General features: G+C 41.9%; 2 protein-coding genes across 2 annotated transcripts; one reads left to right on the plus strand and one right to left on the minus strand.

Moving 5' to 3' along the window:
- Positions 1-1377: 1377 nt before the first annotated feature.
- LOC306793957 (N-acetyllactosaminide alpha-1,3-galactosyltransferase-like) lies at positions 1378-4373 on the plus strand (the record flags this gene model as incomplete). Its single annotated transcript, XM_079291801.1, has 3 exons — positions 1378-1415; positions 2686-2823; positions 3689-4373. The coding sequence occupies exons 2-3, from the start codon at positions 2744-2746 to the stop codon at positions 4371-4373; spliced, it is 765 nt and encodes a 254-aa protein (XP_079147927.1). The 5' UTR covers positions 1378-1415; positions 2686-2743.
- A 10568-nt stretch (positions 4374-14941) lies between these two features.
- mapk8ip1b (mitogen-activated protein kinase 8 interacting protein 1b) lies at positions 14942-45428 on the minus strand (the record flags this gene model as incomplete). The annotated part of the gene is made up of 12 exons (XM_079285055.1): positions 14942-15014; positions 15254-15352; positions 15670-15740; positions 16834-16950; positions 17340-17443; positions 17667-17839; positions 18568-18643; positions 20320-21474; positions 23017-23098; positions 29280-29537; positions 36599-36710; positions 45352-45428. 12 exons carry the CDS (start codon positions 45426-45428, stop codon positions 14942-14944), a joined length of 2397 nt encoding a protein of 798 aa, XP_079141181.1.
- Positions 45429-72089: the final 26661 nt, after the last annotated feature.

Raw genomic sequence — 72089 nt, forward strand, 5'->3', positions numbered from 1 at the left:
AACCAGTAACATATACACAATATTTACACATCTGAGCAAGTGTCTCACCAGTTTTACCTGTATTATATCATCAAAATTATTAAAATAGACCTCGAAATAGTTCGAGATCTGCACTCTCTTTAGTATGGGTATGCAATTTTCGAGCAGAGGCCTAAAAATAGGGCGAGAGATAAAGAGGTTTTAAAGTTCCCCACCAATTTAAGTGAACTCAAAACAACTGAGTTAACACTTCAACAATTCATTTGTATAAACTAGATTAAAGGGAAGAGTCAATGAGGAAGCTAGAGTTAAGACCTTGTTTTTATTACCTTATTATTATAATTATTACCTGACAGTTCCAACCTGAGCCTTTTCAAATGAGCCCCTCCCTTTTTAATTACCTGCCTGATACAAGCTGTAGAACCCAGAGGGAGATCTCTGCCATCACACACCCTATTGGTTTAGAGTGACAGTTGGTAAGGAATGCTCTTCCTGCTTTCAATGCAGCGTAGAATTTGATTTTTATTCAAGGTATCCTTTTACTCACCAGCCAGCAGATACCTTCGCCTCCTGCAAGAGTTTGTTTGCAAGAAAAATGAAGCGGAATATTTTCTCAGTTGTAAGGTATGTGTCTCATGTTTCAATTTGCTTTTGATGGAATTATTTCCAATGAATAAACAAATATTAAATATTGGACTGACAATGACTGACAATAAAACATTAATTATTAATGAAAGGATCAGTTTCCCTTGTAAGGTCTGTGGATTATTCAGAGCGACCGGGGACATTGTTTCTGGACATACGGTGTTTTTCCTCATTCAATTTAAAAATTTGCTGTATCCATCAAAATGATTTTTTTTCTTTTTAATTGGGAAAATTGGATAAGGAGATAATAAAAACTGTAGAATAGCCCTCCCACAACACATAGAAGGTATGTACGATAAAGTATGAGTTTTAAGGTAAATATGTTTTAGTAACATCAAAGACCAGAGTTTCTCACAAAACTTAACATTACTTTCACCATGTTCTTCAGCAACTTTAGTCTTTCTCCCGCATTAAGCTGGGCAATATCTCGGTATGTTCAGCATAACTTGTTGTTGATCAGTATAACGTCAAACTTGTTCTCTTTTTATTGTTTTGCTTTTGCATTGTTTTAGTGGTCTCAGGGCAAGGCGTGGCGCAATCTCCTGTTTTGTGTTGCTCGTTGTCAGCTTGACTTTATATTTGAGGTGAGTAAAACAGTCATCATTATTGCTCTTAAAGACCTATATGAGCACATATTCCAGCCTATTTGATTCATTTTCAAGAGTCACTGAAATGGATTTCCTTCTCGTCTCATGATGATCATTTTTCAATATCAGACATTTGGGGAACATCGTCCCTGCGGACTACCTGCTGAGACAGAGCATCAATTTAGACAACACACTTAACTTTGGGTAAGAGATCTCTTTAGTTTTGTCTGCAAAGACTGAGAAATGAAGGAAATGTATCTGAAGGGAATTGCCACAGACATAGCCCAACGGCTGTCATAGAGAGATTGATGAAAATGATAACTGCACAACAATAAGATCTGTGATTAATATTTACACATGTAACATTTGAGATGACAAAACCAAAAATACTTGACAATGTCTTGAATTCTTCCTTCGTAAACGTGGGAAAATATGCTAAAAATAGGTGATAGACTCCTTTAATGTGATATCTGTATTTTAGCAGTTCAAGGTCCCAAAGAACAAAGAGCAGGCAATCCGGATGTTTGTGCACCTTGGAACATCCTGTTCAGCCAGGAGTTGTAAAGCCCCACCAACACAGGCCTGAAGTGGAATGTAAATCAGGCAGGGTAAAGGAGGCAAGCCCCCGCTGTGTTTGCATTGATGAAAAGGTTTACATACAGTGTTGCCAACTCCTCAGTAAGGAAAGTAGCTATTGGCTGTCCTAAAAGTTGCTAGAAGTCGCCAATTTGCATAATTGTAAAAAGTGAGAAAAAACACCCTAAATATGTTTAGAACTACAAATGACCTTTCTTCTGTTCATTATTTTTTTATGTTTTTTATTTTGCCATTGAAATAGGCCATCACGTTTTATGTACCCCATTGTTAATTCCCATCACACCGGAGGCATTGTCAGTCCGTATACACAGGAGTTCCTTATTTTTGAAAAACATTTAAATCCACATCCCACTATGCAAACCAGGGCGCGATCAGCGGCGGCTTTGCGCATTTGCGATTTATTTGTAGTCTGGACGTGCGTCTCCTCTCTGCTCTGACTGCAGCGCAAGGTTACTGTGAGACTGATCGCCTGTGAGTGGTTTGGGATGGCGGAGGGGCTCACGGCACGAGGACAGTGACTGCAGAACGACACGTGCTTTCACCTCAGAATCTCCAAAACACCAGAAAAGTCGCTAGATTTGTCGCTCGTAGCTTTTGACAAAAGAAAAAGTCGCCAAGAGGATCTGGAAAGTCGCCAGCTTTAGCTAGAAAGTCGCAAAGTTGGCAAAACTGGTTTAAGTGAGGACCGTATGTTTTCGTGAATTTACACACCACCATTCATTTATGCTGTTCCGCCTCCGCTCGTTTTCCCTGATAGATCCGTAAAGGCGCTCTGCTCTGAGAAGCGGGACGCCCAGCTTTGTGAGAAGCACCAGTTTTAAATCTCCTCCCCATATGGCTGTTTAACATATATCTTTGTTTTAATTTTCTATTTCAGGGCAAGACCACAGGTTCAAACAATCACATCTTGGAAAGCTCCTATCATCTGGGAAGGGATGTTTGACCCCAATCTTTTCGACCAAAAACACATCCAAAGCCAGTCATCTGTGGCCCTCACCGTGTTTGCTGTGGGAAAGTATGTTTCCCCTGTGATCGTGAAAATACCAGCACTTCCACACTAGCATTTCAGTCCGAATCTGGTAGCACTTGGTATTATGAACACTTATTACAAACCTGAGAGGAGATAAAGAAACAGTGAATCCACATGAACAAGATACAGCTAGGTCAGTTGGGTCTGAATAACAACCTGTAAAGAAAGGAAGGAAACAGTGTGAGAAAGACACTGTATTGTCTGGCATTAAGCCTTACCAAACATGGATGGTAGTAGAGTTGCGATGCGTCATTTCCCTTTTTTTCCACAACATTGTTATCGAACAACAGTGCATTTCAATATGAAAACCATCATGGAAATATAACACACATGACAGCAAAAAATAAAATAGAAATAGAAGGATGGAGGACATCTGTGGTTGAGTTCAAGCTCAAAGTAATGACCGTAGTGTTGAAATAAAAGATCAGCAAACGTGAGCACATATAACAGTTGTCTCAAAAATATGTATGTTATCTTACGAAAAAATAATAATAATTTTTTGTGCGTTTTCCTACTAAAGCTAGCAACACATGTCAATACCCGCCAGTTACATGCATACAGTCTTTTTAAAATAAACGTCCGTCTTCATGGGAAACAACGTAGTTCGGTTTAGGCAGAACAACTACTGAGTTAAGTTTAGGAAAATATCGTCGTTCGGGTTAAAGTAACTGAGGAAGTGCCATTACTGAAGTACGCAAGCTACGTGACAAATAAATTCGGACACCCGAGAATTACGGCGCATAATTTACAGCCTGAATATTGACATAGAAAACATAACCGTGTATTCTGGTAATTTTGTCACGTTTTTCTAATCATAATAATTGTTTATCTCTCCGTCTCTCTACCTAAGGTACCTAGATGCCTACCTCGGAAATTTCATTACCTCTGCAGAAAAACATTTTATGTTGGGATTACGAGTGACATATTACGTGTTCACGGATCAAGCAGATAAGGTGCCGATCATCGAGCTTGGTCCTCGGCGAAGCCTGAAGGTTATCCAGGTGGAAAAGCACTCCAGGTGGCAGGACATCTCTATGATGCGCATGAAAACTATATCAGAGGCCATAGAATCAGAGATTCGTCCCCACTGCAATTATGTCTTCTGCTTTGACGTGGATCAGGAGTTTAAGGGAAGATTTGGCTCAGAGGTTCTGGGGGATTCTGTGGCTTTACTACACGCGTGGTATTACAAACTTCCAAAGGATAGGTTCACCTATGACAGAAACCCCAAATCCAAAGCATATATGGAAACCGGAGATTACTACTACCATGCTGCTATCTTTGGAGGCTTGTGTGACAATGTGAAGGATTTGGCAGATTACTGCTTTCTGAGTATCATGGAGGACAAACTAAACAATGTGGAGGCTTTGTGGCATGATGAGAGTCATCTCAACAAGTACTTTTGGATTCACAAACCAAGCAGGCTGCTCTCACCTGAGTACTGCTGGGACCCAGTTATCAATGAGAAAAGGGACATAAACGTCACCCGCCTAATATGGTCTCCAAAACATTATGACACACTTCGTACTCTGTAGAGTGGCGAGAAGAAACAACTTTCCTGAAAATCCAACTCATGTAAATGTTAATGGTTGTTTTTGTGTACAAGAATGTGTAACAAGGATTATGCTGACAAAAGACATGTCAAATTTTTGTTATTCAATATTTTAAAGATGTATTCAGAAAATGTTAAATGTTGTTAAATGTTGTTTTGGTAAAATTGCCAGTCTCAATCTAAAACAAAATAATATACTTATTACAAACCTTTATTAAGCAAAGCTTATTAAAAATATTATAAAAAATATAAATACATTATAAAAAACTTTTCAATGAAATTAACAACAAGTTACTCCTGTGCTCTGGGGCCCGTCGTAGCTATGTTCCGCCACTGACTTACTTTAATTAGTGCCCATAGTTTACAAGACAAATTTAAATAATATTAACCAACAATCTTCAAAAGATTCTGTATCTGCCATTATCTCTATCTGATAGAGAGGTTTCTGAGAAAATGTGAGGTTGTGAGAGGAGTAGGGTTGGGTACTGAAACCCGGTGCCGGTATGGCACCGGTACCTATACGACCGGTATCTACCAGACCGAAATGCAACGCAGATTTCGGTGCTTCCTTTCGGTGCTTCCTTTTGGTGCTGGAAAAAACATAATCTCACTTGAAATCTCAAGAAAAAATGTACTACATGAGGGATTTCTTTCTTCATTCTTTGTCAATTATTGAGCCCTGAAAGTCTTATTGCATAAGTTAACATAAATAAAGAAACAAGATAGCCATACCCTCTTCTGTCGTCTTTTTTTACTGTAAACGAGACCATAATTGACGAAATGAACATCATGCTGCATTGAAGAAGACTTAAACACTTTTTTTCTCATAAACTTCTATACAACCATGTTGGGAACTAAAGGAGCGTGTTTGGGTTATCAGCATTTAAGAAACTGAATTCTTGACATCAATATAATTATTAATGTATGTAACAATTATTAATGATTATTAATAACAATGGGGCACCACCCTGCGAACAGGGACCAATAACCAAACGATAAAACTAAGTCTCATAATTAGTGGCCACTCGTAATGTCAATAGTCGGGTGCGACTACACATTCGAAGTGACAGTGAAGGGTTAAGTTCGTACACAAGGCTACTACATACAGTTTTATTACGCACATATACACAAGTAATCACAGACGACTGCTCCTTAAAGTATAACAGAGTTTAGTAAATCAAAATAGTAAATGATCAAATCAATTAATATTGCAACCTATCATACAATTTTATATGCCTAACCTAAAGTCAAATGAATAAAATGGGTGAGGGTGTATATCAGTGTGTGTGTGTGTGTGTGTGTGTGTGTGTGTGTGTGTGTGTGTGTGTGTGTGTGTGTGTGTGTGTGTGTGCATGTGTGTGGGTCTGTGGGTGAAAAGGAAGGGGGGTCTTACAGCTACTGCTGAAGACTACAAAGATGGCGGCGTCGAGTGACGCGGACAAAAAGGGAGGGGCCTTAAAGATACTACAGCTAAACTACCACCAGATGGCGGAGTCGAGTGACTCGGACAAAATGGCGGTGAGACTGCTGTATGTAATCACGTATGCCGATGCACAGGTGTGTTGTGAGGCGATCGTTTGAACGGGGTTTCCCAGGGGCAGACTATGTGCTGTGAGTTAGGGGAGAGGCAAGAAAGAGAGCAAAGTTGGGGGTCATGAATCAAACTTCTGCGTGCGGTCCGCGTTGTAGTGAGAATGGGGATCGCTGGCCGTATTGTACACAAAGTGCCGTTGTCGGTAGAACTGCCGGCAGTTATGTACGATAGCCGAGATTCCACACTTCACTCACAGAGCTGATTTAACTGGAAAAAGCATTTCCTGCTGAAAATGCGTTGGAATGCTGAAAACTGAAATTAATCGCAAAAACATTGCTGAAAATAGATATCCAATTCAAAAACAAATTGCAAAAACCTTAATAATTCAAAGAGTTTAAAGATTACAAATATGAAAAGTCATATCACACCTCTCCTGAAAGAGCTGAACATTTTGATATTTGAACAGTTTCTGTGGCTCAAAAAAATTCATCAGTGGTGATATTTGTAGTAGTATAAGTTTTAGTATAAGTATTATTCGTAGAAGTATTAGTAGCATTTGAATAAGTACTAGTAGTAGTAGTAGTGATATTTGTAGTCGTAGTAGAAGTTGTAGTTGTAGTAGAAGTATTATTAGAAGTAGAAGTATTAGTAATTAGAAGAAGTAGTAGAAGACGTAGTATCAGTAGTCATAGTAACAGCTGTAGTATTGGTCGTAGTATTTAATATCACAGTAGTAGTAGTAGTAGTAATAGTAATGGCAGTAGAAGATGTAGCAGTAGTGTTATGGGAAAATATGTCAGTCTACTGTTTTAGGGTTAAGGAATGTGAGTTTTAGAAGAGCAGGCACTAAACCTTGTGTCGTCTAAATGATTCTCGTAAATTTCGGATCCAGTTGTCTTGTTATGTTATCTTGTTATCTGTTTTCCTGTGCATTGTTTCTGTCTTCAAAGACGGCGACACACAGAGGCCTTGATTACAGTATTTCCTTGATGGGCATCAGCTGAAGGGCATGACCCTCTTTAGGAATTTATGATGTGTGATGGTAAAACAGGCTTATTCCGTCTCTGCAATACTGTGACTTAACTCTTTAACCAGGTCACAGTGACAACAAAAGGACGCATCTGACTGGGTGTATCCATGGTTTATTGTGGGGCAAACTGATAAAGGGATTTGTAAACAGGCCGTAAAAGCGCCTTCAGGGTATCGTAAAGACAGGACACTATGCTTCAAAGAAAAACATCTGCCTTGACATCTTTTATTATCTTCTGTCTTCTTTTGTTTATTCTTGTTTGCAAACCAAGGTAACAGCATGCTAGCTTAGTATAAATGTCCGTGCATTTAACTGTGTCGTTGGAGCACCTCTCGCAGATGACGGTGATGTATCTGTGAGACTGTGTTCTCTTTGCTTGCAAGCAAATAAATTGACTATTACAACCTTGATCGTTGATCCAGACTCTGTTTCATTTGACATTGATTTGATAACACTTTGACACTCTTCTCCCGACTATTCATAGAAATATTCCACAACAGTAGTAGTAGTACTAGTAGCAGTAGTAGTAGTACTAGTAGCAGTCGTACTAATAGCTGTAGTAGTATTACTACTTTTAGTAGCATGAATAGCAGTAGTAGTAGTAGCAGTTGTCGTATAAGTAATCATCCAGGCATCAACGGCCTCTATTCATTCCACAGCTTTCCAGGAGGCCTCGGGCCCCCTTCCATTGAGGGGCCCGAGAGTGACTACAAGCCGTCGGGCCTTGTGGCGCTGCGTATGAAAGCCAGAGAGCCAGGCAGCATTCTCTCCTGGCCTACATGACCACAACAGTGCCAAAACCCCATTATGCACTGACTGAGCCAAAGCATATTACATTCCTGAACCATAAACAGTCCCCGATGTACACACCCATCTCAGCATATGACTCAAATATTTCCTCCTAACATTTATGGAAACTTAGCGACTTTCCACAATTCTGAAGATCGTGGAATATGAATTTCATGAACATTGAGGGCAACTTGAGCCACTTGCACGAAAACCCAGTGTATTAATAGGAACTTTGTTGTTACCATGAACCTTACTTGTCGATGCTTCGTTGCAACGGAAAAGTGTTCGTGGGGAAGTTGTCCTTTTTCCTCGTCAGGAAGGGGGGGGGCTGCTTGCAGCGCGGCCTTGCAGCGGGCGCTGTGTCTCGCACGGCTTTTGCTGGTGCGGCTTCGGTCCGTTGGCGTGGCTCTGGAGCAAACGCAGGTCCGATCTGTACTCACTGCAGGGAGGACAGTTGACTTCGGATGAGACGGCGTGTCTGCACGTCTTACCGGGAATCATCGGTCACGAGAGGAGCGAGGCTTCGTCGGGCTCCTCTGTGCCGGTTTGTGCAAAAAAAAGGGGGGAAAAGCAAAAAGCGGAGAACGGATCGCGGATGCGGATTCGTTTCGCGGGCTGAGGGGCCTTAACTCAAGAAAATAAAACACGGCTTTGTGACCTGACAGGGTTTGAGGGTTTGAGGGCCGCGGCTCCCTCGTGGCCTTCGGTTGCCAGCGTCGTGTTGGAGGTAGGAGGCTGGTGTGTCTTCATATGTCCAAGGACGGGTCCCTGGGCAAAGAGAGCGTTGTGTGCTCCCTGTTCGACGGAGGTCGAAGGGAAAAAGCAAGGAGGTGTGATCTGCAGGCAGTTTTGATGAACAGTGGTTGAACCACAGGGGTCCTGGGGTCTCTTGGCCCTCGGCCAATGAGATTGCAGCGGTGCATTCAGGTGACCATGGTTTTTTTGGGGGGGGTAAATTCACACCCTAGTGTGAAATTCCTTCAGAGGAGGTTTGCTCTCATCAAACTACAAATCAGGATGAAACCTTTGCTTGAAAAAGGGAAGGCCTGATTCTCTTTGTCCACAGCACATGTTGAAGCCATATGGTCAGACCCCAACACCAATTTAAAAAAAATTGCAAAAGGTTTAACAATTCAAAAAGTTGAAAGATTACAAATATGAATTCATATCACCCCTGTCCTGAAAGAGCTGAAGATTTTGATATTCGAATGGTTTCTGTAGCTTAAAAGAATTCCAGCGGTAGTAATATTTGTTGTAGGAGTCGTAGAAGTATAAGTATTAGTAGCATTTGAATAAGTGCTAGTTGTAGCAGTGGTGATATTTGTAGTAGCAGTAGTAGTAGAAGTTGTAGTCAAAGTATTAGTAATTAGAAGAAGTAGAAGTATCAGTAGTCGTAGTAATAGCTGTAGTAGTGGTCGTACTATTTTATATAACAGTTGTAGTAGTATAATAAGTAGTAGTAGTAATAGTAAAGTCAGTTTTTGAAGTAGCAGTAGTGGTAGTACTAGTAGCAGTCATACTAATAGCTGTAGTAGTATTAGTACTGGTAGTAGCAGGAATAGCAGCATTAGCAGTTGTTGTATAAGTAATAATAGTAGTGGTAGTAATAGCAGTAGTGGTAGTAATACTATTTATGGTAGCAGTAGCAGTAGTAGTAATAGTAGCAACAGCAAAAGTTGAAGGAGTCTTAGTAGTAATACTAGAAATATTAGCAGTAGTAGTAGTTGTCGCAGTATTAGTAAGAGCATTCATTTTTTCAATAAAAAAGCCTAATTTTGAGTTTAATGTTTAAATACAGTTAATCCATGAGGCTTTTATTTTGAAAGGGTGGGGCTGGGTGGGGGAGGGAGGGGGAGAGGAGACATAATCATCATGTTTGACACAACATAGGTTATTAAATGACAGGCTTCATCACAAGCAGTTCAGTTAGAATTCACTCTCTGGGGCTTTTATTTTGAAATGGGGTGTGGGGTGTGGGGGAGAATGGGAGAGGAGACAGAATCATAATGTTAGATAAACACAAACCGGTTATTAAATGACAGGCTCATCACAAACATTTCAGTTAGGATTCATTCTGTGGGGCTTTTATTTTAAAATGGCATGTGTGTGTGTGGGGGGGGGGGTGGAGGAGGGGGGAAATACCTCTAAAGATCCCTAAGACCTGAATGACTGTATGAGAGACACAGAGAGAGAGAGAGGGAGAGGAGTGTATGTGCGCATGTGTCTGTGAGTCTGTGTGTTTATCAACATCACTAATTGGCTCAATCGCAAACACCTGTGTGCCTGAAGCCATTTCATGGAGATAAAACAGGGAAACACCTCTCAAACAAATCATCAAAACTCCCATAACCGTAGCTCCTATTGCTCCGATATTAATAATTGAGGGGAAGAATGAGTTGAAGAACAGATTCTGTAAAAATTGTGTCTGTAGTGTAAAAAATGTGACTTAACTGGCGATCTAGAAATGGGGTACCGTGTTCTGTGGAAGATGTTTTTGAAGCAAAATTTAACATTGGTCTCTATGGAGCAGAAAGTTGGTTTTCCTCTCAATTAACGGCTTCCGTGTCAAATGTGGAAATCTGTGGAATTCCACAGTAATTTTTCTACGACAAGGACAATATTAGCTACTTCTACATCCAGAAATTATGCATGAAGAGTGAAGATTGTGGACACAGTGGCAAAATACAAATGTTTTTTTCACAAGAATCTCAAGCTGCTCTTCACTCTAGCGGTGACATCACGCACTCTAAGCTGCGCAATACACACCCATTATAAAGTCAGAAAAGGGCTGAAAAATCATAAACGTTAAATTGCTGCAGTTCAAAAAGTTTAAAAGATATCAAAAATCTGACAAACTCTGACAAAATCATGTTGGCAATAGTTGAGGGTTTTCTCAACATTTGAAAGTTGAAATGGTGTCTGTAGCTGAAAGTATGAGGAAGTTGAAGGATTTGAAAGTTGAAGAAGTTTAAGAGGATTTGTAAATATTCTCCATAGAGATCCCATTCAAAAAAAAGTTGCTAAAAGCTTAATAATTCAAAAGTTTAAAGGTTAGAAATAGAAAAAGTCATAGCAGACATGAGCTGAAGGAGCTGAACATTTTGATAGTTGAACGGTTTCTGTAGCTTAAAAAATGAAGAAGAAGAAGCGTTGCGACAAAACGGGGGACGGAAGAAATACTGGAATAAAGAAACAGGACTATTAAAGTAATGGAGGCAAAGTCTGCAACAGGCAGATTCATGTGTTGCCTATAACGTGGTTCCTCTCCCACTGAGTGTAATCCTGGGTTTTGCAGAAACATTAATATTGAAGTTGCGTTTGTTGCCCACACATGTCTGTGTGAAGGATTTTGTCCTTTCAGTTTAATAACCATCACAAAAGCAGGATGGATTTGTTTGTTTCACAACTGAGAAATGTGCTGCTTGTAGTTTCTGCGTTCAGTTCAGTGTGATTCTGTGTAAATGGCTGAATGTGTCAGAGTGTTTTCTTTCTTGTTTTTTTTTGAAGACTTACAAATCTAACAGTTAATTCTAGAATCTGGCTTTTCTTGTGAGGCAATGCAGTGTTTTGCGAAAGGCGTCCTGTTCACAATGCGGTCAGCCGTGATCAGTAAACGCATTATGGCTCTCCTCGTGATCTCTTTTGTGTTTGATGGAGGTTTTTCTGCACCCCTACAGGGCAGGTAGGTCTGCTTTACTCCTGTTACAAACATGAAATTGAAGGGCGAGCAGGATTCATGACTCGCTCACTGTAAATCCTCCCACTTAGTACACAGCTTATTACTAAAGAAATCAATTCATTTTAGACAAGACGTTGATTTAAATGTATTTTTATCAAATTCAAAAGGATTTTATTGCTTCTGCTAAAAAAACTAAAATCAAAACAAATCTAATGTTTTGTAGATCAGAACTGCATCCATAGCAACGGTTGGTTTTCATCGCAGAGGTCTGCTGTAAAGAAATGCCGCACTCGACCAATCATAATCGACTATTCAACAAAGCCGTGTAATCATGTTATTTTCTCGAACTTAATGTATTAAAGGGACAGTTCACCTGGTTGGTAAAGATAATCCACAGAAAAATGTATTTTTCCACATGAGACTGCTCACAAGGTCTGTGGTTTATCTTGAACAAACGGGTCCCTTTTTTCTGGAGAGAGACATCGCTGTTGAGTTTTTCAAATGTATTGTTTTGGCGCTTTGAACACCTCAAGCTGAGTGCCATATTGTCCCATTATATTGGAGTGATGGCAGACATCTGTACGGCCGATATCTCCAAAACTAGGCAACTCACACCAAAACCATTTTGATGAACCAGATTGATAAACTGCATTAAAGCTAAATGTGCATTTTCTTTTTTAAACTTTCCCCTCAATTCAAACACATTCTGCTGGAACCCTCCCTGAAAGCATATTTAAAAAATGCATTGAGAAGTGAGGGAGCAATGGCTGCAGGAGGGAGTGACAATGGAAGTCACAAAGCCTCTTACCTTTTACCTGCCGTTCCGCTCTCAGATTATTGTTCGTAGATTATCATGTGAACACAGACATTAGTTCAGGTTTCTGATATCGGCGATGCCGTTACTGTCACTGTTTTCATCTGGTGTTGTGTCTTCTTCTAGCAGAGCTGATGAAGCAGAGTTAGAGCTGCTCTTTGACCCCGACCTCAAACAGCATGGCAGCGTTGTTGATGGTAAGGAAGCCATATATAAGTTCATGGAGGATACTTAATATGAATCAAAACAAACTAGGTACCACATGCTTTGTAGACAAACACTGATACAACACACAACATGGTTTAAAACATACACCTGATTGTGTTAATGTGTTGCTGCAGATTATGGTGAGAGGCCCCTCCCTCCTCCTCTGCCACCCGACTCTGAATATCCTTATCAGCCAAACCTGGAGGAGGAATACTACTGACAGACAGACAGACAACAGATCCTGATGCAAACAAATGAAGCTGATCTTCTCCTCCAGGAAACCCAGCTGTATGTCACAAATAAAAACAGGAAGACAAGTCGGATGGATTGCCAAAATTGGCGTTTTGTTTGGTTTAAAACAACCGATAATTAATCAGAATTCACGGTAAATTTGTCCTATAAGTCTGACTATTAATTAGATCTAGTTCATAGGAAAAGGAACTGAGTCACCAACTAATGTAGGCGACTGTTACTTTATCAGTAAGTAACGACTCATTTAGAAGTAAAAGTTGTCATAACAGCTACGAAAGAGCAAGAATGTGTTTGAGTATAACACGTGAAAACACAGCTTCAGTAGAGAGTGACTTCATTCGTTTCCCACTCACAAGTCAGCTGTGACGTACGTTTTACTCACCGGGGTAATTGCTGAGATGTCGGGATGCCGTGACATCACTGGAGCCGGCTCATCCGATTAGAATCAACACCGGGACCTCACAAATACAGTGATATAAATGTAATAATGACAGGACACCATGAGATCTGCATTAAAATTTTTAAATAAAGAATTCACACCTAAAAAAAACAAAGAAAAAAAAATCTAAAATCAAGATACATTTCACATACTACATGTTGAATCCATACGATATTTATAATTACAGATATTAAATTATTTATATATATATATATATGGCATGTCTATACACACTTTGTATAGCCCCCGCTACAGTTTCTCCTATCTGCCTGATTGGCTCTTGAGAAGGGAACTCGTATAAAAGTCAGCGTTGCTCTCTTGATGCTGCATGTTGGCTTTGATCAGCAACAGGAGACCACTTCATTTTTTCCAGATTTTTCCATTGTTGTTGTTGTTGTTGTTGAAAGGAACAAACCATGGGGACTGGGAGATGCCTGAACGGACACATTTTCATATCCTTCATAAATGAATCTTTCTTTTACAGACATTTAATCTTCCGTGAAATATAGATCACATAAAAGAATCTGTTAGAAATTAGTGTTTGTGATGAACGATGTGGGAAGCACTCTTTGTTTGCCACTGAAGAACAACTATGCTGTACCCGTGCTGGACCCAGGATGATATTAAAAAAGGAAATAGTTGAAACCCGTTGGTTTTTTTGTTATGATCATTGACTGGTGGTATCTTAACACGCCATGCAAGAAAAGTCAACGCAATTCAAAACCTAAAAAGACCCACTTCACAGTTCACTATGGCAAAAGACCAAGAAAAGCAGCAAATCTCCTGATTTGAGAAGCTACAACTGGGGATTGTTTGACATTTTTACTTGAAAGTTAACTTAAATCTATTTCGGTCAACAAACGAATCAATTAATCAACTATTTGTTGCAGCTCTGCTTAAGTCTGTAGTTCTGTCACATATTCATAAGCAAAGAAAAAAAAAAGTCTGTGGCTTTCCTTGGCATTTTACATGTTTTGTTTCAAAGTTGTGTATGCTATTTAACACAGCTGGCACCGAGTCACAGTGGAGCCGAGCAGTGTATTCAATGTAGACTATCGAAAAGGTAAAGTATTGAAAAGTATTGAACAGCGAATTTAGTGAAAGGGGGGGGGAATTCAGAAAAACAGATCTGCTAACTGAAACTCTGGCATTGCATTCTGGTCCACTGCCTGGAGTTGTCTGGCTTTGACAACGAGGTTTGGCTCCACGTTAAACATCTAAACGTGGGACCCACAACAAATGCACAGAACATCACCTGTAGCTGCTTTTAAAACAGTGTTTGAGGGCGGACCTTCATATCAGGTGAGCTGAAAGGATAAAGGTCACTGTTCCTACATGGGTTTCTGTCACTTAGTGTACATTGTGTACGGCGTGAGGGCATCTCTTAGTAAATATACACCTCCCCTCATGCTCAGACAAACTCATCATGTGTTTCCAAATGTCAACCTTTTTCTTTTTAAGTGCAAATGCCAGCTGGTGTCGTCCAGTTACAGCTCCTGGGCTTTCAGAGCTGCACCTGCTGAGATGATGCTACAGGCTAACTCGTGCTGCCAAGTGATACAATGTTTGTGCTTTCCAACAGACAGCCTACAGTCACCATCTCGCATATTTTCCTGAACTCAAAATGGTCCTCCTTTGGCTCATTTCCATATTGTATTGCCGCACAGAGGTCTCACCACAGGTCCAACACGGGCTCCTTTCTTTTACTGCTTGCTTATCACATGTGTTTAGATTTGACTGTCCTTCATGCAACATTATGTTATGACACAGTGCACTGTACAGAGCTGTGGTTGAAGGCAGGGCAGGGCTATTCCAGGTAGATGTCCTCTGTTGGGCACGAGAACTCCACAAACTCTTTATAGTACAACTGGAAGGCTTTCCTGAAAAAAAAACAAAGACATGTACTTCAGTCGCTTCTAGAACTCGCCCGGATTTAGACGTTTGTATTTTTAGATATGACAGATATATATATAAATAGTTTTCAAGAACAAATCAGTGATCTGTAACAGATCAGCTCTTTCTAATAACATTAAATCGTTGCCTTTCAGCAGAGTTGACGTACCCACCCACCTCCTCCATACAAAGAATGAATAACTAAGAGCTAATTCACTGAACTCACCCGACTGACTCTGCAAGAGGTTTAGTGGAGTCTTCAGACACAAAGACGTGGCAGGCAAATCTCTGGTCTGCCGGGTGTTTAGTAATGAAACCAAAATACCTGCGGAGAAGACAGGGAATACAGATGAGGGGCGTCATTAACCGTTCGTTCTTTGAATACTGTATTCTGTCATGTTTCAAAAATAAATAGCCGTTTCACATTTGATCATTCGGCAGTGAAGGGGTGCAGTCTATATGTCTGATGTCTGGTACACTTGTTAGTTTCTAGCGACGCCTGGTGGTAAGTTAATGCAGATGAACGCTAGCAGAGGGTAAAAACGGTACAGCTTGCGTCCCCTTGCTTCTTTATTTCCTAGTCTGACAGCACAGTTAATGTGACCTGCTATTGTAGTCCCTGCGTTTTCTGCCTTCACTTACTTGCTGTTTTTGGGGTGGTAGCCGCAGAAGGAGACGTTCTTCAACTGGAAGAAGTGGCTGCACTCGTTACTCTGTGAACGGGACAGAAAAGAGGCAAAATAAATGTCTGATTAGCATCAAGAAGGCCGCTCACACACGTACTTGCCCCATTATACGGTATGTCTGTATGGAATGAATGTTAAATATTTATAATCCAAGTGAAAGTCCTACATTCAAAAGGCAAAAAGAACAAAATGATTGACAGTATGTTGCAACGACAGCATTTTGATTATTATTACTTTATAATTAAGATGCAAGCAGCATATTGCAGTCGTAGATTTTGCAGGTAGTGCTATACCAAACTACTAAAAAGTACTATAGCACACCTATGATGTTCTTCTGGGAATTGTGATAATTGAAAAAGGGTATTATTATCTGAACAGTGGCTCACTAGAAAGATCTTTATTTGGGACAGTTTGGATTTCCTGGTCCAGTTAGGTAACTCTTATTTTGTAAAATGCACTTTTTACTATTTAAAACACGTTACAGTGCAATATTTTGATAAGTTATAACGTATTAACAAAGAAAAATGGTTTATTGATGTTTACAAATCCAAGTTGCAGACATGTCTCATAGTATGTACATATCGTATGTACAGTTTCATTCAGAGCTATTAACCAAACAAACAACAAACAAGTTGAACCAATGGCAGGTTAGACTGAAGGCAATTTGTGGGTTGTACTTAAAATGTCTGTAATCTCTATGAGTGATCATAAAAAAGTCTTTTTAGGACGTGTTTCAAATTATTTTTGAAGAGTTTGGGATTGACAAATTGCATGATTTTTTGAATCTACAAAGGTCTTTTCTGACAAATGTTGCTTCACCGCTACGATATATTTTGTGTTTTATAAGCCCATGTGGAGATGGAACATGTATGTGTATATAATGTATCTTAAATTATCATATGTTCGTATGAAAAGTGCTCAAAATGGAAATACTGAAGTAAGATCTCCTTTAAGAAAACGCCCCGTAACAACTATGTCTGCAGTCTCTATTAGCAGCCACATGGGGGCGACATGCCTCAATAGTTCGATGGGATTCTGGTGTGAGGACGAGCTTTTACTTGACAAAACCTCATGAAGATCTATTTCGCATTACAGACAAAGGCACGGTTTGAGCACTCACTCTATCGCGGGCGTAATAGTCCTCTTGAACTGCAAGCTTGATGCCTTTCACACTGATCTCCAGGATGCAGGAGGAAGGCGGGTTGTACTTGACTGTCATCCGTCTGTTAGTGGCAATCTGAAGAACAAACGGAAGAGGTGACTCTCTTTGCTGATGTAAAAAGCTCAAAACTCTGAAAAAGACCATTTTATCCTGTAATCCACTTCTATACTGGATGATAATACAGACGTAATACTATGTTGACAGTGTTCTGTGTTGGAAATAGTCAACTTGTCAATCTAATGTTTGAAAACTTAACAGGAAGCTTGTGAAATATGTCAATCCTGTGCAATATTACATTAATTCTTCAATTGAAATGTTGCCGAACAAGAGGCTCCTTTATTGATGAAATGTTGCCCCCTATTTCTTTGGAGCAGGTAACCAGGTACTACACATCACACCTTTTAGAGTCAAATGCTTTACACACTCAAACACAGACACTAACGTGCACAACATGGGCCTCGTACCTTCTGCATAGCTGCACACAGAACATCGTTTCCTTTGTGGGAGGGCACTTGAACTGAGCCCAGGAACTTCAGCCGGTATCTGTCCACCCATTCACTGCTCTTCACTGCGCAGGAAAGACAATTTATTGTCGCTTTAAAATCCAGGTTTTGTAGCACATTTAACGAGAAAAAGAAGAAGCAGTTTTTTCAGCAGAGGGACAGTAATATATCTGTTGTAGTTTGATGGGGTTGTTGGTCAGTACCAATGACTCAGTACATATTTTAGCATCTCTCCGAACACATTCATAGTCAGCCTAATTGAATTAATGAGCGCGGCAAAGTCAGTACCTTTGTAGCTCTCAGCGTCCTTGGTCACCTCTATAGCGTAATACGCTGGGAAGATCCCACGGGCACCAGTTCGCATGTTGTAGCCCTCGTACCAGTAATCCTCCGACTGGACCTCCACCAGCAGCGGATCATCCACCTCCAGCTCCAACTCGTCGTCGTGACGAGGGACGAACCTGTGGCGACGGATGAGGTTATGCAAGGGATCTGAGGGAGCTCACAGGCTTTTTATGAGCTGGATGACACCCTTACACAGGCTGTCTATCTGCCGGCCTGGACCGTTGGCTCAGTCCAAAGGAAAATAACGATGTTTCTCTACAGAGATACGAACATTCAGACAAGCTTTTGTGAGTGCAGAGGGATTATCTGAACTACCTTTTTGAAAACATGGACACTGAACATGTGAAGACTGAACATTCCAGGTGCGCTGACCCTCGTGGTCACCTCTGAATAACTACGTTTAGACCCTGTAGCTGAACCGTGTATTTGTTTATAGGCCTGTATAGGAATCACAGGGTCTCTTCGTAATAACAACCACCTGGGACATTTCATTTGAATGTATGCATAATGTAATATTCAAACCACCCATCTACATTTAAAATAAATGTGTTAATACAGTTGGATAAGCCAAAAGCTACATGTGAATTTTGGACCAATGCTCTTGTGGAAGTATTTATGTTGATGATTGACTTTTTTGTCCTCCATACTCCGCAACCATTGCTCTGAATCAATACATTTGATTCCCTGACAGTGTTATGTGTCAGACAAACTCATGTAAATATAAGAACGATCGCTAAAACTAAAGGCAAGTGATGACTGCATCAATCAATGTTGCAACATTTAGAACGGATGTTGGGATGATGATGTTGCCGGTAGTGCTGATGATGATGCCGTTCTTCCTCACCTGTAGACAGCTCTGTGGCTCTGATCCCGCTCCTCTCCATTAATGAGGCAGGAGTACAAGCCGAAGGACTCTGCACCTTGAAAAGCAGAGAAGAGAAGAGAGAATTGCACAAAGCAGTGTGGAGTGCCAGCCTCTGCAATCCGCTGGCGAAAAGATGATGGACCTTCACTTCAAATTGCAACAAAAGTCCATCACATACACACAGAAAACACAATGAGGGCTCACTGTGTTCACTTTAAAGCTCCCGTGCATCCTATCGGACCTATGAATCACACTTTAATGAAGCGTGAAACAGATGAGCTTTGTGTATTTCTACCTACAGTCCCCTGAGACCCCCCCCCCCCCCCCCCCCCACACTGCACTGCTCAGATGAACTGCATCAGTGTGTCTAATGAGTCCGTGAAACACGTGGACGGCATCCAAGAGTACAGCGAGGGCTATTAGAGGAAATTACCACACAAATGTGTACATTTTGTAAAGCCCTCTGAGGCTAATTTGTAATTTGGGGCTATACAAAAATAAATTGAATTGAATTGAATTGAACATACATTATGAACAAATCTCTGTAATCAGCCGAATGAAGGTGAATCCTTCAGCCGATTCAGCTGAATGAAAATGTCATCAACAAAGCCACTCACTGCCTGTTACTTCTTCTCTTCCTCAGTCCTTTCCAAATAGCATTTCAAGGACTGCCATTGCAACAAGACTCAGCTGACTTATTTATTTTTCCGACTGTGTGATCAGTATTGACGAGAGAGGCAAATACATGAAACCGCAAGCTGCTTTTGGCTCAGTGTCCCTCCACCCAGCAGGCCACCTAAACGTCCAGCTGGGTTTCTGCCCTGAACGCGCGGCTGTCGGAATGCTGATAACGACATCAACAAAGCAGCAGAAAAAACTGCGGCTTTCATTCGCAATATTTACAAGCTGTGCTGGGTATTGTGGCCTAAATTAGTACAACTGGCATGTTAATGACAGTTTCAATCCACTGGTATGATCAAAGCTCAAATGCTGTTCCCCAACTAGTTTCAGTTGTGATTCTACATGACGAAGTTAAAGCTAAGTCGGTAAGACAGATCGTCACAATATCCAGAGTTGCACGTCATGCCTGAATATCTGTGGCTTTCAGCCTGACCCACCACGCTGCCAATCCGTCCAGACAGCGTCCGCTGCTGTGTTACTCTGCGTTTAAAAGGGAATTACGCGGAGCAACGGCCCGCTGTCTCTGTGTGCTTCCTGGTTGTTTCACGCATAATTCCACTGTATTAAGACATATCCACATTGTCAAAATGTAAAATCACGTCTGAGACAAAGAGGAGGCAAAATGGATGAAGAAGAAAGTACTGATGTCTAAAGAAGCTGTGATGTCACAGGTATTGGGAGGCGACCTCATACGCACAACAAAGCGTCTTAGTTTGCATGTCTTTGCGTGCTGTATGTCTTTCTAGTTAGAACATACACATAACATGTCAATTAAATTTTGATTGACAGCTATCTCATTTAATTTTTTATAATTATGACCAAAATCAATAAAATACCAAATGGAAGAAAATCATCATTTGTTCCTTCACTGACGACCTCCCTCTCAGTGAGAAAATAACCGTGACTTTGACCCCTTTGACACATGTTCTTTTATGACATGCTTGGCTGAACAATATAGCTGACTGTTATAGCTATCATGGTTTTAATACAACTATATATTTTTTACCGTCATAGACAATTAACATATCAAATAAAAAAAAAGTGACTTACTGGAGGAGCGAGAGCGTCCATTCATGAAGACGTTGAGGAACTTCTTGGAGAAGTGCAGGTCGACCTCTGGAGTGGAGTCCTCAGACAGACAAGCCGTCGCCTCTCTCCTCACTCCTCCTATCTGAATGCCGTCCTCATCATCATCATCATCCTCCTCCTCCTCCTCCTCCTCTTCCTCTTCTTCCTCCTCCTCGTACTCCTCCCCGATGGCCGACTCGTAGGGAGAGGAGACGCAGTTGTCGTAGACGGTGGCGGAGTCGCTGTCGTCGCTGTAGCCTTGGTAACACTGCCGGAGGCTGACCAGTTCTAGCTGAGCGTGCTCGTCCACCACCAGAGTGTATTTGACCGAGTCATACGAAAGGCCGCTGGCCTCCGAGTTCATGGAAGTTCTTAGTGGGACTCTGCGGCCACCGCCATCCCCCGCTCCTCCCCCCTTCTTCATCGTTCCGTCCATTATTACCCTGTCCACATCCTCATCCTCGCCGCAGTAGCTTTCGTCCGTGGCGTCCACGTACTCCACCGATGATCCGGGTCTCAGCATGACCCCGGCCCCCGTTCCCGCCCCCTTCAGGCTGAGGTCCGGCGTGAGGGAGGAGCGAGCCATGCTGGGTGGCGTGATGAGGGACTCTATGCAAGAATAATACGAAGGTGGGGGGACGTAGACCTCGTCCTCCTCGTAGATGGAGGGGTTTGTCCGGTCTGGGAGGGGCTGGTAAGGAGGCGGGCCCTCCGTGTCAGAGCTGATGGACATGCGGCCCTGCTCAGTCTGCTGCGAGAGGAAGGGCCGGTCCTGCTCGTCGGGGGGGTCTAGAGGGTCTGCGGAGCGCTGCACGGGAGTTAGGTAGATCTCCTCCGTTGGCTCCAGATGGACGTCCGTGTGGTAGCGGATCCTCTCCTGGTGGTGCCCGTCTCCATCCGCCTTCCCCGCTGGGTACAGAGGAGCCGGCGTGTGGTTCTGCGGCGGCGCCGGCAGCTTCTCCTGAAGCTCGGAGCGAGTCGCGGACGTCGCGGACGAGCCGTGCGAGTGTCCGGAGGTGTGGCTGTGTCTGCAGGGGGCGTCGGTGGAGGTCCCGCGGTCTTTGGTCTGCGCTCCCCCGCCCTGCACCTTGTCCTCGTCGCTCAGACAGCTGTGCTCGCGCGGAGGGGTGAGCTCGCCTGGAGGGAGAGCAGAGGCAAGCGACGACGCACAGAGTAAGTGCACGAGCACGCACAAGGGCCAGACACACGCACAGAGTAAGTGCACGTGATGCCGGAAAGCAGACACGATGGGCAAACAAACGCACAGGCAGACATGGAAACAAATGCAGAAAACAGGAGGAGAGAAAAGTACAAATGGTTAGGTAATCCAGATTACTCGGCAAATTTGCAGTGCAGCCAGGAGAAGACGATGGACGTGTTATGTCATAATCCATGGCCAGCAAATCCGGGTTTGATATTTTCGCTGTGGATGATGCAGCACTGAAGCCAAAGGAGAGGGACGGGAAGGTGAGTTCTGTGTTCATACAAACCTCAGCATTCACGGAGCAGCGAGGCCCATTCAGGACAATACTCTCCTTGAGAGGGACTACATTTGTATTCTTTGTGAAATTGTTACTTAGCAATGCACCATCACAGTATTTGATGCCAATTAACTTTACAGCAATTAACCCTCTTATCATATTCAATATGAAAAATAAGAATAAATTCCTTGTGGGACTCCATTGAATCGCTTTGTAATTCAAATTCAGTGGAATTCTCTCAGGTGACTCCTTCAAACAAACGTGAGGTCAATTAGCTGGTTGACATGAATCGAACCAGTTGTGTTCATGAACGAATCTGCAGGTTTTATCAATCGACTTTGCATCCCCTGAATCGGGCTAATACCCAAATAAGCAGCTCCTTAAAGTTCCTTAAGTTTTCTTCTTCCTGATGAAGATGACATTATACAAATAATATATTTAAATATTATGTATATTATATTTAGATATATTACGATAATACATAGCAGCCTGATGGACTAAATAGTTGATGTCGAAGATGTAATATAGTCTGAAATATCAAATGGCAAGTTGCATCTAAACTAAATCCAAAGGTAACTCTATATAATCTATTTAAGTAATCAAAAATAATCTGCATTTGTATCCTGTTTATTTTCTTGTTGAGACAAACATTAAAACTAATTTCGGTTTAGCATTTGGCTCAATTTCTTTTCTTTGGTGAACACAAGGTTATTGGGTAACCGTATCAGCAGAACGGTTTAATTCTGTATTCTGCCACCATGGCTTGAATGATGCATAAAAGCCAAGTGGATTGAGTATCTGGTCGTGTTTGTAAACGATTGAGATGACAAGTTTCACTTCTTCCATCAGTGGTGAGTTGTTGGCAGTGAGTTTGGTTAGTCTGGCCTCACGTGGTGCTCTGAAAAGAGCTGTAACAATAACCAATGACAGCTCCCAGCTAGCTCGGCCCCGAGCTGGCTAACGCACATACAGAATATAGTGCAGCCTCGGCTAGCTACAGTTAGCTTAGCATAGCTAATCCAAGCTTTGACACAGTCCCCCTGAGGATCAGAGAGGCACACACACAACTGAAAGACTCAATGCAAGTGGCAACTGCTGTGTTCGTAGCACAGGGATGAATAATATCAGAGACAGCATTCCGGTCATCATCAACACAGCAAGAACATTCATTCACAGCTTGTGGGAAAGAAAAGCTCACCTGTTTTAAGAGGCGAGGACGAGCCTGAAACCTTCTCCTGCCAACTGTATTTCTTCCCAAAGGAGTTGTTGTTGAGTGTGTCCTGTGGAAACGCAGAAAAAGAGGAAGAGAGGAAGAAGGAAATGGTGAGAGAGAATAAATCAGATGGGGAGTACAGAGAGAGGTTTGGTCACTGAGTTCTGGATCCAGACACTCAATGTACACAACTTTTTGTCTCCCTTGCTCTCTCTCGCTCTCTCTTATGTCACTCACACACACACACACACACACACACACACACACACACACACGCACACACACACACAAAGCTTTTATTCTGTTGAATGAGCAGGGATTCTTTTGTCTGTGCTCCGTGGTGTGCCAAACCTTCAAGCTACTGGATAAACACCTACACACACACACACACACAGTGGGCGTCTCTTTAGGCCATTTTGGTGGATTTGTTGATTGAAAAGACCTTTTCAATCAACCTTGGCCATTTTCTGATCACAAAACTAGTTCTTTTCTTTTTTTGCGTGTTAGAAAACGGTTTCCTCTCCCTTATTCTTATTTCTATAAAACAGTGATGCAGAGAAGTACTGCGGGGTGTGACGTCACTATTTAGTGCGGTGATACATGCGACCGAGCACTCATGAAGGGGGCAGTGAGATACTTGTTACCAGCCTAGTGTTACTCTTTGGTTGCTCATGCTTTTTATTCAATCAGTGAGGAAAGATTTTATTTTAATTTGATCATATTTAACAGGGGTGTCACATTTCTCCAAATCCATTATTCCATTTAACTTCCAATTTGAAAGTCACTCACGATTCAAACTATGCCATTGCTCGACGACAGTCTTGATTCTAAAAGATCAACATGTCAATGTGTTATGCTCTGACAACTGCCACTTAGACTTTCAAATCTTTCTGTAAAAAGACAGACCACATGGTATCAAGAGTGATTTCTGGGGAACGTACCACACTCGCCATATGGTCAAATTTAAATAAATTATTTAATATGTAATAACAAACTTTTTTTCAGCAATCAATTGGGAAAAAACTGTTAAATAAGCTAAAAATAAGCTCCACTAAATGGCAGGTAGGTACTTAACAATAACAGCTGTAGTTTACAAGGTGCACCTGAATGCACCATGAAGTCCCTGTCAGTCAGTGCTCACATGCTTTACCGTACAAAACAATGGAGGCACTTCTTCGAAGTGTTGCACGAGTTATGATTGTCACCTTCATGTCACCATACCGTAGAAGAAAAAGACTGTCAGCATTCCACAGTCTAACCAGTCTCCAAAGTACACATACAATGAGTTACCAGATCATTCTCATCACAGATTCTCACAGTGTGACAAAGTTCAAACACACAACAGTCGCAAAAGAGCCAGAGTTCACAGAAAAGTCACCCTTCTGGACCAGAGGAAGACAGTTGAGTCAAGGGGTCGTGGGTATTGTTTGAATACCAGCAATACCAGAAGTAATACTTTTTCCAAAAACAGCCAAAAACAGCTAAAAAAGAGTGAATATTGGACTTATATGAATGAGGTGGACACGAACATGACTCCAATGCTAATGTTGCTCTGTCACGGCTGGTTACGATGTCAATATAAAACTTGGCGACACGTCAATGTTTTGGTTCACAAAGCCGTCAAAGATCACAGCATCTTACAAATGCATAGAGATGGCAAAGGGAGATTTTAACAGACGGAAGTCGAACTGGAAACTCCTTTGATGACGATGATTTGACGCCCAAAATAAGATCCCATCCTCCTGCTCCGTCCACCCACCCGCTGCGCATGACTCACTTCCCCATCGACGTATGTACGGGCAGAGCTGTCGCTGTGGTAACGAGTGAATCAGCAGCTGGTGAGACAGAAGCATTCGTCTCGGAGGTAACGGCCTTTTTAACCAAAGTGATGAAAATATCATTTTCAGTGACTCAGTGACTCAGACGTAGTGTGAACGTGTGCGTGTTAAGGAAGTGACTCTGATAACACATGACTTTGTCAACCAGACATCGGAGTTCTGCCGTGTGCAGATCTCAGCATTCAACTTAGTATAAGAATAAGATGAATTACTAAAAACAAGCTTTGAGGAGTGTTTGCGTTGATTGACAGGAGTCTCAGCCTATCACACTCAGCTGGGATGGTTGCTTCTTGCTCCTCCCACCTCAGCTCCACTTTTTGCTGACATTTTTTAGGCACAACTCAACGAATGTAGAATATAGGTATACCTTCCAAATCACACACCTACACACACACACACACACACACACACACACAAATGGTACGTCAACATAGTGAGTGTCCTAAAGCCAGGTGAGAGATTAAAGTCGAGACAATCTGTGAAATAAAACCTGCCCCCGTTTCTGCTCAGAGCTCATTATACTGCACATAAGCTTTTACATTCATTTGGTGGGTAAAATAATTGATGTACTCCTTAGAAAAATGGTTGTATTTGTATTCCCTTCAAATATATCTGCCTTAAAACGTATTTTACTGCTTAATACGATTCCTCCCTCTGTAATTCGCTGGTACTCAGCAGATAATTGGGTCTAAAAATATTGCTTTTTCTCAACCACAGGACTCTGTCACTCGCTGCCAAACGATGCAGAGCTAATTGTATATTTTTGCATTTTTACCGATCCACTGACCTGGAAACAGTCAGCCGGTGTGCTGTCTCTCTCCCTCTCTGTCTCTTCTTACGGTACAAACTGCCTGGAGATCATCACTGCTCATCTATCTCAACTCATTTCAATGGTGTCTGCGCTGCCTGACTGATGTTGTGTTCACACGAAAGCGATCTTTTCGCTAAATGCAGGTGTATAAATGGTCTAAGGTAAAAACAGTAATGTCACAGCTGTATTTACGCCGACATGACGATGGAGCAGCCACAATGTTGGGATAGCTGAACGTTCAGGACTCATTCAGAAAACAAGCATTTTAAAAAGTTGTTTGTCGGTCATCTTGGGGACAGGCCTGACTAAGATGAATGCCTTTTTACAAATCTGCATCATTGTTTAGTTATTTCGGCATCCTTTTATCTGTTTATTGCAACTAATCCACAGTAAAAACCTGTTTATTTTGGGTTAATAACGCCGTAATAAACCAGCCGACAAAACTCACCGGGCTCCTTCGGATGATGCTATGAACCCAGACACGATGGCGTTTGGTTTTCAGTGTCTGGGACTTCCACTACATGCACAAAACAGCGTAGTGGTAATTTCGGACACGGCTGATGAATTGTTGTTGGTGTCTACATGCATGTGAGCCGCTCTTCCTCTCTCCGGCACGTCAAACGCGAGTGACAGGTACAAACATAAATGATCCCGCGGTCAAACTCGCTTTGTGTTTGGTGTGAACCTTCTCTGTCAGCTGGAGCCGTTATCGCGTCTCACCTGGAGACCTGCTGGAGAAACAAATCTGCCATAAAACAAAAGAAGGTCTGAGGAAAAATAACTTTCTTTGCTTCTGTGAAAATCCATGCAGGAAGAGTCACCAGATTCAACCAGAACCAATTTCTACACCAACAGAGCATAATGCACTGCAGGTGTACTGTGGTGCTCTGTCATCCGATGTGTGTTAAGTACAGGCCTGTTCAACCTTTAAGCGATAACACTTTGTGTATGTCATCCGCAGCTGAGACAATTCATGCCCCCATCATACCTGATGGACACACGTGCACCCAGGGGGAGTGGCTCGGTGTTCGTGGTCCAAGTTCTTATAGTATTATTCGAGCATGATAAATCTTTTCAAGGACACATTGAAGGCGCTCGGTTATCGATTCAAGGTTTGCGGGAACATTATTCCATTGTACTGCAGTAGAGCAGAGACATGTGTTTCATCCATCAAACAAGCACAAGGAAACACAGCGTTTCTCATGGAGAGTGTCGTCTTTTTATAATCAAAGCTTGAATGTAGTTGACCATATTCTTTATTGTCACGCAGTTACGATTAACATAAAGGTGTCACAGCAGTTTGCAGCGCAAACAGCCTTTCTGACAACCAGGTGGTTCAGTTCGCTTTAAGCATTTGAGTCTGAGTGATCAATTAAAGCTCATGATTTATAGATGAAACTCATAACACAGAGCAAACAGCTATAGATCCTCACATTAAACAGACAAATTCATTATAACACGAAAACATCATCTGTGAATATGGAGAAGCTACGCCAGTCATTAAAGATTCTCGGTTCCATATCAGTGCATGTTCATGCACGTGAGCGTGCCCTACTGGCTAACTCCCATTTACAGCTGATGGATGTTACGTCAACGACACGTTGTCTGTTGCTTCATGTCTTCAGAGTTCATGCAAAGGCCACTTTCGGGAAACCTTCACCCACTTATCATTGAAATATTTTTGCTTTTCTAACTGCTGAATGAAGAGAGTGAACAATGTCCCAGGAGGCAGGAAGACTTCCCAAGAAGAAAAATGTTTCAGAGCAATTATTCCCTTCATGCTTTCCAGTTCTGACAGCTCAAACACACACACACACACACACACACACACGATCACAGGCACAGCAGCAAGAACAGTCGGCTTGTTTCCACCTCATGGAAACTGAGCAAAGAACAAAGCGCAGACAAATACAGAGCTGCTTGGTTGATCACGCTGACAGCCTTCACTGTGGGGGAGTGCGTGTCTGTTAGACTCAGTGGCAAAGTCACCATAGATGAATGTATACATTGCAAAACAAGAGTCCCACCGTGCAGACATTTACAGCTCTACAGAGCCTGGCAGGTACGTTTGACGTGAAAGCGGTCGCTCACGGCCATAAACTCAAAGAGAATTATCACCAACTCTGGTTGAGCCTCTTTTAGAGCATTTGGTTTCACAGCACATTGACTGTATGGTTTACTCTCACTTCTCTCATAACCAGGAGGCTACATTCTGATGAACCCACAGCACACCACCTTCCCAGCACAACATGCCATACTCTGAAAACAATCGCCGCCACAACACACAACCAAGGGCTGAAACAAAATGCCTGTGTTGGACTACACATGTAAGGATTCCTTTAGCACCCTATGTCTACCAGGGGTGCAGCTGTGCAGTTCTGTGGTTTCTTGAGCATGAGGTGTATTTTGTGTGAAATTGCTCTAAACAGAAGAACAGTGTCAGGTTAAAATCAGGTGACACGTCCGCCCTCATGCGCGGACACGGATGGACCAACACACACGTCAGCACTGACCATGATCTTCATCATTTTAAATCACACATTCATAATAGTAACGATGGCGACATAACTCCCCTAACCTCAACACAGTTGTTATTTTAACCCACACCGTGATCCTCTCCTAAATCTCACGAGTCGTCCTTGTGCCGAACCCGAACCCGACCTTAACCACATCGACGTCACATCATGGAATTGATTTAATTCACCGACGAATGATTTAATTTGTCCGATCATATCAGAAAACGCTCGTGTGTAGTTACTCTGCTGTATGAACAGGAGGTGGACGGACACACATGCTCATCTTGACATGAGATCAACATGCATTAATCAACACTTGAGCACACACACATGCTCATGTTTGTACATCTAAACTTATTAATACCGTACATTATGTAGCTTCAAACTTTCTTTCCTCCCAATGTCTTCAACACACGAAAAACTGGTTATTTCTTGCTTTTGTAGTTCGCAGGAAGGAGGCACTGTTGAATGTCGTTTTATGTATTATGGGTTTGTGGTCTTTATGATGCCAGTATTTTATGTCTCAAGGTATGTGCAGGATATGTTTAATACCGTGTCTTTGGTGTACCTCTGTACTGTCTTGTTGGCTCTGTACTGTTGATTGCAGCCGTGTTAAGCACTATTGCCCACTATCTCATCTGATCTAAGCCTAGTGCTAACCTTAAGCCTAAAAGTAACCCCCCAAAGACAAAATGTCTTCCCCCTCTGGGGCATGAAGCGGATATTGGTCCTCACAAAGATTGACGTACACGAACACACACACAGAGTCACGAGCTCCAGCAGCATTCAAACACAAACAGAGACGGGCACCAAGGGGAAAAAAAAATCCCCGTCTTGACAATTGATGCTGTTGTTCAGTCCAGTGGACACATCCTGTCAGAGAAACAATTGTAGTGAATCCAAGAGTGATGCCAGGCACGTTGTTGATACATATTTACATTTGTGTGTGAAGAGGAACCCAGACAGGCAAGACACTCAGACACACATCTTCTTCACTGTAAGTCCACCCCTCCTTCTTATTGATCAATATCCAATCATCTGCTGCAAACTCTGTGTGTGTAGATACGGTTTATCAGGCTCTACCTGTGTGCGCGGCACAATCGAGATGAGGTTAAGGGTCGTGGGTCTCTTTGGCCGGTAGGTATCCATAGTAACAGGTGCCGCAGGGTCCTTGGTGACTGGCGGGGGTGCGATGGCTGACGCCTTCGAGGACTCTTTGTCACAGCGGTAACCGTCAGCACCGTCGATGAGTTCCAAATGCAGCATCTCTGCCTGGATCTGGCCGACGGCACCGAGCTCTGCCCTCCCCGACATGCTATTGGTTCCTCGCCTCACACGGCCCTGCAGGGATTGGAGCAGACGCGCCGTCAGTCGAGGCAGAGAATGAGAGAGAGAGGCAGACGTAGACAGAGAGAGAGAGACTGTGTGTGTGGGGATGGGATGAGGAGACTGAGCTGGCCAATTAGAGGCTTCTGCCTTTAACACCCTCGCTGCCAAACACTGAGCTGCTTAAAGCAGAGAGCAGAGATAAACAATTCAGCTCCTCCACATGGCAGCTTTTACCTACAGTGATGAAGTGAGAATGTAGCAGCAGTTAACCAAATGATTGTCAGGTTGATAAAGGAATTCTTAAGAGTTATGTCTTTGAGTTGACCCACAACCAGCTGTGTTGATCTTGCTCGTTGCCATGTTTCTGGTAACCTATAACCTTGGTACCCTCATGGCTCTAAGGACGGCAATGTTGGTCCACAACCTTTGATCTAGACTCAACAACAACAGTTGATGTATTGCATTGAAATGTTGCACAGACATTCATGGTCCACAGAGGATGAATCCTTCAGACTTTTCGTCCCACGCCACCATGAGACACACACACACACACACAGAGTAATTCCTCCTGTTGCTAGATGTGATGTAGATGCATTGAAATGGACATCAAGTCACTGTTAAGCCTATTACAGTCCTCAGCTCCCTCTTTACTCCACATGGTAAACACACAAACATGCAGGTACACACATATAGGCTCACAACACCAAAGCGGTCAATCTAATAAGAACTACAACACGAGGAGAATGTGAAATTAAATAAAATCGGGCAGAATTAACGGACTGGTTTGCGGCACATTGACTTAAAACGGTTCTAAACCTGCAGTATTTTCATCAGTCTGATTTCAGGGTCACCTGGCAGCTTATTGCTGTTGGAAGAGTCTCTTCTTCCTCATATGACTGCATGAAAACATCCATAACTTTACTATTACCCAGTATCCATAACCCAGTACAGACGGGTAGCATGCACGTCATGAATTACGCGACATTCAGAAGCATTATCTCGTTATCAACGTGTTATGATACTCAGTATTCAGAATCACATAGAATAATAGATTGAAAATAAAATATTCACAATAATATATATGTCCTTGAGTCATTTCTATAGATAAGACTGTGGTCACATATCATGAATCTAAATATGGAAATTGTGAGTCAGTTGTTGATACACTCATTTTTTACTCAATAATTGTAAAAGGCGAAATGATAACTTCATCTAATATCATCATGATAGAATCAGATGCATATCAGGGTGTCGTGATCAGGGGTCAAAGCACTGCGGGAATGAAAACTGAAAAAGAAGAACAACAACGCTTCTTAAAGAGCTGTACCACAGCTGATCCAGGATCAGGACGACAGCAATGTGAGAGTTGTGTTGATTTTTGTCCTATTTTGAGTTTTCATATTGGGGTTGGGAAAATATGGTTGCGATGATCCGCCTGTATTTTCAGCACAGTCAAACCACACCAATGTCTGTCTGTCTGTCTCTGTGCCTGTAATCACACCACAGCCACTCTCCTGCCATCATTTGTTTTTCCTTTTGTCTCTCATCTCTCTCGGCCTGTTCACCTTTTCACCTGCTGACGATCAATGCCTGCTGATGCAGCGGGCCTCCACTCGTCCTCTCATGTTTTATGACCTCAAATAATGCCTGGCCCCTTTAAGAGAAGCCCAGGCCCCTGTTGCTAAGAGACAAGGGGCGACGAGGAGGCTGAGAAGATACTGCTGCCTCCAAGTTACTGATGCTCGGCTCTCGTCCAATCAGAACAGCCCGAGTAGGGCAGTAACACACCAACAAGTCAAATACAATGACACAAGACAGCTGAAAATGATAAATCAAACAAAACGTGCTGCTGAGCTCCATCCAGGCATTTAAACAAATTTAAAAACCAATAGAATCAATAAACTTAGGAACTGAGGAAAGGACGTCTCATATTTCCTTGTTTCCTCTTTCCTCGCATGGTTTCCTTGTGTCTCTCCATCTATCCCTGGTGGGAGGGACTAAGACGCAAGGAAAGGACACAAGTGAGGGAAACGGGGATGCAATTAAGAGATTTGGGATGCACCCCCCAGTCTCTGGCTGCAAATTACGTCCGAAGAGCAAGATGGCCGCTTCTGCTTCCGGGTTATTTTCTCCTCATTCTTGTGGAGACGCGTCGTCCAGCACAGTCTATGATCACTCCCAGTAAACGGCGTGCTAGTGTCCATGGAAATGCATGAATATCAACAAGCAGCTGACTCTCAGCAAGCAACAACATATGACAGGGGATGATGCTCTTAAGAAGGACCAGAGATACAAAAGGCCTTCTCTTGTTTCCGTTTGTGTCGATGAGGCAGCTTCTTCTCTGCTTACCATGTGTGGATGACATGACGTGAGCAGTATCCATGGGGGCAGTGTGTGTGTGTGTGAACACTGTATTGCATGTATTTTCAGCTCTGACACATGGGGTAGGTGAGAGAAACACTGTTGCCATGGAAATAGGTCTCCTTCTCCTCTTGTGAGTGTTTTGCTGGCCTCCCTCTCTGCCTCATCGCTCTCACTCTGCTCTCTCTTGTTGTACTGCTACCTCTCTCTCTCTCTCTCTCTCTCTCTCTCTCTCTCTCTCTAACTCGCCCACTCTCTCTGTATAGCTCCCTCCCTCTTCCTATCTGGGTTAATGAGATCTGTTTTGCTGATGCACATTGATGGAGTGTAACTCTGTTAATAAAGTGTTTTTAAGAGGTAGATAACATCAATCATCTCTATTAGAACAAAGGTTATTCATATTCCCAACTACATGGCTAATATACTGTGCAGAAATATCTTTATAGGGGTATTCATAATAGATTCATAAACACAAACAAACCGCTCCTCCTCATATTTGAATATGATGTTAAATGTCTGAATTGACATGAAGTTCCTACACCCTTTTTTACATGCCTTCATATTCTGGGCAATACATTAACGGTGAGTTAGGGAGCATTTCTTTCGGCTCTCAACATGGCGACGGCTAAGCTAACAGTGCAAACTACAGGGCTAACGGTGTTCACCTGAGGGGGAACCGGTGGGTGAGCGCGTCGCCTACGAGAAGACGGGGTTATCAGCTGTAACCGCCGTATGAGCGCAGTGCAGAGCGGGCGGCCGTTAGCCAGCCAGCTGAGCATGCGCACATGCACCGACGTTCGTCTTTGTCTATGTTACAAAAGAGGGCACAATAACAAGTGTAGTATATCTGAGTGTGGAGATACATGTGTGAGTGTTTCTACAGTCACTTAATGCTATTGCCCACGAACTGACCCTTATCCGACATATGACTTTTTCAACCATTTGCACATGCCACATGACCCCCCAGCACTCACACACACACTCACACACACACTCACACACACACACAGAGTGGTTGAGATAATGCATGTTGTCATTTCATGTCTCTTAGGAACACCAAATCTCTTCATGCTTCTTTGTGGACGTGAGCGGCTCCACATATTGTTTCTCTCTCTGTGTGGAGCTTCTGTTCAACCAAAGGAGCTAAACTCTGGAACGAAGAGTCCATTTCACCACATCTGAGGAGCAGCAAGGAGTATTCAAATCAGACCGATCAAAAAGCAAGAGAAGCGAGGTTTGCGACAGTAACACAGTGCTTTTCTCCCTCTTTAATGTCTGTAACAGAAAATAAATAATTAGCAAATAAAGCTATGTTTAATCTCAGGCAATCTTTCCTGCTACCTGGATTTCAATAGATACAATTTTGACACTACTAGGAAATCCGTCCTGCACACAAGCTGTTGCATCATTGGGGTTTGTGTTCGGCCAGCCAGTGTCTGCTCGCACAGCAGACACTCTTTTCGGGCTACGAACAAAATGAAGAACTTGGTTACTCCTTTCGAGATGCGGGGTAAGTTCCTTGTGTTCAAAAATGTTGTAAAGTTAAATTCCTGCTGCGAAAAAGTGGTTTGAGTCAACAATGTTGAGTTCCTTAGACTCTTGACTTGATAGTTACTGGGAAGGGACTTTCTTTTTCTGTGTCCGAGAGATTAAAAACAATTCCTTCTGCACTCATGTGGAAAGAGGTGTGTCGGAGGACATTTTGAAGAAGAAAAAAAAATGACACTGAGGAACATCCTTGTTGGATCTATATGTTGTCTGTTCATAGATGTGTTTTGGTTTGTGATCTCTCATTATTTTCTGGGAAATATTTTAGCGGTCAAAAGAAGCCACGAGTCGGTGTCACGGAATGAAGTGCGGCAGTGATACACAGGAGACGAACAATACATCTGAATGCCCTTTTGTATTGTTGTAAGTGTACTATAACACCACAACAATCTTAAAATGCTGATGAGATTGGAACCCAGTTTGAACTCTAGCAGCTTTTATAAAATGTCTGCATTAGCTTGGACACGCCCTCCCTCCCTATAAACCCCTTGACACACACACACACACACACACACACACACACACACACACATCCCTGCTGAGGCAGACACCACGCACGCCTGTCTGGGGTGAGTGGAGCTCCTTCCATGTGACCGTCCATTATTGATGAGACAAGATGTATCCTGAAACCCCCCAGGGGTGATGAGCTCACTGAGGTCACCAGTCCGGGCTCAACGCCCCCCCCCCCCCCCGACGTCCTGCTGCACCGCCTCATCATACATTTATAAGCAGGCCGGGTCGCCATCAAACACTTTGCACTTTTAAATAGGCAGGAAAAATAAAGCTGTCTCTAAGTGTCTTTGATGAAGGATAAAATATGGCAGAAGCAGAAAGAACTAAATATGTTTTCATGTGTCCACCTGATGAATCTACGTCCAATATTCACTTCCCGACTCCCGAGAAAGATGTCTGCGTCTTTAGATCTTATCTTTAAATCAGGTAAGTTAAGTAACAAAAGCACAGTGAAATAAATCAACGTTGACTTTTGGTTTGACACAGGACAAGAACACTAGCATCCTTGTCTCATCCATCGCCATCGATCTCCGCCCCAAACCGGCTTTGTCGCCGTTTATACTACACCGCCTGACTTCCTCCTTTGCTCCCGTCGAAACTGCTCCAGCCACGAGAGATCGGTGTCGTCTTCTTCTATTCGTATCGGCGATCAACCATGTGAATAGATGACAACGGCCTTCTGAACCTACTGGTGAGTGTAGCCGGCTACTTCTGACCCCTACCAGGCTGACGCCGATCCAATAGGCTGATAGCGTTGAAAGCGGGAAGATCGAACAATGTTCTTACAGTTTCACAATCGCCTCCAGTAAAATACCAACTGCTGCCTTCAAACTTGAGCGTGTTTAGCTCGTTGCAGTGCACCTTTAGGCATAGTGAGGGCATAAGGCTGAGATACTGTCTGATGTTTGAGGGGTGACAACACTAGCATGGGGAGACAATCCACCATGAACAAATGACATTCTGAGACTGACAGAAGGAGGGGGAAGCATATTGTTGAGACCAACCAGCAAAGCCTGCTCTTTCCCTACAAGACATGCTGACGTCAATGACACGTGCTGTTTGTTGTTGTTGCCGCTGTCAAGCAGCCATTTTGGATTCTGAACTCTGTGAGGCCCATGCAAGGTGATGCGTCATCAGTCCGAACACACACACACACACACACACACACACCTCCAGCCGAGAGCCCTCACATTCAACAATCTGGGCTATAATTCGCTCCCTGGATAGGAGGACCAGAAAAAGCAGAGGGAAAGATGAATAAATGGCTTTTCAACCGAAAAATGTCCCCAGCACTCTGTGACGGCTATTTCCTCATCTGTCAGGTCACCGCCTCCCTAAAACAATCAAATACAAGTAACAGAAGAGAAAATCTCGTATAATTGACACTGAAAAAACCCTGGACCCTCCTGTTGCCTTGGTTACTGTAGCAGAGCCGAATGGAGGAGGAGGGGTTGATAAGGGCTTGACTGGAGCCGGAGAGATCTAACAGAATAATACATTTACCTCTGCTTATTTTCTCCCTCTGTACCTCTCCACATCGCTCTCTCTACTAGTAGCGCTCCAGTTTTCTTTAACGACCCATTTCATTTCAATACCACTTGAGAACACCAGGGTGCTGGTGGGACCCCAAAACTTTCTTCACCAGAAAATAAAATAAAATGAAAAAAATCTCCAATCTCCCATTCAATTTTCAGAGAACTTGAACAAAGAGTAAACAGCTCAGTGTGAATTAGATAGATCGATAGATCGATAGATCGATAGATAGATAGATAGATAGATAGATAGATAGATAGATAGATAGATAGATAGATAGATAGATATGTACTTTATTCATCCCCAGGGGGAAATGTGTATGTTACAGCAGCAAGACACACCAAAAAGCAAAGTAACAGAGTGACCAAAATATTAAGTGTTAAAAAATGCACAATACATACAATAGAATAACAGAGTATGACAAATGAAATATCAGAAGATAGAATATATAAGATAAAACAAAAATGCACAGTATATACAATGAAATAGAGTAGTGTTAAATTATCTGACTAGATATTGCTGTTGATCGATATTGCTGTTGATCGATATTGCTATTAATAGATATTGCTGTTGATCGATATTGCTATTGATAGATATTATCTGCCTAGAATTATTCAGATAACCAGGATGCAATCGTATGTGATCAGACTCAAGGTTTTTACAGAGCAGCTCTGTTGGACGAGGCCTCTCTGCCTCTGGGCTCCTTTGCTCTGCTGGCAGGAAGCTGAATGGAGCAGCTGTTCAGGACAAAATGCCTCATAGAATTCCATGAAATGAGCACGAGCATAAAAATTGTGTAAGCCTCATTATTTAGTTATTTGTATTTTTCAAAAAATCGGGGAAATTACTGTTGTGTACTTTCACTCGTAACAAATAGATGAAATGGGATTTTTTTTTTAAATCAGCAGTCTGTGAAAATTGTATTTCACAGCCCAATGGCACATTGTAAACCGTATAAAGGAGTTGCCAAAGTGAATATTTGAAATAGACCTCCACAGATACACACCAGCTCATGAGTTACACAAAAGTGCTTGGATAGAGGAAGACTTCCTTCTGAGGATATATGTATCTTATTTAACCAATCGTGTGAGAACCACCTCTTTACGGAGGCCATTTACCTTTATATCCGGGCCATTGCAGTTGAGGCTCATCCCGCACTCGTCTGTGATCTCTGTAATCTCCGACAGGTCGTCATCTTCAAACTCATCCAGGCTGATGTCATGGGTCAACCTGGTTGAAGGGGAGGATTAGGGTGAGAAGGGGTAGAAGAGAAAGGGAGGGAGATGAGGAAAGAAAATCAATGTTAATCCCTCGGCATTTATCCGAAGCCACAGCAGTACGTCTCAAAATCTCCTTTCGACCGGATTATCTGTCTGACGGGGTGGCAACGCTAACGTCTCCTCTTATTCTGGAAATACAATCACCAAACTTCTGGCCATTTAAAATTCTCCCTTCAGGTACAGGAAGGCAAATGACAAAACATAAAAGCCACTGGCAACACTTTCACACCACGAGCAGGAAACCGTTGTATATCCCTGGTCGGTGACAACATCGGATATCTGACTGGTGGGGAAAGTGATGGGACGCCCACTGGTTATTATTGCCTGGATATAGCTACACACCTACAGTGACGAGAAGACTGAATCATAGTGGGAGTGGGAAATGCTTAATCACAGATGGCAGCTCAATGTATGAGTTCACTGGAACAAAAATGATGACAGGCTTAAGGGAAGAACTAACCCCTCACTTAATGACAGAAACTAAACATTTCTGAGTTGTTTTTCAGGAGATACTGAGTTTAAAATTATAGTGCAAATGTTTGTTGTTAAAAATAACAGTAGAACTAAATTGCAAAAGTTATTTTATCCAAAAATCAACAAGACTAAAAAATTGTAAGAAGCCTAGGTGGCCTTCGGAGGCCACAATGTTCATCATCAAATGTTAGCCATCCTCTGAGGAGCATGACTATATTCAGCAGTGTTCACAGCAATGCGTCTAGATTGAGGTGGAGTGTTGTTCGCCCCATAGTGCTGCCCCAGGGAGGGGCATAACAAGGTGGCTCTAAAAGTAAGCCCATAGCATCCAAAACCAGGGAGGTTCATCCTCTGGGGACCATGAATGTGCTTCAGGAGATTTAAGGGCATGCTTTTGTTGTTTTTTTGTGGATAAGTTGGCATGACAATGGTGCTGGGCGATGGTGACCAAAACCCCCAAAACATTAGGATTCATCCCCTGGGGACCAGGAATATCCACTGTAATTGTCATGCCAATCAGGCCTGTTGATGATATATCTGACAAACTGATCGACCCCACTAGTAGAACAACTTTGAAGTCAATAACACAACGAATCATATAACTACAAGGTACCCAGTCACCACCAGCATATTGATACAGTGTGGCTGTTCTGGCTGTCATCCCATGGAGGCACAGTACTTCTTAATTGACTGATCTTACATCCAAATGTCGATACTACAGGTCCAAGAAGACACTGTTTATGTTTCGCAGGGAAGACTATGATTCACTGCTCTTGCAGCAACCCTGAAAATCAGTCCAGTGTCAGGCAGGGAAATGTTCCGTCCTGCTGTCTGTGGCAGGATTCAATTAGCTTCCAGTCAACAGTGCTTCACTTTTCCCCATCTGTAATTATGTCCGCCTGTTATCTCGTCACCCTGCAGCCTCCTGGGCGTGACGGGCCGAGTCAAAGAGCAGGGAAATGTTATTAGAGGGAGGAAAGAGATGATGGCAGTTATCACAAGGAGCATAAAAGCAAGCTGTCGGAGAAACCTGGTGAACGAGCTGTGATCGCCCTGTTGTTGCGTGATGCTAATGCCATTTCTGGATACATCGACACTGCAGCTGTCTCCTCTTACAAAATTACGCACAGCTGCGGCCGTCTTTAGCCGCCGCGTGGTGGAATTTGGGTATGGGAGTTAAATAGCCTGGGTTGAAGCATCTGTTTACCGCTATAATGAGGCCCTGGAGGAGGCAGGAGAGCATGAGAAAGAGAAAGAAAGTGGATCTATTGGTAAGGGATAGAGGATATCAGATGGGAACACCTGATGGAAAGAGAGGAAGAGAGGGAGAAAGAGACTTTAAAAAATCACCAGAGGAATAATGCACCTTCACTGAACTATCCTCCAACTGACAAAGTAAAGCTGCAGCATCAGTAACTTTTTATTTGTGTGCTTGAGTGTGGGATTGTGTGTGTGTGTGTCCATCTTGCATACTGCTGCACCAAACTGCATAATAACTTGGGTGCTTATTTATGGCTGCATTCCCAAGGACCTCTCGTAGGGTTGCAGTGACTCACACTTTCTCAATCCAGAATGCCCGTAGGTTTGAATGGTTGTCTGTCTCCGTGCCCTGCGATAGTCTGTTGACCTGTCCAGGATGTACAGTACCAATGTGCGCCTGTGCGTCCTCGCTATCAGCATCACTTACAGGGAGGAGGAGACTAGAGGGGAGAAAGAAGAGTAAAGGGATGAAGGATACGAAAGACTGCATGCCAATCGGAGCCCCATCGGCCATAAGTATGTCATTTATATTGACCCTGAATTGCAGGCATTGATCTATAATTAGGACTTTGCAAGGACAAAAGAGGGAGGGGAGTCTCAAGAGTGGTGAACGAGAAGCGAGAGGATGAGTGTGGATCAAACCCCGAGCAAAGTGCAAATGGAAGTGACAGTGAAAGGATGGAGAGAGTCGTGGGGACAAACGTGAATGGAGGGAGGGGAAAATGAAGTACTGGGAGATAAACCACCTGGACAGGACAGGGTGACCCCTTTGCTGCAGTGAATTGTGGGTAAGCAGGGCGGCACACACCAAAGAAAACCAACAGGATAGCACAGACACAGTTTCACAGACCTGTCAATTAAATCAACTGATTGATGCGTTGCAAAATCATATGAGTGTTCGTGAGAATGTCTTTGGTCGAGGACAGCCCTCATCGTTAGTGTTATTAGTAACACCTGTGCTTTTCCTACTACTAGATTTGTTTTCCCAAACTGTGAAGACATTCTAAATCTCCTATGAGACTTTGCCACTGCAAGGGTGTCCTCCTAAATACTCCCATGCCGACTTTCAAAATCACTTTTTGGGCATTTTGCATTTATTTCTGACAGTAGAGAGTGGAGATATGGAACTGTGAGAAAGGAAAGGGGGGGGGGTGACATCGAACAAAGGGCCTTTGCAATAACATGATACACCTGACCCCGAGGCTAAGTTTCAAATCCGTCACACTTTTGCATATACGTATGCAAACAATCAGCACAAACACACACAGACCTAATTATTGAAATAGAAAAAAAAACATCCCACGTCCTGTATGGACACAAAATGGATCTACAAACAGCCTAGAAAATCCAATCCCCTAATATCCTTGTTGGTCTCCCCTGGGATTGTGTTCCTGCACAATGTCCACCCAGCATCATTTCACTCACAGCACCCTCAGTGATCAATGCAGGCCAACTCAGCAGTCTGGCCGGGATGTCCAGGTCAGAGGATCCTGTGACACATTCACTATGTCATCACCACTGGAAGTGACACGCTGCAAAATCATTTGTGGTAACAACAGTCTGCCACCGATATCATCACCGTGACACTGTTACCTCACACGGCCCAAAGAGCACCCAGGCACCTCAAGGGAACTAGTTACCAAGTCAGCATCCTCACATCGTTTTGGCCTCTGTCAGAAGAGTTGAGCGCAGGTTTTAAATTGTTATGCCTTGTTGAAAAGAGGTCAAGAACGATGAAATCTGTTGTACCAGCGCTCTCTCTCACATATTTCGCTTAGCGCTGTTGGCACTGTTAGCAGCGAGCCGCTGGCTTAGCCGTTGCCATGTGGAGGCAACAGACAGCGTTGCCAAATGGGAAATGTTAAACTATTGTAAGAGAGGCTTAAAATAATCGTATTTTCAGGAAAATGATTGTATACCAGTCATAACCACGAGAACAAATCGACCCACATCTGCTTTTTTTTAAGCAAGCATCTGACCATTTCTGCATTAGCCTGACGTCTGCAAGGCTGTTCACATTCTGCAGGAAACAGTTAAGGCCATCAGCTAAGCTATTAAATAGTTACCTAGAATAAACCCAACTACTAATTGTGAGTGTCACAAAATGGTCAAATTATCGTACACTGGCACTTTCGACGTTATTGATCGTATAGACGGCAGAATTATCGCACAAGTATGAATCTGGCAACGCTTATGCTACATGCTACAGTGCTCAGCTGTTCCAATGAGGAAGGCCATAGCTCCAATGTGGAAACTGAAAATGTCTTATTTATATTTCTGTATGTTTTAAAAACACACTTACAGTCAATATGACAATATGAAGTTGTACCACAGCTTTTAGCTTTAGAGTGTTTTTTTTGGAAAGGTTCGCACACAAACTGACTTTTGATGAAGCATGCATGTGTGTAAAAGTCCTCTTGTAACATGTAACAATCATAGCTAAATGCTGAAACTTCAGATGTAGTTCTTTATTAAGAGACACTCAATAGCAGCTCCAGGAAATCACAGTCACCGGAGAAGACTCAGAACATCTCTGAAGATACATTTTCTTTTCCACAAGAGGTCGGAGTCATTTACTTCTGATGTATCTTAAGCCTTGAGTTCACCTCTCCGGGGAGGTTTTTGACATTTCATGTGCCATTCAGTGATTTTTAATCGATCAGCATGTATGATCTTTCTCCCACAACCCAGTGCAGGATTCAAAATGCCCCTTCAGAAACATCCCAGACACTTTGTCCACAGTGTATGTTGTGAGATGACATGAGAGGGCACCAACACTGCAGTTTCAGTTTGTTTCACGAAGGATTTTGGATGAAGCCCTGCGTTATTCTGACAGTGGGGGGCTGACAGGGCAGCCTACCGGCCTGTTTGTGCCTCCTCGGCCTGCCTCTCTGCTTGTGTTGATGAAGGACAGCATGACCTCGCGCTCAGGCCGCGATGGGGCATCTCATTAGTCTTCATCTGAATCCAGCTATGACCCAACAGCACTGCATTGACCTGATGCTCGCTGGCGGACCTCGACTGCAGTTTTTGTTCACAAGTAGCGCGCAAGGTCAAATAAAGACAAGGGCCGTCACCTTTTGTTTTATTTTCACTGAAAATTACCGAGATTTTCTGTTAAAAAGGAAAATAATCGGCTAATAGCAACTTTCACCAGGGCCCAAAAAAAGACGCAGTTCATGCAGTTGTCGAAAAGGTCATGCTGTGGTGAAGACGAATCAGAAAAAAGCTTAGAAAGTAAAGAGAAAAATGCAACTAAGCTACTAATTATAGACCAAAATCCCCATTGGCTTCAGTGGAAGCAGGACAGTCATGATACCGACACAACTATGGATGTTTTACACTTGCAAATCTCTTCATGTTCTGCTTATTTAGCACCAACATCTGTGTTCTGTTGTTATAATTGAATCACCTCACACAACGTACACATTAAGCCTCACGTTTAGTCGTCACAGCAGACGCATGTCCATTCCCCCCCCCCCCTCCATCTCTCCCCAATAACTCACACATTTATACCCCCGCTGTGAGATTACGAGGCTGCAGACAGTCGCTCACTCATCAGTTTCTTCCTCCTGCAAGGACAGGACCCGAACAAGGATCAGGACCATCCCATCAAACCCCCCCCCCCCCCCCCCCCCCCCCTCTGGTCCTATTTCTGGTGAACATCAACCGGCAACCTCTGCTGCACGCTCTACCTCCCGCCATATGCATCCACTCTCCTTCAAGGGCATGCCTGTCCTGAGCTTTAAGAGGCGAGGAAGCAAGGAAACAAGGAAACAAGGGCTCGTTAGCTGCTCCACGCCCACAAGGTCACACACAGCCATGTTGCTGCGTGTGCCAGCAGAAATAAAAACCGCACGGGGGAAGAGAATGAGAGGTGCCCTACCATTTCTCCCACTGGTCCTCCATCCAACCCTCTTCTCCTTCCCCTCCCGAGTCCATACTGGAAGTGAGGAGGGCATCCACAGCTGAGAGGAGAGGAGGAGGAGAATTGGGGTTAGAAAGTGAAGGAAGGAGGGAGGGCGGGAGAGAGGGAGGAGCGAGCAGGAAGAGAGCCGGAGGAGAGGGAGGAGGGGTGCAGCTCCCCCGGGTCGATGGGAGAGGCGTCCGACTCAGAGCCCCGCTGCTGCTGCTGCCGCTCATCCGGAGGAAAGAGGGAGATGGAAGAGGGGAATTATTTAAAGAGGAGGAGCGGAATCTGCTGCCGAAGAGTAGCGTTATATAACCTACTCCTCTCTCTCTCTCTCGCTCTCCCTCTCTGTTTACTCTGTCTGGTGTGCATCAGATTTACTACGCCACTGCAGGAAAGTGCTGGTGTTAGCAGGACATCCAACGCCATGGCAAACAGGGGAAGCATCAGCTCAACAGGACACTCCTCTCTCTCTCTCTCTGCAAAACACAGTCCTGCTCAATTATTCACGAGGGCCCATTGATCATAAGACTCCTAAATCCCTTCTCTCTCTCTCTTTCTCTCTATTCATCCTCTAAAAAGGAAAACTCCAGTTTATCACACTGTGGGTCTTATTTTTTTTGGTGTGTCTGGTGGGTCGAAGTCTGTCTGTAAAGTGGAATGGATGTTTACAACGAACATTGAGTACAATGTTATTGTTGCAGGTGGAAATGATGGCCAGATCTACAACAATAAGGTCAAAATATGAACCTGTTATTTGACATATCTTTGCTCATTTCGGCAGGTGGTTAAACGTCCTCTTTTAAAATCAATGTGTCTGGAACATGAACTGTCCAGCATCTTATGTGCAAAAGCATACGCACTGTATCTGGGCAATAGCATTTTATACAGGAGCATCGTGCTGATTGTAGCAACCAAAGGCTTTTTTTAAATCACTGATGTGTTCATTGTATTGTTCTGTGTCTGCTGGACATGTAAACAGGCAACTGTTTGCTGCAATGTAAGCTTCAACAGCTTCATGACACCTAATGTATCAGCTGTGAGCTTGTAATGATGCGTGTCTGCCCCCTAGTGGCCAGAAATCCATGAACGCATGATACAAAATAACAGCAAAAGCTTTTCGTTTCGCCACATGTTTACATTGCAACACCCACTACAACGTAAGGCAGGTGCTATAGGCAAAAGTAAAAGTTGTGCTTTGGAAAACCAAGCCCCAGGATTCAAACATTCCCTCAGAAAGGTCAAACACACTAAGTCCTTGTTTTTCTGCACTCTGAGCTGCCAACACGCAGCCATATGGCCGTACAGCGCGGCCTCGGCAACTGGCCAGAACCGATGGAGCTCACACACCAGAAGAGCGTCAACACTTCCCCCTACACCTGTGAAAAAAACAAGACAAAAACATGCTGAAAGAACATGGAAAGCTATTCAAATACAAAACGTGAAAAGTGTTCTGTATCTGAGAATAAGGAGTAAGATATGTTCATGTTGGTCTTGAGAGACTGACGGAAAAGGGAGAGAGAGAGAGAGAGAGAGAGAGAGAAGTATCCCAAGATGGTGTGTGAGTGATGTTTAATCCCTGTTCAGCTCATCAGCAGAGGAAAAATGAACCCCGTGGCCACGAGGGTCGAGGCAACAAGCTGCATTCCTCTCATAATACCAGACAGAAAGTTCAAGAACAATTAGCTAATTTCTTAATTGTGACACTCAAATCAATAGATTAACTAAAAATAGAAAGTATATTATCAAGAGCCTGCATGTGCCAAAGGAGGAGGGATCTGAATGGCTTGTTGAATGATGTTTTTTCATCGAGGCAGCCCAAAAATAAAACTGACTGGGTTATTACTACTCTTACTAAAATATGAAAAAATGTTTTGTTAAAATACTTGAAAAACAGGGAAAATAGGAACAAAGCCCTGTCGTTATTAGAGAAAGAGAGAGATAGAGAGTGTGTGTACTGTATAGGAGGGGAGGTGCCATCAGGTGGAATGTGCAGTGTCAGCAGAATTGAGTGACAGCAGTAAATAATGAGCTGCAACCAGATCAATAACTGTCCACTCTGTCAGCTCCTGCTGTGGGTGAAATTCAAACCAGCTCGATTTAAATGATCTCCCTCTCGGAGGATAAAATAAAACTACAAGCTAATTCTGTAGCTTATCCCCCCCCCCCCCCCCTCAAAAAAAACGATGGATCTTTGGACTGTGATCTGTACATGTTAGAACATATGCGTTATACGTGTGATTTATATTCTTTATGCATTTTCCAAGTATGAATATGGCCTATACTAGTATATCTCCAGAGGAGAATACTTGTAAAAGGCCTGATGTGTGCCAAAATTATGTTTATTTCTTTTGAAAATTAGAATGTCATCATCAGATAATTTCCAGTGATATCACAAATCATATCGCGAATGCAATATCAGTCAAAATAAAAGCAATTACATCTTTTTTTTCTCCCACTGCAGGAAAATGGAATAATAACCCATAAATGGCATTTAAAATGAGATAAATATTGAACTGAGAGGAATACGCTTTGTCTCAAGAGGGTTCTCTAGTTTCATTCGCAAAACGCATAAAACGCAAATATGTGATGCTGGAACTCGTACACACCGCTGCAGTTGTTACAGGGACTTGAGTTTGGAGCACATCACCAAGAAGCCTGCGACACCACGTGTGTGAAGAGGCTCTGGTTGTATGCAGGGAGCAAACCGCTGCTCGTGCTGCTCCTCCAGGAGCAGACACGCCCAAAACACTAAACAAGCGGCTCAACCACACACTGCGACTCTCAATCCGCCAAACGCAGCCAGCATCATCAGCACTTTCCGGTTGTTGTTTTTTGCAGAGCGGCGCTCATCGCTCGTTCACTCAAGAGCCTCTCGAGCCCCGCCGGCATGCGCGACTCGGCCCCCGCCCCCCCAGGCTCCCTCTCTCCGTTCCGGGGCGCTTACCTGAAGCTGGCCGGGGAGTTCACCTGGATGATGCGGCCGGACGGCGGGCTGGCTTGTCTCTTCTCTCTGTCCGCCATGCCGCCCCGTTTAATGTTCCGCCATCGGCTCCTGCGCTGTGCGGCCGTCCAGCAGAGACACCTGAGGTCCGGCGATGCGGCGATAGGGTGCTGCCTTCGCTGACTGTGGGGATAATAGCGACTCGGCTGAACTGTGCAAGAATGTCTACATAGCCTACTGTGTTGTTGTTTGAGTCCCCAAGGATGTACAAACCAGTTTGCTGTTTTGATTGGCTTCCAATAATACAAAATGAACAGCCTAAATATTGAATATGTAAGTAATAACAATGGCTAAACATTGCCAATAGTATTCAGCAGCAGATCAAGTGCAAAAATGCTAAAATTGACTGGCACTAGATTGTTTGCAGTGTTTGAATGTAAAGACCAGCACAGGTGGGCTGTAATAGGCACAGTCACAATTCAGTCGAAATTCCAACCAAACCACATCAAGGTAACATTTTGGAGAACCTTCCCCCACAATGGGAACTGTTTTCTTACCGTCTGATTCGTAATTTATCATTTCATCTGACTAAAAGCACATCACATTATGTGCATGGAGTTTACGAGGAGACAGTGAAGGCAGCAGGAGCTCCCATATAGAGGAGAGGGGCTGAACAGAGGTTCATTAGACTAATATCTGACCCAATACATTTATCAGTGTGTGACTGCAATGCATGTAACAAGTGTAAATTATCCTGCAGATCTACATACTGACAGTAGTAGTTTATTACAGAAAGAAAACCTGACAGTGTTGAGAATAAAAACTGTTCGACTTGTGAAACAAATCAACAAAATTTCACCTTGGAGACAGTATTTTGCCATGTTGTTTCACAAGAGCTGAGACCATTAAAGAGTCATGTCAGAGAGAAAACGGCAGAGGGAGACACTGTACACAGGGACAGTAAGATCAGAAAAACATTTGTAAGAAATCAAGTGTTCTGCATTATGAATATGAAATAAATAATGATTGTATGCTACCAATAACCAACAAGTTTCATAACGTTTTTATGAAAAATATGAATGTATATTTTACAATTCATGAACAAACACTTCAGAGCAATATGAGGCCACAAAGTAATTGATATTCTACATAATTTAAGTATTTAAATAAAATAAGGGATTGACATCAAGCCGCAGGAAGTTCTGCAGCCATGGACTTCTCTGAGCCCCCTCCACGAACTCGTCCAGCGTAATCTGACCTGCACCACGAACAGAATATCTTTGAAGGAATTATTTACGACTACATATTGAGGAAACCTATTTTTGGAGGGTATTTTTGGTTTTGAGTTTGCAGTCAACGTACCGTCACTGTTCACATCAAAAGATTGAAAGATGCGCTCACACACCTGCTCAGTCGTGAGGTTCTGTGTTCATCGGACACGATGCCTTTCTTTATCGTAGATTATCTGAAAGAAAGAAATCCAGCAATTACACAGTTTCTCATCTTGAACCGATAAAGCTGTTGACAAATTGTGGGGTTTTGATCCACGCTCGTGCCATGTTCTAGGGACGGCAATGTCGGTCTGATGGTCTGTTGGTTGGTTGGTCCACCACTTTGGCCCAGACTCTAAAATATCTATTCTATGGATTACCATAACATTTTGATCAGACATTCATAGACCCAAAATGATCAATAATAACTTTGGTAATCACTAAACCTTTTATCTAGCACAATCATCTGGTTAATCATTAAAAATACTTGCTTACTTCCGATACCTTGCAAAACTACTGGATTTCCATAAGCCTCAGCTGAACTTCGTGCTCTTTAGTTCGCTCGTTTTCAAATAAGTTTTCAAATAAGTCCTTAAAAGTAACACCATTTCTATGCACTGGAGTAGAACTTATATTCAATACTATAAATATCGGATATGAAGTTCAACACAAGACATGACATTGCTGCTGGATTTGCTTCTTAAATAGTTCATACAAAGAATAACATCGAGATGGTCTTCTGAGAAACAAATGAGAACTGAGGCTGAACATCAAGGCAAACTTGATGATGACTTATATCCACAATAAAAGCCCCATCATAAGTACAGAAATCCCGACAGGTACATTTATATGTAGCTGTTGATGGCTCTAGTAGCTAGTGATACAATTAACTTGTACTTATATACTTTTGTACAAAAAAAACCATTCATATCCTCTATTTTTTCAAATGCTCATGATGCTTTTGTGGATCAGGTCCTGGTATGGTAATGGTATGCTTTATTAAGGGCTTAGGGGATTCAGCCATCATCAGTTTCATCATTTAAACCTCAACTTTTCCTACTGTGATGTCAACTTTTCTTGTCAAAGGCCTATATAATCACTCGTTATACCCCTGCCCCATAGCAATTACAATTACATTGTAAACTCAGGTAAACCTGTTGAGCTAGAATAACTAAGTGAGAAAATCCCAAGGGTTTATGGGTCGAGTGACGGGGGGGGGCATGCCACTGAGAGCAGGTGTGCAGTGGTACAAGAGGCGATCTCTGTACCTCATGTGGTCTGGATGTTTAACACGTATCATAACAAAGAGGTGAGCATGCATTTCGGGTCTATTTCAGTTGAAAGAAGAAAGATATATTAGCACACATTTGTCCAGCTGGGAAGCAGGACATGACAATGACTTGTGATGTTTTACTGAACTTTAATTCATAGGATTAAGAAACAAAAACGGTCAGGTAAAAGAACATTGCTTCACAGCATGGACTTTGATTCAATACGCACAATGCGAACGTAATCGTGTTCTAGTAATGTTATTCTTTGCTGAAAAACAATGCAAAAATGAAAAACAGTGAAAAAACACAATAGAAAAGCAGACATTATTATCATACACTATTTACACATTGACACTTTATAACAAGAAGACTGTGACTTGAGCACTATGTATATATATATATAGCTTGAATCGTATTTTAAGAAAATGTAATTAATCTTAACCTTATAAGCTTAATTATTATAGTTGTGCAACTAACAGCCAACTGATGGCCAATTGTGAGAAATGTCTTAATTTCTTCAGTCTGTGAATTAGAAAATTGTAAAATGTGTGTTTAATACATTAATAATGTATTGTATACTAGAATGAATGTATTGTATACAATAATGAATACATAAATGTGAACCCCCCCCGAAACTAAACATTTCATTTAGAGGGACCTCTTTCACGTTACACAGAGTAATCCATTGTTAAAAAACAAGACAAAACGTGAATTACAGCAGTTGTATCAGTAAGCGATGCCTTTTCTAAAACAAATGCCAACGATCCTCTGACTTTTCCTCACAGACGTAATCTTGTCTATTCGACATCCAACTGAGCTTTGACAAGCCTGCAACAAAGCGTTATTCATAACAGATGAACTGAATGATGAAGTGCACCAGTTTGTGCTGTTAACTTAGAAAAAAACGAAAAACAATTGGGCAACATCAACTGAGTAAGAGTGCTCTTTACCTATATTCAAGCACAGGGCCTTGAAACTGTTCTACCTTCCTGACCATAATAGAGTTGTTCCTTGAAAGAGTTGTCTTCTTTTGTCAGACGAGTGAGGCATGTTTCGTTTAAAAGCTCTTTTATACACCAGAGACACGGCTTCCTGTTCATGACTTTATCAAATAGCTGATTTTCATTTTTATTGCGGTCTTTAATCAGTTATCGTGTTGTTTTCTCTTTGTAAAAAGAGACGCTAAGAGGCTAAGGCACTCTAGGTCATGCACATTTGGAATAGGTATATCAGTCACTTTAATTATATTACATACGCTCTGCGGATAGGCTAGGGAGACAAGATCCCACAGGATACCTCAGTGTGTCCAAATTGACCCCGAGTGTCCAACAACGTTTTATATCGTTGATATTTACTAATTGGTTGATGCAACATTTTAGGAAATGATGAAGCATCCCAAACTATGAGATGTTAGAGTACAGTAGTAGAGTGTTGCAGAGTGTAACTGCTGCTGATTTCTTGGCCACAAGACGGTTGTGTCTTGACAATGCTGATGAGCATGTAAGAAAAAATAAATCAGTTTTCTGTTTAATGATTCCAGATGCATATGAATTCCTTTCATGCTGATGTTTTATTTGTTAGTGGGAACTGTGCAATCCACATTGAAACCCCTCAGAGGCAATTAGAGGTGACTCAGATGATCACGCAACAGGGGTTCCAACAGAAAGATGTCCAACACATCGTCCATTGGGTGGAGGGAGAGAGTTTTTTTTAAACTTAACGGTAAACAGCAAAAGGTGGCAAGAAGCAGGACGACCAGATGTCTTCAATAGACACATGGCCATTTATCAGGTCTGTCGTGGCCAAGAGAAGGTTTTAGTCAGACCATCACAAAGAGGATTTTATGAAAGCCATGATGGCTTGTTCCAATCTAAAAGAAAAGAAAATAAGAACAGTAACAAACAAGATTCAAAACGTATACGGTATTATAACACATGCATATTATTTCCACAATACTCTAGGTGTTACTTTGAGTACCCTGGATGTTTACAACACATGTCTGGTCACACCAGTAAAAGGTTAAGTATTTGTATGGGTTCATGATTCGTTGACTCTTCGTCTATTATGTTTCACAGATTCAAGCAAGCCCAACAGGATTCGGCTCTTGAAGGAGGGATTCTCCACTAAGGGGTCCGACCTTTAATTCCTCTGTCCTCATGTGAACTCTTCTCATCACCCATCCGCTGTCAACTTTCACCTTTACAACACATGTGAAGTCTAATATGTATTTCCTGCATGAGTCCAACCAAAAAAAGCTGCAAATATTCAATATTACAAGCAAATTAAGGAATTAAATGTTACAACATGCATTACACCCAATTGAGAGCCTATTTATGAAGATGATTTGTTTCGGGGCATAAAGATCAACTGATGAATATAATTTATTTTCTCAGAACGACTGTATATCTACCATGTCTGATCATGTCCACTAGATGGCGATGTTGGTTCACTGCCAGAGCTGTTGGCCTGTGGGTTGCAGTACGATAACTATCCAAATAAAAACATCCCAAGAAATCTAATGTTGACATTTGTAAGACAGAATGTAGGGGATGAGATGATCAGTGCAATCAATAGTCACAAGTTGTTTCTGTAAAAATACTCAACAGCATCGATATCTCCGATTAAATATGTTTTTCATAGCTTTCACTTGACAATCATATCAAATTGAGTCAATTGATTGTATTCTCAAATTAATTTATCAACATGCTCATTGCTAAATATTGGAACATGTTGTTATACCCTCTGTTGCTTAGCATTATTGCACACAATATATACATCATATTCAGTTTAGCATTTCCAAAATGCCAAATGAATTGAAACATCCTGCAGAGGAATTGTTGTCTCCCCGCATCGTGTTCGTAATTGATTATGAAAACAAAAAGTACTGAAGACGCCTTTTTCATGATATTTCATGTTGTCTGCACTTGAATGTCCACTGGGTGATCACAGAAGATGACATCAACGGCAGCGCCAGACCTCCATCAATCATACCTTTTTCCATCCATTACTCATTTCTTATACAAGCTCTCTGTACTTGCTAGCAATACTCTCTGTCTGTGTCATGGTATTTGACATTCTGTATGTGACAACAGTCTAGTTTTACTAACTAGTGACTGGTATGCTCGTCATTTCTTGCTGGTGACATTACAAGCTAGTTTTCACCACCAAACACATGTGGCCGCTAAATACCATGCCTCCTGCTCATGTGTTCTACCCACTCACTGATAACACACAGATCTGGAAAGTTAATTTGTTTTAGTTGCATTCCCAATCTTTGGTGGTTAATTCCACCATACGTCTGTTGCCAAATTGCGTGCGCTCACATCTCACGTCATCATTGTTGACAAACTGTGCATGGGTCTATAATCCCAAATCAAGCCTTCTCTTCTTTTACTGAGCTTCAGCTTATTGTTACAACTGATGGATGCATGCAAAGGAAGAGAGAACCCAAATGCAGACTGGCAGATTCAGAGAGGATACTTTAATATTGCAAAAAAAAAAACCCCTGAAAGACAGAGTGCAAAAGGCAGGCAGGGCCATCAGGCAGATTACATACTTACAAAACTCCATGCAGCAACAAAGACAACCCGACAAAGGGAAATGGGAAATTTGTAACCGTTGCATGCGCACAAAGCAGGGCCTGAAAGAGGAGTACGCCACTTCCCACGCAAAAGTTGTGATCTATAAAAACAAACTTGAAGGGAGAATGTGCGCACTTGTGCGAAAACTCTGACCCATGCGTACCAACACTTTTGGAGACACGGGGAAACTGGTGATTCAGATGGAGAGGTCGTGAATTGAAGCCAGACGGAACTAAATGTATTATATTTAATTCCTACTGATTCCTAAACACATTTAATTTCACTTAACATAACACTTTACTTTGCACTTCTCTTCATCAGTCAAACCAGCAGTGTTTTTTGTGCTTGAACTAGTGAGTAATAACTATAAGCACATTTCAAATGTCAAAGAAATAAACCAACTCAAACCGTAACTCAAATTTCACTTCATATTTTATCAGTGCTGTCTGCAGAAGAGAGGGCCGGCCTACCGACACTGGTGGTCGAAATTATCATCAGCTGTCATCAACGTCAACTAGTGTTAAGAAACTGCAGAATACAACATCAGTAGTTTTCAACAATGGTCTAATACTGTGCATTCATCACCAAGTACGATCTGAGTTTTCATTGTTTGTGAGTAAAATCGCTGCAGTGAACACAACTTTATTTATTAATTCATGGTTTATTCCATAAAGACATATAAAGCACACAGACAAACTGTACACAGCTGTCTGATGCGAGTATCAGAGCTCACTGGAGCAGAGGAGTAACCATGGTGACAGTCACACACCTTCATCTTCACCACCTCAACGCAACGATCGTGTCAATTAGTCTGGAAGTAAAACCAGTGAGAGCTTTCACACAATCACTCCATATCCTCATTATCAGTCCGAATCACAATGTCACAAGAATACATCAGTAAATAAATAAATGATGTTCACCTATCAAACTTCCTTCTTTAAAATGATATTCAGGGTGGTGGATACCACAGATTGTCCATCTGTCTGCTGTTAACAACACTCCAGTGACACTCGTGATGAGTTGTGTTGCACGATAGATACTCTGGAACTGTTAGGACTGCGTACATGGAAGAAGTAGGGGGAACGAGTGTTCTTCCTCTCCGTAAAGACCCACCGATCAGCAGCTCATTTCTATGCATCAACGTTCATAAGGTGCTTTCCATTGTTTATGGTTGAACGTGGGCGTGTAGAGGGCGGGACATGAGGCTGAACCAACTGTGCATATAAAAGGAAATTGCGTGCTGGCAGGCAAAAATAAATCGGAATATTCTTTGGTGTACATTAATTTCCTCCTTTGAACGTACAACATTTAGTGTGGATCCTACGTTTTATAAACGAGACCCCAGAGCGGGTGCAATCAGTGGGTGACTCGGGGGCGACAGGTGAGCAGGAGGTCTGGTGACTGCAGGGCTAACGAGGGCCAGGTGGAACTAATCAGGGCCGGGCAGACAATCAAAACTGGCGGGAAAACACAAAGGCAAGAGGCGAAGTGATCTGACACCAAGAGGAGCAGTGAGTAACAAAATACAACGGGAAACACAAAACATGAAGCAAATTAAGGAAAAATATAAAGGAGCACAGCAGATTACGTGACATAACAGGTGTTTTTGTTATGAGGTTTGGGTAAAAAAAAGATGGCTAAAGTAATCTCTTTGGATCTCTGGGGTATCTGATAAGACCACCAATTATCTGAAACACGTGCTATACATGTCTTTAAGCCACCTGTTATTCACCCCTGAACTGGAACAACTGATTCTTATGTTTTCTTTATTCATCAATTTTTTTTTCTTCATTTCAAGGAGCAGAGAAGGAAAGTTGGAAAATGGTCAGCGTCCCCGCTGTTTTAGGAAGTTTATTTGTAGATTTGTAGAAAGCCGCGGCTTTTCAAGAAAGCTCCTTCACAGTTTGAGAGGCTTTCACTGAATGGACGCATCCTCTTCAGATGTAACCACAGAGATCCTGAACATTTCTGAAAGCCTTGTACTACTCACATCTATTAAAACCCATCAAGGTACTGTAGCATGTGAACTCTCCTCCATGCGAACATATTCAGCAACCTAACTCCCACTGTCATTCATTCACGATTTATGTTTCTTTGTGTGTGTTGTTAGTGTTTTTCAGTGTAATAGAGAAGAGAGAGGGCCTTAACGTGAAAATAAAGGATATGAGTGATGTGTGTATGTATGTATATATATATATATACACACACATATACAAGCTTCTTTAAATACTTTAAGTATTGTCGACCCCATTAACATTTTGTGCCAACTAAGCAAAAAAACATCCATTTATTTTGTACTGTGTAATTGCATCTTTGCTTGTGTTGTCTCCAGAGTGTAACTTTCTCCTCCACCGTTTACTTTTCTAAATTTAACCAGCCACTCACTTTTTACCAACAACCATTTTGTAATTGTTCTCATGTAACTTAACTTTTGTGCTGCGTTTACTTGGTCCTGCTTTGAAAAACAAAACAATTAAAAATGTATTATTAATTAATTTATTCACCTCAGGTGAAGCTTTTATAATTCTCTCAATCAGTGGAGGTATGCATCTTTAAAGTTGGCTTGTAAATGTGATACGATAATAAACAAACCTGTACCAATGCGACCTCCTCTGTCCCGGGACCCTCCCATCGGAACAGGAAACCCCCCAAAAAAAACCTTTAACGGGAGAATAAAAGGGAAGAAACCTGAGGGAGCGCGACAGAGGGATCCCTCTCCCAGGATGGACAGAAGTGCAAAAGATGTCATGTGTACAGAATGAACAACATAGTTACGACACAATGAGAGTAGTAACCATAATAATTATGGAAAAATTACGACTACTAATAATAGCAGCAGAAGTGGATATAGTGGAATAACAAATGATAACAAAAGCAGTAATGGTATCGGCAATAACAAGCAATGTGACTACTAATAATGACAGTAGCAGTGGGTGTCAGGCAGGACCACGGCAAGAGGCAGGACCAGGGTCCAGATATAACCACGATCCACGGAAACCTGCGAAGCAAACTCCAGACAGTGCTTGTGATTCCACCTGACGTGCTGCTCTGCCCTGCTAGGGCGACTGACAAGAGTTAATATTAGACGCACTACTTGGAGTTCCAATGAATAGCCGTTGTGTAAATCGTCTTTTTTTCAGCCATAACAACTTTGTGAAGCCATAATATTTGAGTTTGTTGTTGAGCTCTCGTGCTCCGTGCCTGCATCATTGTACAGTGTTGTCAGAAAATATCCATTGTAACACTGTGAGAGAAGCAACATCCGTATTACATCATCGATTTTTAATCCCTTTACTCGAATTGTCTTTAAAAATGAACATCCGGTAATTACAAAGAACAGGTGTTTAAACCTCCCTGGTTCTTAAAAGGATGAGACCCAGGAGATTATTGTTTTGTTTTGATTTCTGTAGAGTTATGATTTTTCAATAATTGCCCAGTTTTATCCATTTTGTTTTATGGGAAAAGAAAACATCAAGGTCGATGCAGCTTTTCTTGTGACTCTTTTTCCCGCCTGACGTCTCATGATGAACAGTCTGCAGAGGTCAATGGTCACCACTGCTTCTGATGAAAGCGAAGAATAGCAGAGACGATAGGAGGGCAAATAGATTTTTTTACAACTTTGTCTCTGCACAACGCTTTGTCAACATAAGCTCCTAATTCTTACTTCTTCTTTTCTTCGTGGGACACACGGACACAAAAGGTAGTCGTTAAAATCCATCCTGCAGCCAACAGGACAAATGCTGAGCAAGGACTTAATCTCTCACACTCCCCATTTGGCTTAAATTAATAGAAAATCACGAGAAAGTTTAGATATGATTTACATAACAAACAGGGAGGGGACCTCCGAAATGTCCCTTGCTAGCTAAGAAGTCCCCTGTTGGTACATGTGTAACAATGTAGAAGTCCAATGTTGGATAGGAAGGTAAGTGCACACACACACACACACACACACACAGACACCAATTTTAAGCTTTACAACGGATGTCCCTTGGTCCTTTGACCCCATTTCTCATGTGCAATGACCAGCAGTCAGAATGGGTGACATTGAACAATATACAGCTTTATGGAGACTTATGGTCTCTCAAGATACCAATTTACCACCTAAATATGAGATTTCTTACCAGTTAGGTTAAACAAAAAATTCAACCAAAACTATAGGCTCACCAAACATAGACGTAAAACAAGAACACCACAACAGTGCTTGCATTTGGGCTCTGAATATTTTGGGTAGCTGTTTGGTCCTCTCCAGTCTGGTTAAATGTAGGAGGTTAAACTGTGATTTGTAAGTCTGTTTTATGTTATTGCTATTCTGTGATCCAATTTCAATAGTGCTGACCCTGCAATACTCTTCTATTTCTATTGTGATGCTTTAAGAATAGCTTTGCAAAAGCTAAACACCTGATAATATTCCAGCTTGTTAAAGACATGATTGTTTACTGAGGCAGGAAGTTGTTCCTATTTGAATCTACATTTTGATGCTCGGCTTCCAGTTTGTTTTACCAATGACTGGTGATTTCTTCTATTCTAACTCAACTGTTGCTCAGAAGGACCTTTGGCTCTTCCTGCCCTTTCACTTGTCAGTCGGGTTAAACCATTGTCCAGCGTTTGGGTCTCCATCAACAAAACATGACTTTTTTTTCTCAAACCCTTCTCACAAAATAACATCCATTTGTAAAGAAAACTTTCTACAACTTAAAAGCATAAAAGACAATTCCAAAATACAGAGTTTACTGTTACATATGTTACTAACAGTTTACTGCACACACGCTTTGAAGCCACTTTCATTTCACGGACAGTTTTTCTATTTTCCACAAAAGCCTGCAAGCACCTTCGATGCCTTCTAAACAGTGAATGTAGTTATTTTGGGCTGATTTAGTGTGCTCATGAGAACCCGAGAGTGTGTTAGTGTGTATTTATAAAGGTTTTTTTTTGTGAAAGGGGTGTTGTGGGGATAGGAGGCAGGGTTTGGGTTGAGAGCTGTAGGAACTTCTGAATCATTCATACAGTTTTATCCCAGCAGCACTGCTGAGGCAAAGCAGGAAAAACACCCATTGGTACGTGCAGGAGGCTACAGAGAGACAAACCAGAGTGAAAAGCACCAGAGCACAAATATCAGCCCGATGCTGAACAATATCCAAATGTGCTATTACTTTCAAAAACAACATTTAAATCTTTCATTTGAGCGAAATGGATTTCTTCTCCTGAAACACCCCCTCAGGATTTAGAATCAAGTCTTCATCTGTTAGTCACTCATAGTCGTATACAGTGTTTGTCTAATAACATAAATCCCAGATTAACACCAACCGTTAACGAGTTGCTTCTTACCCCGAGGCCTATATGTCTGCCAAATGTCACTGAAATAAAGTCTAATGTTTTGCAGTTATTACATGGACAGATGGAGACTAATTTAAGATCTGAAAGTGAGACTCTTGTCGAACTCAAGATCCCTTTCTGGGAGTTTAAAAGTTTACTTTAAAACACCACATAAAAAAACGTGTATATATTAATTAGCATTGCATTGACAGTTTCATAACAAGTAAAGAATGTGTCATAGCTTTCACATTCCAGTTTTGATCTTGCTTATTCTACCAGGTCTACTGCTGAGTCTAGTACACCTGCTTTGGTGTTTTTTGACCTCAACATTGTAACTTAACTTGGGCTTCGGCCAATGATCCCATTTGACACCAGTTCAGTTTTTGAAAACTCTTGAAAGTTTGAAATAAACAGACCAAAGGCAATCGCCAATCTTTGAGGATGCAAGAAGAAGCTTGTCCTGGTTCCAACTACGTATCTAATAACTAGCTTTACACTGATCTACACCATACACTGAGTTTATTCTGTAAGCGTAAACTTGCAATTAGGTGGAGGTCCCTAATATAGCGTGAACTCACTATATACGTAAATCTGAAGGGACATTGTGTGTTTGATAGACATTAGGACTAAATGCCAGGAATTAAGATCCCCCTCAAAAAAAAATATAAAAATATATATATATATATATATATCAGGCAGGATCCCGGGATTTTGTGTGTTTGCAGGGTCCACTAAAGACGATACTTAAAACCAAGATGTCCAAAACTCACATTTGGCACGAGACACCTGCTTTTGGGCGCTGTCTGATATACTATGACGGTTACAATTCGCCTCGACAACATTAGCCTTTTTTTACACATTCATCATCAAGGTCTGTTAATTAACATTACGGAATGCAAAAAAGCATTATTTTCCAAAATTGCAAAATCTTTCATTCATGCAGAGTTTGGCCTCGTTCATTCTTTTCTACAGTTTTGCATGTTTTACGTACTGCGTGTGTGTAGGATTTTCTCTTTTGATACAGTGTTTCGCTGTAGACGCAGCAGCTTTAGCTTCATTAATGATTTAAATCTCCTGATACAGCAACAGAACCCATCTTGGTACGGAACAGTAATTCATGTTCAGTGCTTTCAGTAAAGTGAGATCCTCTAATGGGCGTCTCACACTGTGCTTATCCCCAGGCAAGGGAAGCTTTCACACTGGCACAATCCTGGCAAATTCCAAAGCTGGCTAACCCCGACTTCAGCCCAGGTCTTGCTGTTCCAGCTCCGGAGCGGGGTCAGCACCGAGGTCATGGGGTCATCCACTGAAAATCGGCTAAACTACGGGGCTAAAAGCTTCCAGTGTGAAAGTGTAACAGTTTGAAATTCTAGAATGTGAAAACAATAGTGTTATAACACAAATATAATTCAGGGCTCGTAGTGCAGTGTGATTCGTATAACTGAGTTTAGGTCAACCCTGGGTTAATAATGTGTGTGAAAAGGGCCTAATATGTCGTGTGGGAAGCCCAGGTAGCGGCGATAACATTTGTGATATCATGGCTTTCCTTTGGACGAGGCCTGAGATCAGCAAATTGTCAGGACATTAGAAGATTGACATTGAGTTTTTCCACCGCAAAGATGTATTGTAAAGTCAAGACAAACCATATGAACTAACTACAGAAGGAAAACAACACCGGAAGAATATAATAAATAAAATAATTGTGAGGACTCCCTAGAATCACGGGAAACATTTGATTTTCTTCAGGGCAGTAAACATTTTAAAATCACAACTATATATATACTTAGTACTATATAACCCCGATAGCTCTTCCCACAGCAGTCTGACGAACTCTTCAACTCCCTTAAGCCGTGTAGACTGATATCAGCACTATGTGGCTGAATGCAGCCCACACATTCGTTTTAATGAGGCCTGTGTTGATGCAGTGGGGTACCGCAACACAATTAAAACATTATCTGGCCACCCACTCGGGAACGTACAAACTTTAAAACAAATCATTCAAGACACTAAAGACATCATTTTTATAAAAGTTACTAGCAGATGTATATCATGTGTTCCCAGTTTAACACAGCCAAGACAGGGGACAAAGATGGTAAACAAATCAGATATTGTTTGCCTAATGAGATAATGCTACTGTTTATCACAGGCATTTATAGGGAAATCCACACGCACACTCTTTACATCAATTATTGCCACCGTTTTGTGTTGCCTGTTGGCTTCTACAGTCCAAGCGCTCACAAACTGCACGCAGGGGAGGGATCGTTTGCCCTTTACCCCATCATTAACCTTTGTCTCCCTTCCCCAGACACAATGACATGCACCAGTGCATATCGAGCACATGGCTAAGCAGACAGGGAGGGCAGTACTGCGTGTGTGTGTGTGTATATGTATACATGTACAGCTGTCTTTGTGTGGACCGATTTGAGTTTCGACCGTCCTCACTTTGGGATGGACCTTCAAAGGCCTCTTTGAGGGTTCAGACTGGGTTCAAGGTTCAGGTAAGCATGAGGTTTAGGTTAGGGTTAGGGTAAAGGGAACGCATTATGTCAAGCAGTGTCCTCGCAAAGATAGAAGTGCAAAGTTGTGTCTGTGTGTGTGTGTTCTTGTGCCCCTGGTGGCTATCTGTAAATCATATCCTTTGTCTTGAGAAACAGTCTCTGGGTCAATGATCGAGGTCACAGACACAGTCCTGCTTCAGTGTCCTGGAAATGTTGACCATTCAACTCCACAGCGAAATTCACTTAAAGACAAAGCCGGGGGGGGGATTGAACCACCTATCCTCTGATTGAAGGACGGCCCTGCTCTCCACTTAGCCGCAGTCGCCTACAGTCATTTAAATAAAGAAACATAGGGATGTGCAGGCGAGTGACCAGTAGGAAACTGTCCTGGGGATGACAGAGTCAGTGCGGGTCCCGGACTTTGTTCATGAGCCCGACTGACGATGGGAAGAAGCTGTTCCGTGTGGCGTGAGGTCTTGGTCCTGATATTTAAATATTTTGGCTTTCATAAGGTATTATCCCATTACTCAAACAGTTGTGCCCACCATCTCAAATAAAAAAGCGTCTGATGTCGTGTGACTCAATAATCAGCTGAATTTGACTTTTCATGAACTGCATTTCATATGTTAAGCAGAGCAAATACCCCCACAATATGACTTGCTGTCATTTAGGTTTGAAGAAAGACTACTTGTGTGACTTTATATCCACACTGAGGGCTTTTTTGACAAACTTTCATGGTCTTCCAGTTCCTGTCAACTGCCTTGGTTTTGGGAAAAGTCTGGGTGTAATGGAGGTGAACCCTGACCATTATCCAGAATCCAGAATCCTTCTCTTATCTGCTGCTGTCCAGAAAAACATTCTGTTTCTGTAATTACTGCTATGTGGAATTTGTCCAGAAGGAGCTAAGGAGTAACGGATAAAAAGGTAACAAGGAGTACATAAGCTCGAGGGCTTGTTTTGATCACAAACAGAGATGAAAATGGCTCTTTTATTGAACCAGTTTTTCCCTTTAAAATACTTCAACTGAAATAATTAGCTGCAGATCACATTTGTGTTACTGTGTGATTGTACTGTATGATAATCTCAGTCTCTTTTGCTCTGTTTAACACAGTGTGACGGAGAAAAGTGAAACACAAAATCCTACTGCAACTGACTTCAAATTAGTTGGTTGAAAACAACATCTTGGAAGATGTTCCATTTGGTGTCATAAAATAAATATGCTGAAAGTTAATGATCATACTTCACACATTAAAGATCCCTGACCTTTGTACTACTACAAAGCACACAGAGGAGAGCGTATGAAAAATGTATAGAGTCAACTGAAGTGTTAGCCCCCTCCATTTATCACTGAAAATGGGGTCAACGACTGCATCCTTTATTGTACATGCCACAGTAGTACTTCTATCATTCATTGTACGAGAGACAAACAGTCTAAAGTCATGGTTTAAATAGAAAATATGCACAGAGTCCAAGTGCCAAGTGTCTTTATAATCAAAACAGCATATGAAAACAAAATATTGAAGAAATTTAAATTCTAAACCACTGAAATAAACCAAAAGACAAACTCAAGACATCCAGCCATAATGTACGAGTAGATTGAATAACTCATCAGTTCATTTAACTAAGTAGCCGAAGAACTGAGAAAATGAGGAGAAACCTTACCCCTGTATGACCTGTATTAATACATTCATCTGAACATTTTAGATAAAACTCAAGCTCTAAAATAAGACAAAAAACTAAGTCAAGACATAAATCAATCATCTGTAAAAATCAAAAGCTTTATAAGGCTGCACGCTTACATAAACACTGACAATGCTAACATGACGATGTTTATCAGACTTAAAGTTTACTTTTTCACCATTTCAGTGTAAAATATATTTAAATATATTTGCTAATCAGCACTAAACACTATGATTGGGGCTGAATGTCATTAGTTTTTCATGTATTTCTTAAGAAAACACAAAAGAGTCCGTGTAAAGATAATGATACAAACTGTTAATTAGTCAGGAATCCAAAGTCACAAGGGTTTTTCCTTCCATGTGTGATGTGCAGCTGCATACAACCCCCTCGCATTTTCACTCGCCCAACACATCACCTGATGTCTGCGGGGCCCTCGCCAATGTGACCCATGCAGACAGACTCAGTGACTAAGCATTACACATGGAAACACGCAGACTCGGCGTGAGCACTGGCTCGGATGCACACGTGCACTCGCAGCATCACACTTGGGGCAGTGCACAGGCAGACTCTGTAAACATTCCCCTCGACACTCCCATTCCCGCAGTATTCAGGATATTTAATCATTGTGATCAATAATGACACATTGTGTTTGCATAAACCTGGGTACGCTCCTACTCCAACTGTATCTCCGCCCATTTACTGCAGGCTTTGTCATCAGCAAATGCTTGGATTTTATTGTACTTTTTCAACTCCATTTGTTCCTTTCATGCAGGAATACATGCCGCTCTTCAAAGTCTTACAGCCCTTTTTGAAGATGTCATATTACTTCCATGCATAATCACTTCTATCCTGAGGACACTATAACGACAGTCAGACTGGATCGGCAGTTGTGCTTTTCCTACATTAAGCTCGTAGATGATCAGAGACGTTGAAGCTGTCTGGTTTAGGACATGGGTGGGTCGTGATGTTTGATTTAAAAGGCCAAATTCCCTTTAATTCCTGTTTCGAGATGGTGTATTGAGCGTGACTGCGGAGGGGTGTAATGTCAGATGCGTGGCTGTGTATTAATTATCATCAGTCTCTGACAGTTGGCTAATGTTTGCACAAAAAGGTTTTACAACTACGATGCAATTTTAATATGCAACAGGAGCTTAGCCCTTTAATGAGCAATGACGTTAAAAAGCCCCATTAGTCCTCCTAATTGGTGCCCAGCTGCTGCTGTCTGTGGGGGGACTTCTTTAAACAGTCCCACTACTTTTGTTCACCGTATGAAAGTAATATCAAGGATATAGGCTTAATAAGGGAGGCCCTGAGTTGCTGCAGCAGAGGTTTGAAAAATAACGAGCATGCCAGATGTTCTCTGGAGAGACAGTGGGGTGAGAAGGATGTCAAAGTTGTCACATTGCAACAAATTGTCAGTCAGACCTGCTTGTTTTCATAGCCAATCAGGTTCATTGTCCAAGTCTGAGATGTAAGAGGAATAAAAACAAGCACGTCCCGAACCTAACGAGGACCGAATACAGAGCCAATAACAGAAATCAAGGAGCCGCATTCATTGTTGCCCTCGAGGCATGTCATTGAATGAACACCTTCACAATGTTTGAAGCTGGAGGCCCGTCATGACACAGAAGATTAATGAATACCACACTGTAGTGCAGCTGAATGTCCACATTACTTCCCTGAGGGTTTCGGGGTAATCTGACTCACTGCAGGATGCCACAGAGCACACAGATCCGGAAATATACACGTAACAGGAGCTTATAAATGTACACACCCTGGTGCAGCTCACCCTGTGTGGGTGCTACGTCTGTTCTCAGGCAGTTTTGATAAGCTCGGAGAGGAGAGCATCGTATATGAAAGTAATAAAGTTTGCAATGAGATCAAAGTCGGAAAACTGTCATTCAAATCACAAACTTAAAAAGAAAGTATTGTATTATGTTTTAGATGAAACGACCCGTTGGAAAGAAACATTCCATTCGAAGCCAAAGACATTTGCATCGATTGTTTCTTCCAGCTGAGCATTCTGGCTACAGGGTGGGAGAGGAGCTGAATGGGATGAGGATGCAACATCATTTCATTCTCCAACAGTAAAACATACATTTAACATTCTTTTGTTTAAGTTCAATGAAGTTGGACATGGCCAAATTAGAATGAGCCTCACAAAAAAACAAAATAATTCATTGTAAAGGCATTACCAGCTTATCTAACACACAACTTATTAAAGAGCTACTCAACAGCACTGAACAAAGTTCACACATTAGAGAAATGCATTTGAACCCTGACACAAATCAACACCGTGCACTACTACATTACAAGAAGTGGCAGTAGATTCAATTGGGATGACATTGAAATGACACCCTGCTGGACCTCAGCTCCCTCTCCTTTGTCCCCAGTGTTGCTAAAGCTCACACTTTTGTCTTGATCTACTTTCAGACCCTGGTCTTGCGCTGACCCAACACGTCAAATGTAGTCTCCTTTTTTAACTTTATTAAATAACGGGGGGGGGGGCATCACACAACAGCAAGATGGATCTGTGTACCTCCAAATTAGGAGAGCGGCTATTGCATTGTCTCCTCCTCCCCGAGTTCTTCCGAGCTATTTAGATAGTTAGATTCAAATTGAGATATCTGTCTTTGAAATGCCACCAATACAGTGGAGGTGAATAGAATTCAATTTGTGGAACAGTAGTTAAACAAAATGACATTTAGAAAAATGCTACGGTCTGGTCAGCTCACTTCTTTAGAATGCCAGTGGCGGACTCAGGCTGTATGAAGGGCAGGGGTGGAAATATCACCAGCTGCATGCGGAGGGGTACCAGCAGAAAGTTTTCTGGCATGTAGGGCAAACTATATGGGGTCATGTTTTCTCAATATTTAGGCCACCTTAAAGAGCAGTGTATTACATTTTATTCACCGAAAGGGCACATTGGAGGGCACTTCATAATGTTTCCTCGACTGGAAGGCCACCCTAGAGGGCACTTTATCATGTTTGCTCCTCTAGAGGGGGGGGGGGGGGGGGGGGGCACAGTAGAGGGCGTGTCGTCATGTTTTATCTGCAATAGAGACATCAAAGAGGGCACTTTTGCTGCAGTTTGTTTGAAAATGGGGGCACCAATGGCGTCAGCCGCCGCCCTGCCCCCCTTCTGAGTAGTATTACCATCAATGTGCCAGCTCTTTATTTCTAAATTTCTACACATTAAATTCAAAGGCTCGGAGCAGCGTGTGTACAATTTTAAACTTCTGTTTTTAAGATTGCATTTCAGTGCTGACTGTTTGACTGAAGGCCTGCATTTCTATTACTTTAAAAACCATGACAATTACAGTTTTTACATTTTATTACGTACAATATAACATCATTAGAGCTAGAAAAACATGCTGCAGGGGATCAGTCACCAATAAAGTGTGACCGTCTCCTCCTCAAACACACAAATCAACATCAATATCTGTTGCTTTAGCCAATGAGACAGTGGGTGCCAACAAAACCCTATGAAAACCGATTTTCCACAAATGATTACTCACGTAGCCTCTTGATCCAATCTAATAATTGCATCTGAAAATGAGCCTGAGCCAACACCTGCAGCTGCTACACCCACACCCGTTTTAAATTAGCAAAATTAATTTCTTTGCACGTTGTACAATTTCTATGCCCACTCTAATGCTCCTGAAGAAAAAGACTGCTGAAGTAGTTGAGATATGTTTTTGGTTAATATGCATGGGTCCAAGACACCATTTATATTAGCAGGGATCCTGTCAGAAACAAATCAAGGCTTCTTTTAAAGTGATATTCATGCTCGAATGGATGCAGAACACAAGTCACATGCATCGCACAGCTCTCGGAGGCCATTGACACATATGTGCAGTGAATGAGGCAGCTATAGATCATCCTTGGCGAGCAGCCGTTCCCTCGCCTTGGGGCCCACAGCAAACTAATGACATTCTGATTCATCACCAAGAGTCCCGCTAATGCAGCATAGAGATAATGTTTTCATACAATCCACATAAAGGATATTGATTTGTTTGCAATACTGGGTGATTTGTTTTATGAATTCCATAACATGGATACAATATACACCCTTCAGGGCATCGTCATATTTGGAGCAATGCTTGTGTTGGGATCTGGTTGGTTATTAGCAAGTATGAAAACTAAATTATTGAGCCAGTATTTTGATTTGTGCTAATTAGACAATGTTAGCATGCTAAAAGTCTAAAAAAGATGGCTAAGATTATATTAACTGAACATTAGCATGCCATCATTGTCATTGTGAGAGTGCGGCATTGTAACGTTAGCATTTAGCTCAAAGCTCCTCTGTGCCTTAGTCCAGCCTCACATAGGCTAGCGTGGCTGTAGACCTTTAGTCTTGAATTACAACATAATATGGGAAGTGGACGTCTTGCTAAGTAAAGACAGAATAGAATAGCACAGCATAGAGTGATGGAATCACCACAACTCCTGTGATCCAAGCCCCTTTAAGGCTTGAATGTTGCATAATCAGCCTATTACTGTATCTTGTTTTTGCTTCAAGTGCTGCAAAGCCAGCAGGCTTGGATATAATCAGAGTTCATTCCAATGTTTCTTGCTCACCCTTACTGATCCATACCTAGATTTGTGTTTTCAGATCGGTTGCTTCTGGTATGTATTATGCCTTTCCTCTCCGGGCTTGTATTTTAATGGATTTGCTAAGATCTAGCTTCTCTAATCCATAAAAAGCCGTTTTATATTTGTGCCTTCTACTTCCTACATTACATTTACATTCCATTTCTAAAGATCACATATCATACATACAGTATCAGCACATCTGGTTATGAAAGGTCGTATATAGCTGCTACATATCCAGCTGTTGGACGTGAGCAAGCTTTCAACAGAGCTCCATCTTGAAAACATTTCTTTCTGTTTTGATTTCCATGCCTTTTGTTATCTTGAATGTGTTTATTTGCACAGTGAGTCAACTGAAACACACACACACAAATACAGACACAGAGAGAAGTATGTAGACCTGTGGAATGTTTAGCCTTGAAGCGGCTCTTGAAGCAGTAGGCGCTAATGAGACAGTACGATTGAATTGGTATGATATGGATTAATGGGAAAATAGGCTGTACATTTCATAATCACCAGAGTTGGGCTTATAGTTTTCATAAAATATGCAAGGGGTAATACCACAAGCTCTCTGCTTTGAAGTACGTTGTTGCTGTGCTGTTGGACAGTTAAGTTTGTATTAATTGAATTTCTGTTACTTTCAGTGATGATTAGCTTTAATTGTGAAAGACTTTCAAAGAAAACCATGCAAAATGTCGCCATAAAAATAAACAATTGAAATGACAGCTTTTGAGTGTCGATTACAAAATGCAGCGATCCATAAAAATGAAGAGATTAAAAAATCTGAAGTGTATAAATAGCTTTTATTGATTGCGTTTGGTTTAATAAGTTAGCCTGAGGTTGCAGCTTACATCCAAATATACCATGACTAAATCAATACGACAAAGAGATAAAATCGAGAAATTGCAACTGCAAAATTACAAAAACGAAATTTGTTTAAAATAGCTTCATGGTTATGGTCCGGTATACCTTCTTCAGTTAAACTGTGCAGAGACACAAAGCTCTCTAAGCATCAATCCAACTGTTTGAAATGAAGCTTGAGAAACCTGCTTTTTTATTGAGCACATTAAACAAGCGAGAAGGGTATATTTGTCTTACCCTACTCTGAATGGTACATTTGCTGCATTGACTGTCTATGAAGACTGAAGTCTGAGTTGATGATGATTCATTTATTGGAGAGAACTGTTGGGAAAGATGAACTGCACTGTCTTAGACTATAAATTCAGCATATGCACATACTTAAGGTAGTATAATCTGCCTTTAAACAGCGGGATTTGTTTTCTCACTTATGCCGACCTTTACTTCACTATTTATTCTGGCTCGCTCCCTTTTCCAATTTCATCTCTTTTCCTCACTCCGTTGTCTGCCACCCACCCCCTCCCTCCACGCCGGCGCTCTCTTCCCCGCTGTCAGCGTGTGACAGATCGATGCTGTATCCTTTCGGCTTCCCTTTGCAACTGTATTCTCCTGGTAATTGAGCTCAGCTGGTCTCCCAGGGGGCCACTGATTTTCACAGGCACTTCGAGGAGCTCACTCCCTCCTCTGCCATCAACATCATCAATTGCTCCCTCCATCTACAGCCTCTTTTTCTGACATTTCTTTTCCTTCCATGTTGCTGCCACCTGTAAAACCCCTAAAACCAATACCCCAACAACTGCAATTGGTTTTGATTTCCACCTGCAATGTCATCTCTCTCACCGTCTGGTGCCTGCTGAGCGTGGCCATGCCACACTCAAAAAACATATTTTCCCCTTTGCCAATCCAAACATTGGGATTTCAAACATGAGGGAAAGTGGAGAAATGGACCGTCAGCATCTGCAAATGTGCTACGGTATTAAAGCTTTGTTGGAAATCCCTATAAGCCTTACACGACAAATATATAGGACGATTAGTGTCTCTGGCTGCCGGGTCCATATTTCAAACCATGACATCAAGATTGCATGGAAGAAATACCATTTCATTTAATGTCAAGTTTGATGTGAGTCCTCACCAAGCACTTATTGTTTCAACACATTAAGTACTCCTCTGGCTTGAGTTTTGGACATGTGTCAGAGGGCGTGTCAATGTGCTATGAATGTACCAGAACATTCATAGTGTCATTTCAAAATAAAGTTACGTCTTCAAAGGAAGTGAACAAAACTACTCAGTTACTACTAAGGTTAGGAAAATGTCGTGGTTGATGTCAACTTGACTGACCAACAACACACATCACTAGCAGTCTCCTGGCTGTAAGTTCTGTGATTGTTTGACCCATCCGCCATCTCTCCCAACCACCCTAAAAAGACTATCGCACTCTTTATACTACGTCAGACACTCAAGCGGCAATAATGATGTGGATGGGATCCGTGCATTGGTTTCAGACGCCAAGGGCCAATGACTAAGCTGCGGTATTTGGGAGTGAGAATGGATAACTTGTGTAGTGTCGAGCTTGTTCAGCCACCCCACTCTGCTTGTACCGAATACCTTTTGATATTGGAATTGGCTATTATTGGATACCAGTCTCAGTAAGTCTTTCAAGGAGCTGTATAGATTTACGACAAGCAGAGAAGTTAAAGGATGCGTTCGAATTCCAAACAAGGCACGTACAGTCTTGTTGGCGCGACAGAAGCATGGAGACGGATTGAGTTGGTGTTTGCAACCACGGAGACAAGATGTGGCTGTTACAACATTTATACAAAGCCACAGTACCTGCTGGAAGAGAGTGCATTCGCAAGATAGCTTCATCAACTTGAAACTTCATGTAAACTGTACTCTGTGCTCCTCTCTCAGAGTAAATCCTAGGAAGTACATATCTGTGAAGGTGTTAATGAGATCAGCAGAAGAATGATTTTGTGCTAAGTGTGAGGAATAGGCCCCTTCTCCTATTAATTAAATGTTTGCGTCGGCAGCAGATATATTGCAGCAATTCCTTGTGTGCCTCTGGGTTTCCAGAATTAAAAAAGATAAATCACAGTGCTACAATATGTTTTTCTAAGCTCACATACTGTAGGGCACACAAGGGGTATCTTGCATATTGCACCAAGGATGGAGCACAACATTATGGGAGGGAACTATGGAAATGTATGCTGGATTGGATTCATTTGCACCAGAGGCTCCCAATTATCTTTTGATTGCACACATTTGCTATTTTATAACTGAAGTAACAGAGTAATAAAAGTGTGTGTAGGCAGGCTGGACTGTGATTGGAGTAGCTCAGTGGATGCATTAGTGAGAGTGGGGGAATTATCCTCAATACATTGTATTTTTTGGGGGTTGATGTTTTTAATGGGACCCTCTTCAAAAACCCTCTTCCACAATTAATCAAAAGAGAAACTGCATACTTACATTGGTTTATTAAGCTTGAAACTAGATGTACAGTGATGAACCACATCAATGATAGCGTTAATGTTGACATTTCTTAACAAAACCTTAAATATTGGCATTTAAGGATTGAAAATGTCTCAAAAAGCACGACCAACTCTGAGGTAGAGTCGACCTTTTGGGACTCATTAAATCATACAAAATGTTAAACCTAACAAAGTAGTTTTGTTGCCTGAACCTATCGATGTAGTTCTGGAGCATTTTTTGTTTTGTTTTGTTTAAATCCATTAACGTCTTTCAAGTTGTTTAAAACTGCAACTGCGGGAGTTTTTGCGATCGCAATAAAGTTTCAGAACACCTGTTTGTACATGTTGTAACCAAGATATTTGATATTTAAATCGTGTGCCATAACAATTTTCATTGTACTTTTTGGCGAGTGCTATTGCGTGAGGGAATTTACCAAAACATGGCTATCTTCAGTCAAATATATTGTATATCGGCCATACAACCCACAAACAGGAGCAGTTATGTCAAAGTTGAATTTGTTGTTAGAAAAAAACAGTTTCACAAATGGTAGGTCATGCAGAACCAAACAATATATAGGGGCAGGTGGAGGATCAGGAATGGGAAAGTCTGAAATGAAAGTAGATGTCAGGCGACAGATAAAGAAGATGATTTCCACAAATGATTAATCAGGTTATTGGGACAATGAAGTAGAAGCGATGAAATGTGGACTGGATGTCAACATTTTCAAGGCAGGATGTGATGTTAAACTACTTTTTTGGGGTCATATTTCCAAAAGGTATTTACTTCTGATATGATCTAATGCATGACATCTTAAAATATACAGCATGTGACAGACTATCTCTTATAATGAGCCCAGTCAATTACAATGCCATGTGTCCTACTTTTTAAAACGGAGGAAGCAGTTCCCTGAGATAGCGGTGATACTGTAGGAAGCTGAGGGGAGGTGTTTATGCAGCTGCTTTTATCACTATTGATGGTTTCGTCAGAACAAATGAATGGCTCCTGGTTGTTGTTTGCTCCTCATTTACAATGCAGACCATCCATTTTTCATGAGATTCTCTTTCCAACTCTCTAAACAAGTTGGTAGCTGCCTCACACCTGCTTTCTTTATGCGCGCTAACTTCATCTTGGATGCATTGAACCCTGGGCAGTTTAATTTCATGCAAATCTAATGTGAAAACCAAAGGTGCACGCTGATGTCGGATGTAAAGGTATTGTAAGCTGCATTTTAAAAATTACAGTAATGTACACTACAGTAGTGCGTAAATAAAATTCCAAAATGTCTTAGTTACCCGAATCTTCTTTACGACAATGCAAAATTGAAGTAATGCTACGTTCATAATCTTGAGTACCTCTTGTAAGCGGAAGTGTACTGGGAATGAAATTCAGTCCTGGACTTATCCACTGGGATTGCAAATGTTTAACATTTTCTAAGCTAATAACAAATTGTTGTCACAATTATCTTCAATAGAAAATGAATCAGCACCAATCTTATCTTCCCTCTATTCTTATTTCCTGACAGAACATTTAAAGAGGTCCTAAAATAAATGACGCTCCGTTAGGTATGAAGGTATTTTGCATATTAGAAAAATAATAAATAAATAATGCTTATCATTTTTCCACAGAAGATAAAATAAAAATCAAACAGCTTCTGCTCTATACTTACTTGAATGGGAACGAAACAATCAAATTGTGCGGGTCTTCTAGACTTTAGTGCCTTTTACACAGGATGCGGCTTCCACTGTGCTCGCCACTGGGTTCAAGAACACTGCGGCACATTCTGTGCAGCTAAAAGCTGTCGTGGCGTGGCACAAGCCGTTGGATATAATGGGTTTCAGAGTGCAGCGGTGCCTTTGTTGTATTATGAAAGCACAATTATTGACTTATTTGGTTATAATTGGCCAATGAGCCCAACTTTCATGCACACCTGAATGACAGGCACAGAGAGAGGGCCCATAGAGCCGAATGGCAGGTGAAAACATTATGGATCTTTTTTAACACCACCGCTAAAGTCAGCCAAAGTATTGCTACCTATGCTTCTGTGCCTTCACTCATGACTGTTGTTAATTACAGTAAATTGCAGCCATATGTAATAAGGCATGTAATCCATGTCTGCCCACCTGCCTTGAACAGAAAAGCATTCAGAATGCTTCAATCAAACAACGCTGCACGAATTGTCATCTGAACCATCTGAAGGCGAAACCGTTTATTTCTCTGAATGGCCAAATGGGATTTGTTTAAAAGCCGGCTGCCATAAAGAAGGGCAAGATGCTATGAATCGTACTAATGGAGATAACCTTCGCCAATCACTGCATGAAATGTTCTCGCTTTTTTCAGATTGACTGCTGTGTAGTTTTTGTAAAGATACAAAAATTGCGATGCGGCGACACCCAATTGCGACGCTAGAACAGTGTAAGCAGAGCGGGTTTCAGACCCGATTCATCAAACCAACGCACGGGCAGATGACATAATTCATGTCATCGGGACTCGTGGCGCTAAATTAGCACGTAGAGCTGGTGAGGAATCGTTCAAACATAAATGCTAGAATTCTTTGAACTATTAATTGCGTGCAATAAAAAAAGATATATCTACACTCAATCTACACATTTCTGAGAACAGGACTATTCTTTAAATTTACTGTCATTCCCCCAGTGATTATTCTGACCAGACATTCTGTCCAATACATAGATCCAAACATGGTGAGCATCACATTATACAATGCATTTGGAAAGAATAGCGTTGTGGGGTTCATGCGGGTTCTTTCAGGGTGTTTTTCAAACCACTGGAGGAGTAATTTCAAGTTACGTAATTCTAACATTTGTAGTCTCCTACACATTCAGTGGGATTATTTTTTGTCCAAAAATAGTTGTCATGGATGTCTGACTGACCCCCCAAATAATACTTACCCCAGGAGGTTTCTAGCTTCACTCCATTGTATCAAACCTAAAAAGAACCTCCGTGTCTGGGCAGCATTTTCTGTGATGTTTCTTTTTTTATTTTATCACCGTCCATTTCAAAACGTATTTGTCAATTGAATACAGGTTTGCACATGATTGTGCCGTTCCCTCAAAGACACAAATTGAAAAAGAGTTTTTTTATGGGCACACACTGAGCAAAAGATTTTGTCAGCTTTATTCTGTCCTCGACAAATAGACATTGCTTCAATGTAATTACGCCATTTTTGAACACTGGTTTTTCTTCACTGGT

This window comes from Melanostigma gelatinosum, assembly GCF_949748355.1.
Source record: "Melanostigma gelatinosum genome assembly, chromosome: 2".
Classification (NCBI taxonomy): Eukaryota; Metazoa; Chordata; class Actinopteri; order Perciformes; family Zoarcidae; genus Melanostigma; species Melanostigma gelatinosum.